Source organism: Phocoena sinus, chromosome 3, assembly GCF_008692025.1.
Source record: "Phocoena sinus isolate mPhoSin1 chromosome 3, mPhoSin1.pri, whole genome shotgun sequence".
In the NCBI taxonomy this organism is placed as follows: Eukaryota; Metazoa; Chordata; class Mammalia; order Artiodactyla; family Phocoenidae; genus Phocoena; species Phocoena sinus.
Window position 1 is genome coordinate 101822920 of NC_045765.1, and position 72089 is coordinate 101895008.

The window sequence follows — 72089 nt, forward strand, 5'->3', positions numbered from 1 at the left end:
GGTGATTTCCGTGGTGTAAACACACCCACTATGGCTAATTTAACGGTACCAATGTGACATCAATGAACAGGGAGTTGGGAAGAAATGCCCAGTAACACACCACTGCACAGTAATTCCACTGTATGACACAGTAGATATAAAGAATCTCAAGAGCATAGATAATAGTAAAATGCAGTAAATTAATTAGGAAATGATGTTTTTATATATTTATTAACTTTTATTTTAATATTTGGTTAATGTAAGCCTGCATATTTTCATTTCTAATAATGGCCTATTGAACAACCAGCTTGCAAAATTACTGAAAATTTAACAATTGGTTCTCACAAGCTAGTAAAAGCTGACTCTAGCCTATCTTTGGATGTTCCTACAGGCTATTTCCAACAAACAAGGTTTATTTCTAAAATGTTTGTCCTGATTTGCTTCCTTGGACCCCCTAACCTCTTTTACCTTCATATAATATTATTGATAATTATGGAAATAGGCCCTAAATAAAACTCTGCATTTGTAATAATAATTCTAAACAACAATGATAACAACTATGATGGCATTTTGGTAAACAAAACATTTAAACTTGAAGTCCATTTATTTGTAAAAGAATAAAAGTGAAGGCAGAAGTTTGTGGCGATTCCAAAGGTGACTTCCGAGCCTATCCCAAAGCTTTTGAAGTTGTTGTCACTGCTCCTTTATTAAATCTAATTTACACTGGAGGAATGGATATGGGATAGGAAAAGGGGAAGCTGTAGGTCAGAAGATATAGGCAAGTCATCTTCTCAATTTGGAGAAGTACACTTAATATTTGTTCAGTTGTCTATATCTCCTCTAAGACTATCCATATCCATGAGGTCTTCCTTTACTGTTACACTCCCTTAAACGAAAATACTCTCCTATTAATCTCTTATATACATATTGACAAATGATTTTTCATATTTATGCTTATTGACCACCCTAGAGTAAATAGAACCATTTTCTGTACATGGGTAAGATTTTAGAATTCTTTCCTAATAGATTTCTTTAACACTAATGCCCAGTCAAATCAGAAGACAAATAATATGAAACAGGCTTTAATGCTTATCTAAGTTGAGTCCTTAATCATAAAGCTTTAGCTCAGCATGAGCTTTTAGTTTACAATGAGGAGGAAGGAAGGTTTTAGTTTTTGCAGCATATATATTTCTAGTACTCCTTTCTGATTTTATGGGCAATTCTGTCTTCATACTTCCTTAATCTTGAAGCTCTTTCAAAGGCAACATACTGTGCCAAATGTACAGTGATTATGTAATGTGGACAAAAATCCAGTGGGAAATGTGCAGAGCAGATCAAAATCATTCCACTTAAGACCTTTTACAGTCATTTGATCTAATGATGTTCACTAGGGTTTGACGTACTAAAAGGCAGCCACTGTGCGAACATAAGGTTTGCATCAACATAAGACTTTTCAGTGAAACTGGGATCAGTGTGGCATTTTGAAGACTGCTTTACATACAAAATAATAATATCTTTACAAAACAAATCCCATGGCATACTTTCTGAATCACTGAGTTATATGGTACTTCCTATGAAAAATCTCTTTCTCTTGTCAAATAGACATCAAAGTAGTATCTTATATGAATGTGAAGCAAAATAGAGAAATCCATTGATTACCCACATTGAAATTATGGCTCACCTGAATTTTTGGAGAAAGAGTAAGTTTTCATGTAGTTTGCTACTTCCATTTACACTTACAGACACGGATCAAATTATTACATGTGCTTTCATGTTTGAGCTAGAAACTATTTTCTCATTTATTTTAATTTTCTATTCTTCAGTTACTTTTTCCAAAGTTCACCAATATTGTATATTTCAGAATTTAAAAATACATGCCTGACTTCTACTTTCAATTCAGACATGTAAAGAGCTTGGGAGTCATTACTCATGTCCTTACAATAAAAAAGGCTGAATTCACTGAAAAGCAGTGATTTCATGGACCGCAGAGAACTGAGGTAACAGGGCAAAGTGCCACCCAGAAATCTGGAAAGGCAAATCCACAGTCACAGTCCAGATCTGCTTGCCTGGAGCAGAAGCCACCGAAGCCATAAACTGGTAGGAACACTTATAGGGTGATTTTGCCAAAACTGCTGGAGGTTGAGTAGACTAGTGTGAAAATGTCTTGGGGGGACCCCACACATTTTACCTCAAGGAACCCCACCAGATTCTCACAGTGAAGATCTAAGAAGGCTCCCTCAGGGCTCTGGCAAGAGCAGGGAAGAATAATCTTTGTGAAACACAACCAGATTCTTCTCCATAAGAAAGACCTAAAATTTAGGGGTAAAGACTTTACCTGAGGCTCATCTTAGCTGAGAGAAGGAGATACCTCCATCTCCAGCACTCTCCAGCCTTCCTACTCTACCTAGGGAAGGGGAAAAAAAAAAAATAAGAAACAGGAGTCAGAGATTCAAAGAAACAGAATAGGAATCCTGCAGCCAGAGAAGGGGATTAGAGACAAGGGGGAGAAATCTATACCCCTGGAGAAATACTTGTAAAGGTCATAGCCCTAAAACATAGATCAACTAAAAGACTAAGATTGACTTATAAAAGAATTAGAATTCTTCCCCTCCTCCGTGCCTTACCACATTGTTGACTGAAAAAAAAAAATGTACAACCTAAAAGTTGAGAGTTACTTTTTATTTGGTGGACATTCTGAGGACTTCAAGCCCAGGACACAGCGTTTCAGATAACACTGAGAAAGTGTTCTGAAGAGGCAACAGAGGAAACCGGGATATATAGGAATTTTTGCAACAAAAGACCAGGTAGTCGGAACATCAAAAGATTACTGTTAATAAAAGAAAACCAGATATTTCATGTTAAAGAATTTAGCACTTTTCTATGTATGGGAAGATGCAAGAGTCTAGGCTCACTGAAATCATTCCTTTGATATGCACCTCAGCTACCTGGGGCCACCATCCTGTGCTTTCTCATCCTGACTCTCCTCAGGGTGCACCTTCAGGAGTGGCTGCAGCAGTTGACTGCTAGATGGTCGGTATCCTGTTTCTGTCCTGAGTTCCCTCAGGGCTCACCATCAGGGTCCTAAGGGAACTCAGGATAGAATGTAGTAATGTGTAATGTGGTGGCTTGATGGCTACAACATCCTTTGTTTACCGATATGGACGGCAATATTTTAGTTCACAGTGGCAACAGGGCTCCAGTATAACAACAGAGGATTATAGCTGAAAGAGCTACAAAATGCTGACTCTCTCTGAGGAGTGCTTAGAGAAGCCCAAAGTCAACAGGGGAGATAAAACAAGAACACAAGAGGAATATGAAGCTGCTTATACCTACAGCTACAGCAAATATAAAAACAGACCAACTCTTAGCCAGATTAGCATAAATCATCATATGATGATGAGGCCTATTTACCTCAGTCCCTATTACCAGTATATCATGTCTGATATTCAACAAAAGGATACCAGTTATGCTAAAAGACAAGACAACACAGAGTCCAAAGAGACAAAGTAAGCATCAGTACCAGACAGATATGACACACATTAGAATTATTAGACAGGGAATTTAAAATAAGCATGATAAATATGTTAGGGCTTTGACTTAAAAAAAAAAGGTAGACAACATACAAGAATAGATGGGCACTATAAACAGAAAAATAAAAATCAGAAAGAAATATCAGAAATAAAAAACTGCAACAGAAATGAAGAATGCCTTTGGTAAGCTCAACCACAGGTTGTGCATGGCAGAGGAAAGAATCAATAAGCTTGAAGATAGGTCAATAGGAACTTCCCAAGCTGAAATGAAAAAGTAAAAAGAGCAAAAAAAAAAAAAAAAATACAAACTATCCAGGAATTGTGGGACACTTTCAAAAAGCATAATATATATGTAATTTGAATACCAAAAGGATAAGACAGAATGAAGCAAAATAAATATCTGAAGTAATAATGGCCAAGAATGTTCCAATATCAATGACAGGCACCAAAACACAGACCTAGGAATCTCCAATGAACACGAATCAGGATAAGTACCAAAAAATCTACATCTGACCATGTTATATTCAGACTACAGAAACCAAACGCAAAGAGAAAAGTCTTAAAAGAGGAAAATATATACCTAACCAAGAGGGAAAAGGATTAGAACTATGCTGGACTTCTCACAGAAACCATGAAAGCGAGGAAAGAGTATATAGGAACCCTATACTATCTTTGTATTTTTTCTGTTAATCTAAAATTGTCCTAAAACAAAGTTGTTGTTTTTTTTTAAATATAAAGAACTAGGCTTCTGACGCTGACTTTGCTCAGAGGATATTTCCCTCTTCTCAGGATGGGTTTGATAATCCTCAGGGTGGTCAAACATTTTGGTGTTCTTTGTAATCAGGGAAGGACAATGAAAGTACTGAAAAATCCTAACTACGCTCCATCCACTGAAAGGAGCTACTTTGCATATCTATTTCCACACTATTTCAAGAGGCGATATGACATAGAGGTTAAAAATAGGGAAACTGGAATCAGATTGTCAGGCTTCAAATACTAGCTCCACCACTTTCCAGCCATGTCAACTTGCCCAAGTTAATTAACTTCTCTGTGCCCCAGGTTCCTCATCTGTAAAAGGGGGATAATTGTAGTAACTACCTTATAGAGCTATGATAAGGATAAAATGTTTATATACATAAAATGCAGAGAATGGTACTCAATCAATGCTTTATTTATTTAAATTGAGGATTGAAGGCTTTATTTCTTTAACATTCCTAGTCTAATATATTGGATGTATTAAGTGTATACAGGCATATATAGTTTTACTTCACTATGCCTTATTGTGCTTCACAGCTACTGCATTTATTACAAATTGAAGTTTTGTGACAACCCTGCATTGAGCAAGTCTATAGGCACCATTTTTCCAACAGCATTTGCTCACTCCCTGTCTCTGTCACATTTTGGTAATTCTCACAGTATTTCAAACTTTTCCATTATTATTATATTTGCTATGGTGTGATCATTGATGTTAATATTATAATTGTGTTGGGGTGCTATGAGTCACTCCCACATAAGAAGGTGAACTTAATAAATGTTCTGTGTGTTCTGACTGCTCCACCAACTAGCCATTACCTGTCTCTCTCCCTCTCCTCAGGCCTCCCTATTCTCTGAGATACAACATTATTAAAATAAGGCCAATTACTAACCCACAATGGCCTCTAAATGTTCAACTGAAAGAAAGATTTGCACATCTCTCACTTTAAATCAAGAGTTAAAAATGATTAAGCTTAGTGAGGAAGGCATGTCAAAAGCTGAGGTGGTATGAAAGCTAGCCCTCTTGTACCAAACAGTAAGCCAAGTTGTGAATGCAAACGGAGAGTTCTTGAAGGAAATTGAAAGGGCTACTCCAGAGAATATACACATGATAAGAAACTGAAACAGCCTTATTGCTGACATAGAGATAGTTTTAGTGGTCTGCGTAGGAGAATAAATCAACATACCCTTAAGCCAAAGCCCAATCCAGAGCAAGGCCCTAACTTTCTTCAATTCTATGAAGGCTAAGAGAGGTGAGAAAGCTGCAGAAGAAAGGTTTGAAGCTAGGAGAGGTTGGTTCATGAGGTGAAGGAAAGAAGTCATCTCCATAACATAGAAGTGTAAGATGAAGCAGCAAGTGTTAATGTAGAAGTTGCAGCAAGTTATCCAGCTAAAAAGCATTAAACTAGAGATTTTCAGTGTAGACAAAACAGCCTTCTATTGGAAGAAGATGCCATCTAGGACTTTCATAGCTAGAGAAGAGAAGTCAATGTCTGGCTTCAAAGGACAGGCTGACTCTCATTAGGGGTTAATGCAGCTGATGACTTCAAATTGAAGCCAGTGCCCATTTACCATTCCAAAAGCACTAGGACCCTTTAGAATTATGCAACATCTACCCTGCCTATGCCCTATAAATGGAGAAACAGAGCCTGAATGACAGCACATCTGTTGAGAACATGGTTCACTGAGTATTTTAAGACTACCATAGAGACCTACTCCTCAGAAAAAAGATTTCTTTCAAAATGTTACTGCTCACTGAGAATGCACCTGGTTACCCAAGAGCTCTGAAGGAGATATACAGCAAGATTAATGTTGTTTACAGGCCTGCTAACACATTTATTCTGTAGCCCTTGGCTTAAGGAGTAATTTCAAATTTTAAGTCTTATTATTTAATAAATACATTTAATAAGGCTATTAACTGCCATAGAGAGTGATTCCTCTGATAGAGCTGAGCAAAGTGAATTGAAAACCTTCTAGAAAGGATTCACCATCCTAGATGCCATTAAGAATATTCATGATTCATGGGAAGAGGTCAAAATATCAATATTATCAGGAATTTGGAAGCACCCTCACGGATGACTTTGAGGGGTTCAAGACTTTAGTGGAGGAAATTATTACCGATGTGACAGAAATAGCAAGAGAATTAGAATTAGAAGTGGAGTCTAAAGATGTGACTGAACTGCAGCAACCTCATGATCAAACGAACAGATGAGAAGTTGCTTCTATGGATAAACAAAGAGTGATTTCTTGAGATGCAATCTACTCTTGTGAAAATGTTGTGAAGGTTGCTGAAATGACAAAAAGGATTTAGAATATTACATAAACTTAGTTGATAAAGCAGTGTCATGATTTGAGAGGGTTGATTCCAAATTTGAAAGAAGTTCTACTGTGGGTAAAATGCGACCAAATAGCACTGCATTCTACAGAGAAATCTTTTGTGAAAGGAAGAGTCAATTGATGTGGCAAACTTCACTGTTGTCTTATTTTAAGAAACTGCCACAGCCACACATGAAAAGATGCTCAACATCATTAATTATCAGTGACATGCAAATCAAAACTACACTGAGGTATCATCTCAGACAGGTCAGAATGGCCATCATTAAAAAATCTACAAACAATAAGTGCTGGAGAGGGTGTGGAGAAAAGGGAACCCTCCTGCACTGTTGGTGGGAATGTAAATTAATACAGCCAGTATGGAGAACAGTATGGAGGTTCCTTAAAAAACTAAAAATAGAATTACCATATGACCCAGCAATCCCACTCCTGGGCATATATCTGCAGAAAACCATAGTTCGAAAAGATACATGCACCCCAATGTTCATTACATCATTATTTACAACAGCCAGGACGTGGAAGCAACCTAAATGTCCACTAACGAAGGAATGGATAAAGAAGATGTACATATATACAATGGAATGTTATTCAGCCATAAAAAAAAGAACGAAATAATGCCATTTGCAGTAACATGGATGGACCTAGAGATTGTCATACCGTGTGAAGTAAGTCAGACAGAGAAAGACAAATATCATACGATATCACTTATATGTGGAATCTAAAAAAATGGTACAAATGAGCCTATTTACAAAACAGAAATAGAGTTACAGATGTAGAAAACAAGCTTACAGTTATCAAGGGGAGAAGGGGGAGAGGGATAAATTAGGAGATTGGGATTGACATACACACACTACTATACATAAAATAGATAACTAATAAGAACCTACTGTATAGCACAGGGAACTCTACTCAGTACTCTGTAATGACCTATATGGGAATAGAAGCTAAAAAAGAGTGGATATATGTATATGTATAACTGATTCACTTTGCTATACAGCAGAAACTAACACAACATTGTACATTAACTATACTCCAATAAAAATTAATTTAAAAAAAACCCACAGAGCTAGCTCAGTAAGACAGGTTAACAGGCTTGCTTAAGCCTAATGACTGCCATGTCACACCTTTTAGTCTAAATCAGTGGTTCTAAAGCCTGGCTGCACATTAGAGTCACTGCACAAGTGAAAGTAAAACAGAACTACATATGCCTAGCCCCTCCTCCAGAAATTTGGATTAATTCATCTGGAGTGGGGCTCAGAGCATGGTATCTGCTAACAAGTTCCCTTGATGATGCTAATGTCCACCAAAGTTGAGAACCTCTAGTCTAAGTATATAGATTTCAGATCTAATAAACAGGTTTTATTATTTAAAAAAAAAATGGCCACAGCCACCCCAACCTTCAACAACCATCACCCTGATCAGTCAGCAGCCATCAACACTGAGGCAAGACCCTCCACCAGCAAAAAGATTACCACTTGCTGAAGGCTCAGATGATGGTTACCATTTTTTAGCAATAAAGTATTTCTAATTAAGGTATATACATTGCTTTTTTAGACATAATACTATTGAACATTTAATAGACTACAGTATAGTGTAAACATAACTTTCATATTCATTGAGAAACCAAAAAATTTGTGTGACTCGCTATATTGTGATATTCACTTTATTGCTGTGGTCTGAAGCCAAACCCTTAATATCTCTGAGGTATGCCTGTATACTTTGGAAAAAGTATCATATCTAAATCTAGCTCATTACTCTGAATAATTCCACATTTTACATTAAATCTTCAGTATATTTGCATTTAAAAATGGCACTGGACATAAGTTCAGCAAGGTTGCAGGATATAAGATCAATATACAAAGTCAATTGTACAATAGTAATGAACAATTTAAAATGAAATGGAGAAAATAATTCCATTTATGATAGCATAAAAAGAGCAAGATACTTAAGAATAAATTTAATCAAAGAAGTGCTAGGCTTGTACACTGAAAACTACAAAACATTGTTCAAAGAAATGAAAGGTCTAATTAAATGGAAAAACATCATGTGTTCATAGATTGGAAGATGTAATATTATCAAATATTTGGGGCAATACTACCCAAATTGATCTACAGTTTCAACAAAAACCCTATCAAGGGCTTCCCTGGTGGCACAGTGGTTGAAAGTCTGCCTGCCGATGCAGGGGACGTGGGTTCGTGCCCCGGTCCGGGAAGATCCCACATGCCGCAGAGTAGCTGGGCCCGTGAGCCATGGCCACTGAGCCTGTGTGTCCGGAGCCTGTGCTCTGCAACGGGAGAGGCCACAACAGTGAGAGGCCCGCGTACACCCCCCTCCAAAAAAAAAAAATAATAATAAAAAGAAAAACCCCATCAAAATACCAACAACCATTTTTACAGAAATAGACAAGCTGACCCTAAAATTCATATAGAACTGCAAGGACCCCAAGTAACTCAAACAATTTTTAAAAAGTTGGAGGAGTCATAGTTTTTTATTTCAAAACCTATCATAAAGCTACAGAAATCATGCCAATGTGGTATTCATATAAGGATAGACATATGGATCAATAGAATAGAATTGAGAGTCCAAAAATAAACCCATACATCTATGGTCATTTGATTTTTGGCAAAGGTTGCAAAACCATTCAATGGAGAAACAACAGTCTTTTCAAAAAGTCCTGCTGGGACATTTGGATATTTACACGCAAAATAATGAATTCTCACCATTACTTCACAGCACATACAAAAATGAACTCAAAATGAATCAAAGATCTAAATGTAAGAGCTAAAACAATAAAACTCTTAGAAGAAAATCTAGCTGTTAGTCTTCATGACCTTACATTAGGCAATAATTTCTTAAATATGACACCAAAGGAAAAAAATAGATAAATGAGACTTCATCAAAATGAAAATTTTAGTGTGTCTAAGGACACTACCAAGGAATTAAAAAACCCACAGAATGGGATAAAATATTTGCAATCAATAATAAGAAGACAATTCTTACAGTTAAATAATAACAAGACAAATAACTTAAAGAATAGTCAAAGAATTTGAACAGACATTTCTCCCAAGAAGTTATACAAATGGCTAAGTACATGAAAAGATGATATTAGTTATTAGGCAAACACAAATCAAAACTACACGGAGATACCACTTCACACTCACTAAGATGGCTATAATTAAAAAACTGAAAAATAACAAATGGTGGCAAGGATGTGGAGAAACTGTAATCCTTATGCATTGCTAGTGGAATGTTAAATGGTTCAGCCACTATAGAAAATAGTTTGCAATTTCTCAGAAAGTTAAGTGTAGAGCTATTGTATAATCTAGCAATTCCACTCCTAGGTATATACCAAAGAGAATTAAAAACACATGTTCATAGAAAAACTTATACATGAATGTTTATAGCAGCATTATTCATAATAGCCAAAAGTGGAAACAACCTAAATACCCATCAGCCAATAAACAGATAAACAAAATGTGATCTGTCCATTCAATGGAATATCATTAGGCCACAAAAAGGAAGGAAGTACTGATACATGCTACAATATGGATGAAACTTGAAACACTGTGCATAATGGAAAAAAAAATCAGACAAAAAAGTCATATATCATATGATTCCATTTATATCCAGAATTGAGATAGAAAGCAGCTGAGTGGTTGCCAGGAATGGGGGTAGGGAGAGATGAAGAGATACAAGATTTTTTTTAAGGCGATGAGAATATTCTGAAATTAGATGATGACTGTTGCACAACCCTGTGAATATCCTAAAAATCACTAATTTGTGCACTTTAAAATGGTAAATTTTATGGTTGTGTGAATTATCTCTCTCTCTCCTGTACCAGTCAAGGACATGGAAGAAAGTAGGTGACATATTCAGATGGTTTAATGAAAGAGGATTTCATAAAAGGACTATTTATAAATACAGCAATAGGGTTAAGGGGGAGTTAAGGGTTAAGTAAAGGAGTCTGAAGGGTACTGGAGTTAGCAACAGTGGAGCAGCATTATCACTCCTAGGACTTAAAGGGGTAACAAAGAGAAAATTTTCCAAAACTTGGAAAGAGTCATAGCTAAAGCAGAGGGCCACACAGTAGATCCTGGGCCTTCAGTAGAGATTCATTACCCTTGCCAAACAGTCCTGGAAGGTAAGGAGCCTAGGTAATGAATATCCCATCTGCTTTCTCCTCCCTTCCACTGATCTGCTACAGTGCCTCTCCAACTGACCAAACTCAGTAGAAGCCAGAAGGTAAGGAAGCACATCCAACTCAATAGAAGTCAGTGCTCTGGAGCACAGAGCTGGAGGGAGGGCAATTTCAGTACAGCCAGAGGGGCAAAGAGAAGACAGAGCAGGATCATTCTGACTACCGTCTGGAGAATGAGACAGCAGAAGACAGGCGAGCTAGCGTAGGACAGAGAGAGCAGAAAGGTATGCCAGAATTCCAGGATAATGAGGGGGATGACTTGCACTGCCATGATAGTAACGGACATGAAAGATAAAGAAAAGCCTCAGATGTCTACCTTGACCTTTAAAGCAGTACCAAGGGACAAAACGTGTGGTAAAACACAGACCAGAAATTCAAACCACCTAATTTTCCAATGTTTAGACCAGTAGCTAAGTCCCACCAAGTTGACTGGAAGCCAAAGCAAAAATATCTTGTGGGAAGATGAGGCCCCACAGAACTGCTGTATTAATCAGCTCCCCAACCCTGGTTCCCTTTTTCACTAGGACTACAGTCTTGAGGCTGAGCCTAGAAGAGCAAGTGACTATCTGAGGACGTTTTCTCTCATAGATTTTGGAAGAGAAAGGAGCCTTCCAATAATTTAGTCTATTCTCAATTTATAAAGGAGAAAGTTGAGGCCCAGTGAATTAACTTGTCTAACCCATCAAAGCTGCTCAGTGAGCAAATGGCACCAGAATCTAGGCGGGCCTACAGCTAGGCTGAAGTGCTTTCAGTCATATTTCCTTAATTGCGAGGTTTCCATCTAAAATGCCTTATCTTTCAGCAATCTTCTAATTATAAAGGCAATCCCAACCATGACAGTCTTCTTTTGGTCTTTAATCCTGCTATGTTGGAAGAGGAAAAGAGAGCACACTGTTTAAAGTTAGATTAACAGTGAAAGGATTTCCAAAATAATAATAGTAGCATAACTTAGTGGTTAAGAACAATGTTTTTAGGTGTCATTTTCAGGAGCAATATATTTGTTTTGCACCCGATTATGATTCAGCATGTCAGACTGTATTACTCATGTAGTTTTACCTTCAGATATCACAATTATAGCTCAAAAGAGTAAGTAGAGACTTCTGGAGGGAAAAGGCAGCTTGCGGAGCACAGGCTCCAGACACACAGGCTCAGTGGCCATGGCTCACGGGCCCAGCTACTCTGCGGCATGTGGGATCTTCCCGGACCGGGGCACGAACCCACGTCCCCTGCATCGGCAGGCAGACTTTCAACCACTGCGCCACCAGGGAAGCCCTTGATAGGGTTTTTGTTGAAACTGTAGATCAATTTGGGTAGTATTGCCCCAAATATTTGATAATATTACATCTTCCAATCTATGAACACATGATGTTTTTCCATTTAATTAGACCTTTCATTTCTTTGAACAATGTTTTGTAGTTTTCAGTGTACAAGCCTAGCACTTCTTTGATTAAATTTATTCTTAAGTATCTTGCTCTTTTTATGCTATCATAAATGGAATTATTTTCTCCATTTCATTTTAAATTGTTCATTACTATTGTACAATTGACTTTGTATATTGATCTTATATCCTGCAACCTTGCTGAACTTATGTCCAGTGCCATTTTTAAATGCAAATATACTTTAGATTTAATGTAAAATGTGGAATTATTCAGAGTAATGAGCTAGATTTAGATATGATACACGGGGACCCGTGTCCCCTCCATCGGCAGGCGGACTCAACCACTGCACCACCAGGGAAGCCTGCAGCTTTTGATTCGACTCTGCTTTCACATATGGAGCACACATTGAGGTGTCAGTGCAACAGAAAAAGAGTTAAGAAAATGCTGAAGCCTCCAGAGAAATGTGAGGCCGGGTTCTTTTGTGGTCAAAATTGAAAGTGCCACCTGAAAAACGCATCTTAAGAGACTGCTGTCCTTGTGGATTGTATTGTGATTTTGCTTACCTCACTTGGTGGCCAGGAAAACCGTGAAAGCCCAAGATCAAGAGGAGAGTTACCTCATGGCCATTCCATTTTTGTAGCATTTAGACCCAATTTAATTGTAAAATTTATGGGTTATTCACTTCATTTTGAAGTACCTAAGAATACACATCAGTGTTCAAAATAGGGCCACTTTTAGGGTGCTCAGGATTGTAATAAAAATTTTTTGCAGGTCCCTGTCTCTATAAACAATTTGAACCACTTTGAATTAGCTGGGTCATATTTGGGACTATTCTACAATCCCAAATTACCAGATATTGAGAAAGAAATTCTACTTTGGCCAGTGGGAGGTCTTTGCCAGCCCTCTCTCTTAGAACCAGCTTGCGTGGGGGTCCCAGGATGATCCCACAGGTGTAAGACCCACAGCTGCTCCAGCATCTTGTTGACTGAGGTATGAATGGGCTTGCACAGGTATGGAGAGTGTGCAAAGGGGGAAACAGGAACAGGGCCCATGCACTTTCCAGCCCGGGCTTGAGTCTGTGCTACTGCTGGATATCGAAGGGAGACATAGTAAATTCCAAGGAAGACACTCCAAAGGCAGATTCTTCTAAGGTTACAGTCAGGCCAGGCCTTTGCTTGCCAGAGTCTGAGGATAGATATAAGTTCCTGTGTCAAAGACCTTATCATGTCCATGGAACCTTCCATCTAATGGGAAAAGCCGACATTCCCCAAGTCTATACAAGTGAAATTATTATTTTTTTAAAATAGATCTTTATTGGAGTATAACTGCTTCACAATACTGTTAGTTTCTGTTGCACAACAAAGCAAATCAGCCATATGCATACACATATCCCCTCCCTCTTGAGCCTCCCTCCCATCCTCCCTATCCCATACCTCTAGGTCATCACAAAGCACTGAGCTGATCTCCCTGTGCTATGTTGCTGCTTCCCACCAGCCAACTATTTTACATTCGGTAGTGTATGTATGTCGATGCTGCCCTCACTTCGTCCCAGCTTCGCCTTCCCAACCCATGTCCTCCAGTCCATTTTCTATGCCTACCTCTTTATTTCCGCCCTACAACTAGGTTCATCAGTACCGTTTTTTTTTTTTTTTTTAGATTCCATATATATGTGTTAGCATACAGTATTTGTTTTTCTCTTTCTGACTTGCTTCACTCTGTATGACAGACTCTAGGTCCATTCACCTCACTACAAATAACTCAATTTCATTTCTTTTTATGGCTGAGTAATATTCCATTGTATATATGTGCCACATCTTCTTTATCCATTCATCTGTCGATGGACATTTAGGTTGTTTCCATGCCCTGGCTATTGTAAATAGTGCTGCAATGAGCATTGTGGTACATGACATTTTTGAATTATGGTTTTCTCAGGGTATATGCCCGGTAGTGGGATTGTTGGGTCATATGGTAATTCTATTTTTAGTTTTTTTAAGGAAACTCCATACTGTTCTCCATAGTGGTTGTATCAATTTACATTCCCACCAACAGTGTAGGAGGGTTCCCTTTTCACCACACCCTTTCCAGCATTTATTGTTTCTAGATTATTTTTTTAACATCTTTCTTGGAGTATAATTGCTTTACAATGGTGTGTTAGTTTCTGCTTTATAACAAAGTGAATCAGCAATACATATACATATACCCCCATATCCCCTCTCTCTTGCGCCTCCCTCCCACCCTCCCTATCCCACCCCTCCAGGCGGTCACAAAGCACCGATCTGATCTCCCTGTGCTATGCAGCTGCTTCCCACTAGCTATCTAGTTTACATTTGGTAGTGTATATATGTCCATGCCACTCTCTCACTTTGTCCCAGCTTACCCTTCCCCTCCCCATGTCCTCAAGTGCATTCTCTACATCTGCGTCTTTATTCCTGTCCTGCCCCTAGGTTCTTCAGAACCATTTTAGATTTTTTGATAATGGCCATTCGAATTGGCATGAGGTGATACCTCATTGTAGTTTTGATTTGCATTTCTCTAATAATTAGTGATGTTGAGCATCTTTTCATGTGCCTCTTGGCCATCTGTATGTCTCCCCTGGTGAAATGTCTATTCAAGTCTTCCACCCATTTTTTAACTGGATTGTTTGTTTTTTTGATATTGCGCTCCATGAGCTGTTTGTATATTTTGGAGATTAATCCTTTGTCTGTTGTTTCATTTGCAAATATTTTCTCCCATTCTGAGGGTTGTCTTTTTGTCTTGTTTATGGTTTCCTTTGCTGTGCAAAAGCTTTTAAGTTTAATTAAATCCCATTTGTTTATTTTTGGTTTTATTTCCATTACTCTAGGAGGTGGGTCAAAAAAAGATCTTGCTGTGGTTTATGTCAAAGAGTGTTTTTCCTATGTTTTCCTCTAAGAGTTTTATAGTGTCTGGTCTTACATTTAAGTCTGTAATCCATTTTGAGTTTATTTTTGCATATGGTGTTACACAGTGTTCTAATTTCATTCTTCTACATGTAGCTGTCCAGTTTTCCCAGCACCACTTCTTGAAAAGGCTGTCTTTTCTCCATTGTATGTTCTTGCCTCCTTTGTCATAAATTAGGTGCCCATATGTGCATGGGTTTATCTCTGGGCATTCTATCTTGTACCATTGATCTATATTTCTGGTTTTGTGCCATACTGTCTTGACTACTGTAGCATTGTGGTATAGTTTGAAGTTGGGGAGCCTGATTCCTCCAACTCCGTTTTTCTTTCTCAAGATTGCATTGGTTATTCAGCGTCTTTTGTGTTTCCATACAAACTGTAAAATTTTTGCTCTAATTCTGTGAAGAATGCCATTGGTAGTTTGATAGGGATTGCACTGAATCTGTAGATGGCTTTGGGGAGTACACTCATTTTCACAATATTGATTCTTCCAATCCAAGAATATGGTATATTTCTCCATATGTTTATGTCATCTTTGATTTCTTTCATCAGTGTTTTATAGTTTTCTGAGTACAAGTCTTTTGCCTCCTTAGGCAGGTTTATTCCTAGGTATTTTTTTCTTTTTGTTGCAATGGTAAATGTGAGTTTTTCCTTAATTTCTCTCCCTGATTTTTCATTTTTAGTGTATAGGAATGCCAGAGATTTCTGTGCATTAATTTTGTATCCTGCAACCTTACTGAATTCATTGATCAGTTCTAGTAGTTTTCTGGTGGCATCTTTAGGATTTTCTATGTACAGTATCATGTCATCAGCAAACAGTGACAGTTCTACTTCTTCTTTTCCAGTTTGGATTCCTTTTATTTCTTTTTCTTCTCTGATTGCCATGGTTAGGACTTCCAAAATTATGTTGAATAAGAGCTGCAAGAGTGGACACCCTTGTGTTGCTCCTGATCTTAGAAGAAATGTTTTCAGTTTTTCACCACTGAGGATAATGTTCACTGTGGGTTTGTCATATATGGGGCTTTATTATGTTGAGGTAGTTTCCCTCTATGCCCATTTTCTGGAGAGTTTTCATCATAAATGGGTGTTGAATTTTGTCAAACGCTTTTTTTCTGCATCTATTGAGATGATCATATGGGTTTTATTCCTTAATTTGTTAATGTCGTGAATCACATTGATTTGCATATACTGAAGAATCCTTGCATCCCTGGGATAAATCCCACTTGTCATGGTGTATAACCCTTTTAATGTGCTGTTGAATTCTGTTTGCTAGTATTTTGTTCAGGATTTTTGCATCTACATTCATCAGTGATACTGGTCTATAACTTTCTTTTTTTGTGATATCTTTTTCTGGTTTTCGTTATCAGGGTGATGGTGGCTTTGTAGAATGAGTTTGGGAGTGTTCCTCCCTCTGCTATATTTTGGAAGAGTTTGAGAGGGACTGGTGTTAGTTCTTCTCTAAATGTTTGATAGAATTCGCCTGTGAAGCCATCTGGTCCTGGACTTTGTTTTTTGGAAGAGTTTTAATTACGGTTTCAATTTCATTACTTGTGATACATCTGTTTATATTTTCTAATGCTTCCTGGTTCAGTCTTGGAGAATTGTACCTTTCCAAGAATTTGTCCATTTCTTCATGGTTGTCCATTTTATTGGCATATAGTTGTTTGCAGTAGTCTCTTATAATCCTTTGTATTTCTGCAGTGTCAGTTGTGATTTCTCCTTTTTCATTTTGAGTTTTATTGATTTGTGTGTTCTCCCTTATTTTCTTGATGAATCTGGCTAAGAGTTTATCAATTTTGTTTACCTTCTCAAAGAACCAGCTTTAAGTTTTATTGATCTTTGCTATTGTTTTTTTCATTTCTATTTCATTTATTTCTGCTCTGATCTTTATGATTTCTTTCCTTCTACTGACTTTGGGTTTTCTTTGTTCCTCTTTCTCTAGTTGTTTTAAGTGTAGGGTTAGATTGTTTATTTGAGATTTTTCTTGTTTCTTGTGGTGAGATTGTATGGCTATAAACTTCCCTCTTAGAACTGCTTTTGCTGCATCCCATAGGTTTTGGGTCATTGTGTTTTTACTGTCATTTGTTTCTATGTATTCTTTTATTTCTTCTTTGATTTCTTCAGTGATCTCTTTGTTATTAGTAGCACACTCTTTAGCCTCCATGTATTTGTGTTTTTTACAGTATTTTTCTGTAATTGATTTCCCATCTCATAGTGTTATGGTCAGAAAAGATGCTTCATATGATTTCAATTTTCTTAAATTTTTCGAGGCTTGATTTGTGACCCAAGACGTGATCCCAGAGAATGTTCCATGTGCACTTGAGAAGAAAGTGTATTCTGCCAATTTTGGGTGGAATGTTCTAAAAATATCAATTAGATCTATCTTCTATATTGTGTCATTTAAAGCTTGTGTTTCCTTATTTATCTTTGGTTTGAATGATTTGTCCATTGGTGTAAGTGGGGTGTTAAAGTACCCTACTATTATTTTGTTACTGTCAATTTCTCCTTTAATGGGTGTTAGCATTAGCCTTATGTACTGAGGTGCTCCTAAGTTGGGTGCATAAACATTTATAATTGTTATATCTTCTTCTTGGATTGATCCTTTGATCAGTATGTAGTGTCCCTCCTTATCTCTTATAACAGTCTTTATTTTAAAGTCTATTTTATCTGACACGAGTATTGTTACTACAGTTTTCTTTTGATTTCTATTTGCATGGAATATCTTTTTCCATCCCTTCACTTTCAGTCTGTATGTTTCCTCAGGTCTGAAGTGGGTCTCTTGTAGACAGCATATATATGGGTCTTGTTTTTGTATCCACTCAGCCAGTCTGTGTCTTTTGGTTGGAGCATTTAATCCATTCACGTTTAAGGTAATTGTTGATATGTATGTTCCTATGACCATTTTCTTAATTGTTTTGGGTTTGTTTTTGTGGGTCTTTTTCTTCTCTTATGTTTCCCGCCTAGAGAAGTTTCTTTAGCATTTGTTGTAAAGCTGGTTTGGTGGTGCTGAATTCTCTTAGCTTTTGCTTGTCTGAAAAACTTTTGACTTCTCCATCGAATCTGAATGAGATCCTTGCTGGGTAATCTTGGTTGTAGGTTTTTCTCTTTCATCACTTTAAGTATATCCTGCCACCCCCTTCTGGCCTGCAGTTTCAGCTGAAAAATCAGCTGATAACCTTATGGGGATTCCTCTTTATGTTATTTTTTGTTTTTCCCTTGCTGCTTTTAATATTTTTTCTTTGAATTTAATTTTTGTTAGTTTGATTAATATGTGTCTTGGTGTGTTTTTCCTAGGGTTTATCCTGTATGGGACTCTCTGTGCTTCCTGGACTTGGGTGACTATTTCCTTTCCCATGTTAGGGAAGTTTTCAACTATATTCTCTTCGAATATTTTCTCAGACCCTTCCTTTTTCTCTTCTTCCTCTAGAACCCCTATAATTCAAATGTTTTTGTGTTTAGTGTTGTTGCAGAGGTCTCTGACACTGTCTTCAATTCTTTTCATTCTTTTTTCTCTGTTCTGCTCCTTGGCAATTATTTCCACCATTCTATCTTCCTGCTCACTTATTTGTTCTTCTGCCTCAGTTATTCTGTTATTGATTCCTTCTAGTGTATTTTTTCATTTCAGTTATTGTGTTGTTCATCTCTGTTTGTTCTTTAGTTCTTCTAGATCTCTGTTAAACATTTCTTGTATTTTCTCAATCCATGCCTCCATTCTACTTCTGAGATTCTGAATCATCTTTACTATCATTACTCTGAATTCTTTTTCAGGTAGATTGCCTATTTCCTCTTCATTTATTTGGTCTTGTAAGTTGTTACCTTGCTCCTTCATCTGTGACATACTTTTTGCCACCTCTTTTTTTTTTTTTTAATGAGTGGGATTGTTTTCCTGTCTTACTGGTTGTTTGGCCTGAGGATTCTAACACTGGGGTTTGTAGGCTATAGGGTAGAGATGGGTCTTGGTGCTGAGACGTGGAGCTCCATGAGACCTCACTGCAATTAATACTCCCTGGGGTCTGAGGTTCTCTTTTAGTCTGGTGGTTTGGACTCAGAGCTTCCACTGCAGGAGCTTTGGCTGACCCTGGGCTTGTGAACCAAGATTCTGCATGCCATCTGGGTGGCAAAAAAAAAAACCAAAAACCCAAAATAATAACCAAGTAAAAAATAAAATTAGACTAGGAAACTAACAGATATGTTTGGAAGAATATAAAAATAAAAATATTAATGAATCAACAACCAGAAGGTACATCAGTACCACAATAGTATAAAAGAGGAGGAGGGAAAAGAAAAAAAAAGTGGCAGAGCAAAGGCGGCCTTGGCTGTGGAGGGCGGGGCCTAAGCAAGGGCGAGGTTTGGGTGGTGGGCGGGGCCAATGCTCAGGATCCACAATGCTGGGAAAGGAGGATGGGGCTAAGGCTCAAGGAACAGAAGGGACCCAGGCATGCCCCCCACCCCTGGTCTCAGAGGTCAGGGTACCTCACCTGGGAGCCCAGCAGGCTTCCTGGGCTCGAGTGGTGGGGCAAATGCCCTCCTCTCCTCTCCTGCTCTTCTGGTCTAGAAGGGCCCCTCCCGCCTGACTCTCCTGATCACCCAGCCTCCCTCCTATGCCCTCAAGGACCCACACGGCCTGGAGTGGGGTTTGCAGGGAAGGGGATCAGCCTGGTAGCTCAGCAGGCTCCCCGGCCCAAGTGGGTGGGGCAGTCACCCTCCGCTCCTCTCCTGCTCCTTCCAGAGGGCCCCTTCCGCCTGCCTCTCCTGATCTCCCCAGCCTCAGGGGCGCTGATCCTGTCTGGCCTCCACTTCTCCTCCCCCTTTAGTCCCCCTACGTCCTACTGGTTCACTTTGGGGTCCCTCCTGTCTCCTTGGGCATCAGAGCTCTCCACCAGCAGCCGCCAGGCATCCTAGTTGTGGGGTGACACTAACTCCGCATCTTCCCACATGGCTATCTTGACTCTGCCTCCCAAAATTGTTATTTTTAAAGGTGATGTTGATGTGCCATGGTAATCCTTAGCCCAGGCTTGAAGGGAATGAACGTTTCCCCTAAGGAAAAGATGCTTAGATGAGATGCAAGGGTGGGCATGGGCTAGGTGGCAAGTGAATTTTTTCAGAGACTATGCGTGAGGGCCCTGAGTAGGCACACCAGGATGTTTACCAGGAACCGGAAGTCCAGAACCAGTGGAAAGAACAGAGTACGGGAAGATGACCACTACTGAGCAAGACTCAAAATACGGCAATTCTTCCTACTTGTTAATCATTTTCTATGGCCTCATTACTCCAAGTGTGAAAAATGGAGCCGTGGCATTAGCATCGCCTGAGCTGGTTGAAATGCAGAATCTCAGGTCCCACCCCAGACTTACTGAATCAGAATATGCATTTTAGTAAGTTCCCTCAGTGACCCATATAAATACTAAAGTTTAAGAAGCACGGGTCTATGATATTCAATTTCCTAAGGCACTGAAACATATTTAGGAAGTTACTACATAAACCATCATTGCTACACTTGGCCCACATAAGGAGGGAGCTCACCACAGTTTTAGTATAGTAATGTAAAATCTGTTTGGAAGATGTGATTCCCAGGAGCAATATGTGAATCCACATTTATATATACCAGGTTAGAATGAAGTTATAATTTTCCAGAAAGAAAAGCTCTTCATTAGCCTGGACTGGGGTAATGGTTTTGGAGACAGGAATTGACCTTCCTCCCTCTCAAACGGTGCCTAGAAACTTGAAATTCTGCACTGCACTCATATGTACCTCTTACTCAGAATTATACATGTATCTAAAACAAAGTGTTACTCTCTTAAGGTTAATATGTCATTTCAACATTATTTTAAAGGCCAACTCCTTCAGGAACCAATATATTTTCTAAAATGTCTTAGTTAACTAAGCAAATTTATATAACTATGCTTTGTAAAACCGAAAAAAAAAAGTATCTGTGTACATAACAATGCCACAAAAGTATAATTTCTACTAATTCCAGGAGAAAAACCTATATAAAATGCAGCACCAGAAAACAGGAGGAGTTGTAATTCTTAAAGTGAAATTATTAAAAAAGACAAATAATAGATAGTATATTGAAAATCCAGACTTTTTGCTTTTCCTCATATGAGACAAAAATGCCAGCCCCAAACAGTAATTCAACAAAATCTGAATACCTATTTTTCTACCAAAAATACCTAAGAAGCATCAAAATCCATGTATTTTTAATGTTTTTTTTCAAATAATAAAAATCTGTATGCAGATGGCCAACAAGCACGTGAAAAGATGCTCAACATCAGGGAAATGCAAATCAAAACCACAATGAAATATCAACTCCCATCTGTCAGAGTGGCTATTATCAAAAAGATAAATAACAAATGTTGGGGAGGATATGGAGAAAAGGGAACTCTCGTGCACTGTTAATGCGAATATAAATTGGCACAACCACTATGGAAAACAGTATGGAGCCGCCTCTAAAAATTAATCTGCCATATGATCTAGCAATTCCACTCCTGGATATTTATCCCAAGAAAACAAAACCACTAATTTGAAAAGATACATGCATCCCAGTGTTCACAGAAGCATTATTTACTATAGCCAAGATATGGAAGCAACCTAAGTTTCCATCAACAGATGAATGGATAAAGAAGATGTGGTATATATTATATTTTCAATGGAATATTACTCATCCATAAAAAACGAATGAAATATTGCCTTTTGTGACAACATGGATGGACCTGGAGGATAGAATGCTTAGTGAAATAAGTCAGAAAGAGAAAGACAAATACTATATGTTTTTTATTTTATGTGGAATCTAAAAAATAAAATAAATGAACAATTATAACAAAACAGAAACAGACTCACAGAGAATAAACTAGTGGTTACCAGTGGCTAGAAGGGTGGGGGGAGGGGCAAAAGAGGTGAAGGGGATTAAGAGATACAAACTACTAAGTATAAAATAAGTTACAAGGATGTAATGGACAGCACAGGGAATATAGTCAATATTAATGATAATATTGATATCACAGTCATATCAAATTACTATGCTGTACACCTGAAACTAGTATAATATTGTAAGTCAACTATACTTCAGTTAAAAAAAAATCTGTATGGAATCAAGAATTAAGAAATAACTCATGTAAGATTTCTCTTCACGATGAAATTAGTTACATATTTCTTTAAGATAATTTTCTTTAAACAATTGTGTTCCCTTAACTCTCACATTTAGTGTGTAAAACACACATGCATACAGAAACACACAGAGAAAATAAGCCTAGCTGACACAGTAATGAAAGAATGAAGTCATAAGAGTCCAGTGATTTCAATGAGCTAGAGCAAGGAGTTTGGGATAATTTAGGGTTATGGGTTTTTTTTGGTTTTGGTTTTTTGCAGTATGCGGGCCTCTCACTGCTGTGGCCTCTCCCGTTGCGGAGCACAGGCTCTGGACGCACAGGCTCAGCGGCCATGACTCACGGGCCCAGCCGCTCCGCGGCACGTGGGATCTTCCCGGACCCAGGAACGAACCCGCGCCCCCTGCATCGGCAGGCGGACTCTCAACCACTGCGCCACCAGGGAAGCCCTAGGGTTATGTTTAAGTGAGAACCAATAGTCTTAAAGTTCTGTGCGTATTATTAAGCATATATATTCTTTAAAAAATATTTTCTTTTGAAGAAAGTTTAATAATTTCTCTAATTTAAATTGATTCTTGCTTGAAAGAGCCTATAATACATCAAATGCACTTACAACAAAGAGTACCTGATATAATAAATACCCATTAAATGTTTATTATTAGTATTATCTCACTTTGTCAACATAATTTAACTAAGAATGGCCAGCTATAAACAAAATTCTGTCTTCTATCCAGTTTTTAAATATCTTCATGTCATCCCACCCAATTCAAGAATTTTCTGATTTCTTGGCCCAATCAAAATTCAGGCAGTAAGTATACATATATATTGAGCCCTAATAATGTTCTTGTCACAGCACTACTTGTTGGGTAAACTTTCAGGTTTTCTATCTTATCCTCTCACCTTTTTCCCACCAAGTGACCAATTGTTAATTTGCAAAAAATAATTTTTACTATAGTTTTAATGGATGATAAAAGTGGCAGCCTAGGTCTTCTCACATGGCATAGAAGCTTTTAAACAAAGATCAAGGTATTCAACTTGTCAAACTTTCACATAGGTCTATGCCCCTGAAAAAATACCACTTAATTGTGCTTCCCATCTTGCTATAACTGGTCCTGGGACTACCAATGTTCTACAGAATGTATGTTACAAAATGCAGATCACATTTGAGTGCCTCTTCTTAAATGCCTAATGGGAAACAGAAAACCACTGTAATGCTACACTAACTTATAAGGGCTGTGGCTCCACTTACAGAAATCAGTCTAGCTTCCAGCTGGCACAGAGCCCAAGCTCAAACGAAGTCCCACATACAGAAAGCCCTAAGAGGAAAAAAAAAAAGTCTGACAGAGGAGTTCAGATAGTTTTCCTTTAATCTACTGAACTACATGAAATAAGGGATACTAAAGGATTCTTCGAGGAAAAAATTCTATGTAAATGTTATCATTAAATAACAGTGATGACAGCCATAAAGAACTGAGTGACCCTAAAGCATAATATTGAAAGACAATGGAATAATAATGACACCAATTGAGGAGAAAATTGATATAAGAAAATGGCCTGATAATCAGACAAGAAACAAAGGCAAAATTATACTAAATTTTCACTGCCGTGGGTCTGAGAAACTTCTAACACAACCCAGTCATGTATAACTAAGTAGTATTTGTATTACTCCTCCTCAGCCTCCCTCCTACAACCCTCAAAAAGGTAAAAAATTTTAAGATTACATAAAACACACAGCCAAGAAGTATGAGTTCAACTGCCACCTCTAATGAATTGAGAATTGCTACCTGGAGCCTGGTGTTGAGAAGAACTCTAAGGTCGCCTCAGTCAGAACGGGAGGACCAGGACCCATGAGTGTTTGTTATCATGGAGTCAGGAGTAAGGCAGAATGAGACAATAGGAGAATGCTTTATAGTGGCCAGCACTGTCCTAGAGACTTGTTGAAACCAACCAATGGCTGTCTGGGTATTAATCAATCTGAAATTTTACAAAACATAATTTTTATGTCAAAATTAACAGCTTATTTCAAAATTAAAATTTTTTTTCTAATACTGTGCATTTCTTCCTTAACCCACCATAATCTATTTCCTGCCTTTATTATTTCATTGATGCTAGCATTTTAAAGATCACTACTAATCTCTATACATCAAATTAACTGGCCTTTGCTTAAGATTTGGCCTCTTGGCATTGCTGAAATTTTTGGTAATTTTGAAATTCACTGCATAGAACTTTGTCCTTGTGTGGCTTAATCCTCTTGATTCTCTTTCATTTCATTTTGGAATAACTGCCTTCATCTAGTAACTCAGGCTACAGTCTATCCTTGCTTTTAGCTGTCCTGCTCCCTTCTGTCACGTTGATCTTATTAAAACATTTATTTCATCCTACTGGCTTTCTCCTCAAAAGCCTTGTTACGTTTATGAGATAAAAGTCAAACACCTTAGCCTGGACCACTGGGTTCTTGTATTGGCTAGCTCCTGTAAGACACTTTCCAATGGCTAATCCCAATAGGAATTTATTTCTGACTCATGTAAATTCCAGTTGAAAGTAGGGAAGGGCCTCTGCTCCATGCAATCATTCAGGAACAAGACATAAAGAGGTTCTGTGATTGTCAACGTAGATACAAAATCAAATCAGCAAGTGAGAAAGAGAGAAAGTGGAAGATTATACTGGAGGTTTTTGTGAGTCAGGCCTCCCATCCACATTCTGTTGGCCAGAATCAGTCACATGGTCAAGATATCTGCAAAGGAGTTTGGAAAATGTGCCCAGTATCAAAAAGAAATGGGTTTATTGAATAGCTATACAGTCTCTGTCACATTTCTACACAATCTGTTACAAACTAACTTCCAAACAACTTTCAAATCTTCATAAAATACAGCCTACCTAACCTATTTATTTACTCCTGGATATGCCCAGCCTATTTATGATGTTTTTCAGCAAATAAGGCTGCCCTTCACCCACCTTAAATGGTCTCCCCCTTCTCTGCACATCTAAACTCTATATACCTTTCAGAACAAGGTTTAAGTTTCACACTGCTTCATTAAAATAGAGAGCACTATTTTCCATGTTATTTATTGGCAGATGCTGCTTCAAATATTAGTAGGCATCATGAAGAGATTGTGTGCATATCCAAGTCATGGAATGAATTACAGGGCTACCTGTACCAAGAGTTAGTTGCATCAAATGAAGACTGGCTTGTTCCAAAGTAAGAACCAACTACACACATTCCTGTGCATTTTATGAGAGTCCACGCCACACTGAATGTGTACTCCATGACTTTTGAACAGACAAGATATGGAATCTGCCCATTCCATGGCTTAACAGTTCCTCATTCTCTGGAACCCCCTTCCAATTGACAGCAGTGTATCCCAACTCTCACATTAGTACAGGGTGACTCCCTCCTTCCTTTTCCATAACGATTGGATACTAAGCTATTTTAAATAGGTTGGATGATGTAAAAGGCAAATTTCTGCCATGTGGCAAAGTAGAGAAAGCCAGCCTGCAAAAAGAAAGAAGAAAGCATCTGTTCAGGAAGAAGTGACACAACAAAGAGAAAGCTAAGAAAAGCCTGACATAGTTCTAATTCCTGGTCCATCTTTTCCTGAAACTTAATTGCATTTCTTTTCATTGGTTCTGAGAAGCACCCCTATGTCCACATAGCCATTTTCCTTTTTTCCCTTTTGTCGTGTTAGTAATGTAGCACAGTGGTCAAGGGCATGGACCTTAGAGTCAGACAGATCCAGATTTGAATCTTAGCTCTGACACTTACTAACCTTGTGACTTAGACAAGCTATTTACCTTTCTGGACATCTGCTTTCTCATTTTTAAGATCTCATAAGTTATTAAAGATACCCTGTGTAAAATGTCTAAAACAGTGGCTTAGATGCAGATGTTCAATAAACAGTAATTGTTATCTTTTAAATATCCTACTTCATCTAATATTAAATGCTATTGACTATAAAAGACATCCTCATTACAGCAGTGTTAAATAAAATGTGGAAAGGTGTCTCAGGATTGATGAAATATGGTGATACTGTTATTACTGAGCCTCTGGAAAGTATTCTAGAGTCCTTAACAGGCATTTTTCATAGTTTGTTTCGACTAAAATCCAAGGGTCATCAGGCCAGGTAGACCCAGAGGTCTTGCAACTGTTCTCCTCTCTTGTTAGAGACATAGAAATTATAACTATTATTAACTTCCAGGTGAGTTTCTTATCAGAAGAATTCCAAATGCTAAGTGTAAACTGAGTTTCTGTCTTTGGAAAAGGAACACTTCTCCACTTAGCTCAATGCTTCTCAGGTTGGGATTACAAGCAATAATTATTTGAGAATGAAAACTTTTTAATTTTGTTTTTCAATTTAGTGTGATAATTAATATGTGAAAGAGAAGAAAAGGACATCTCCATTTTCATATGTTAGTTAGAATTAGCAATATTGACAAGATCAAGTAACTGTTTTGATCATTAAATAATTACAGATGCTATAGAATTTTGCAATGGAATAAAATACATACAAATGCCAAAATTATGCGTTAGTAAGTCACTGCCTTAAACATATGGAAATTTAATTTAAGACAAATGCCTGAGAAGCATCTAATCGTAGAAACAATACTAGTATCTAATACATAAACAGTAGTAGGCAGAAAAAGAACAAAAATATACATAATGCTTAGCTCTGTATTACATGAATAAAAATTTTTTTGACTTTTAATTAAAGAATAATTGTATCATCTAAGAAGTTTGCAGGAGTGCCAATAGCTAGTTCAAAGACAGAAATAATGATTTACAATTCTGTGGAAAACTTGAAGTCATACGTACTTATATATTCTCTAGGAATGTAATAGAACATACCCCATGAAATTTGTCTCTACCTCGCCAGCCCAGCTGGAAGGACAAATTAGTGCAGTGAACATGTTGAAAATTCCTTTTTTTAAAAAGTAGAATTCATATCTAATGTCGTGGTATTACATTAGTTACATGTAAGTTGCAAGGGCAAACCTCAGAGGCCTTGCATAATACACCAGTGTTATTTTAACAAACATTGTTGACTACTTATTCTGGGCCACATGTGGAATGCTATGAATTATAAAGCAAATTAAAGGATCTCAGAAAGGTATCAAAGGTATATCAAATAAAAGGTATTTATTTCATTATAGACATAACGACCTCTGCCAAAGAAAAGAAAAATAATAATAATGAGTGATACAGGGTCCCAGGGATCCCAATTTAAAACCTACTTTTAGTCTCCAAATATCCTGCAGGACACAACTCCTCTTCTGGCAGCAATTGTGTAGGTGGAGAGGAAGGAAATTCAACTTACATATGAAAAGTGTGCTTTATCACAAAGACACCATCTGTTTTCACTCTCCTCACTTTGTTAAGTCCAACTTTTCCAAAGAGCTCATGAGATATGAAGTTTACTATCTCAAGACCTACCTAATGCTCAAATGTATATATGAGACAATGGGGACTAGCTCTTGTCTAAAAATGCTTGTCATAGGGAAAAAGAGACAACCTGAGAACAAAACAAGACATACAAATGTGAGCCAAGTGGAAAGATGAGCAAAAGCTGGAGCCTGCCATATGGGAAAACAAAAGTAGTTAAGAATTTTTTAAATATCACAATACCAAGCAAATAATAGGTGCTCAATATATTTTAATAAATACATTAAAATATGGAGATAATGTCTTCCTGTATAATAGGAGTCAGCAAACTATGACCCGAAGGCCAAGTCTAGGCCCCTGCCTCTCACAAGTTTTATAAATAAAGTTTTATTGGAACACAGCCATGCTCAGTTTTTTTACATAGTCTGTGGCTACATTTGAGCTAAAGTGGTAGAGTTGAGTTGTCACTATGGAGACCAAATGACCAACAAAACCTAAAATAGTTGCTATCTGGCCTTCTACTGAAAAAAGTTTATTAACCCTAGATATAAGAATTAGAAACTCTCCTATTCTTATTGCCAAACCTACCAGAGTGTTCACTCCCATTCCAATATATTTTTCTTCATTATTCAAAGGTTGGGGTTGCCTTCAAATACTCTCTGATTTCTTTTTGCAGGCCCTGGCTTGCTGAAATTTATCACCCCTCAGGTCCAGTGAGTCTGCAGAAAGCCCATTTTTTATGCTCTCTTGCATAAATTGATGGAACTGCTGTCTTCTAAAGGACAATTTTTAAATGGAGCAATTTCTTTGAAGAATCATGGGGAAACAATAGATACAATGGTAAAATATGTATGGTAAAATAAGAATATGAGATTACCCAGCATTCCCAGGTCTTTGGTGAAGCTGAGAGAAAAAGGAACATGAGTATACATATATGCTGAAGATTTATAACAAATGTAAGAAATCCATGAATCATTAAGATGGATCTGATTCTATGCTTGAGATCTATTGAAAATCCTTCAGTAAATGTATAAGTAAATCTATTTGCTAATCAATTCCCCCTTTAAGTTACAGTTTTACAGATATCAAACAAATGGAAGGAAATTTTAACTGTGTTTGCTAAAGGGAGAACTTTTGTAAAATTCTGAGGAAAGCATGACTGAGTAGAAATAATTTTATTTATTAGGGGCCACACATTTAAGCCAGTAATTATTTTTCAACTACTAATTATAAGACCCTTTAATACTTATTTTGCCAATATAAAAGAAAGTAAGTAAACAAGGAAGGAGTTCTATGCTTCACAAACATTTACTGAATATAAACCACATTCATGAGAGTCTAATAGTTGTTAAAAGTAAAAGACTCAATTTCTACTTTTAGGAAGCTTAGAATCTACTGAAGAAGTTAGAGAGAATAACTGCCCCCACCCAAACTGAGTTTTATAATAATAAAGACCACCATCTATCTGTTTTTCCTAAGAACACACACACATCGCCCTCTCAGAGACTCAACCTTAAGCAACACGTTCCATCAGGCACATTATATGATAAATGACAATTATTGCAAGGCACTGTGCTAGTGCTTTATTTGCATTAACTCATTTAATCCTACACAGAACCCTATAAGGAAGTTCCGATTATCATACTTCATCACTATATCCATGGTTAGACGTGCCATCATGTTATGTACCACCAAGAAAGGGAAAAAAAAAAAAGTGTCACCAATTAAATCATGACATTCCATCAGTTGTAAGAGTCAACCTGACTTCAGAGTAGTTAACTATAAAAATTCGTACTGCTTAGATTCAATTAATGATGGGTATTAACGTCATTTTTCAAGTGAGAAAATCAGAGGGCAAATAGGTAAAATTTTTTCCCTAAGGTCACTTAGATAAAAAGTGGCAAAATAGTCTGACTTTAGAGTCCACAACCCTAAACACTGAGCTTCACTGCATATAATAGAAAATTGGGAGTAACATACTGGATTTACTAAGAAACACAAAAGTGTTGGCTGCAGGCACAAACAGCAGGAAGCAAAGTCACCGGAAATATAGTAGCTGCCTCAAAGGGGTCTTTTTCTTCCTGTGTTCTGTGATTCTTTCTGTATAAGCTCCTTTTATTTCAGTGGTATTCAGGTTATTCATACCTCCCTTTTATTGCATTATAATCATGACTTGAGAGAGATCAACGAGAGCAAGAGAGCAAGGCCAGTCCATAAGTGTGTGTTAATTTAGAACACACTTCTATGTGAAATAGTAATAAGTACCATACATACAAGACTTCCACATAGCATGCATGGATAAATGCAACACTAGAATTTATAACATTTTAAGTGGCAAGGCATGTACTTATATATTTATATTCTGTAATAAGGTATATATTTATAAATTACATATTTTAATGCCTATAAGATTCTCTTTGCAAAAGGCCTTTGGGGACAGAATATTAATATAGGGAGTATCTGATTTAGGTTATTACCTGCAAGGAAGAATAAACTGCAAAGCTGTAAACTGCCTAAGGACCAAGACTGTATGTTATCTAGCACTTAGCACAGCAACTTCCACAAGTCAATAAGGTGTTTGTATCTTTTTTCTTTTCTTGAAGCAAATGCATGACTTCTAACAGTTTCATCATAAAAGCAATCTCTTTGTTCATTTGGCAAGTCCTTTTGTTTTCGTAAAAGATGTTATCTATATCACAGACATTGTGTGGCTGAGTATGACTTCTTGATATGAAATGTAGGATTTCAGGACTTCCAGTGTAACTGAAATTGAAGTACATTTTCAGTTGCGCATGACTCCAATGGGCCAGAAAAAGAAAGAACCTGCATGTATTCCAGACAGCCTCAGCGATCAAAGCATACATAGATTCACAATTTGTAAACTTCTTGAGACAGAAAATCAAGAAATAGGGCTTTGCAATTTATGGATATTTGCTGTTGACCCTCATTTGGTCATTAGTAACCATGTCTCTTGCAGTGAAGTTTGAAGTTATTTTATGAGATCTACTTTGGATGAGACTAAGGCCACCCAAATCATATGTTTTGGCTTATCCAGTCCCAAAGAATTTGAACCCAAAATGAAACCTCATTGCCTTGCATCATGTTCAAACTGAATTTTCCTTTCTAAAGCCAGAATCTATTTCATTCTAATTGCAGTTATTTTGTCCTATCTCATCCCCTATAATCAAAGTATCATTTTAAAATGTTAAGAAACTATAGATGTCAAGAGTAATTGGAAATGAAACAAAATATAACAATTTGATCTTTCACGATTTAGTCTTCATATCAAAATATAAACTAAAAAGGGATTTTATATCTGGCACACTCTAACATAATGCTAGCAAAGAACTGGACCGAGAGAAGAAAAATGGCAAAGGGCAGAAGGGAAAAATTAAAAGTCTGTGTAGAACAATGATTGTTTACTTTAAATGCAAGGGATATTCTTTTGAAGTGAATATTGTGCTAAGTGTTAAGCCAAAACCAAAATTATATGAATGGAAAGAAAGTAAAGGCTTTGAGTCCCTGATGGATTTTTTAAATTCCTGTGGAAAGTTTGATGGGCTGTCTTTCTTCTTATAAATAAACTATTGTGGTTTTAAGACATGTGTTGCGTCTTGGTTTATTTAATTCTGAATAGCAGAAAGAAAGAGTCACTTGGTGGGTAATACACAGTATATTGGCATTCAAAGTAAATACAACAGATCATGTTTAAATTTAAAAGGGTCTGCCTCAGAATAAAAGCCAAAAGCCAATATAAAAAAAGGCATTGTGGTTGTGAAGAAAATCCAGTCTCTATAAAAATAATTCAAGCTAAATTATGGCAAGAGAATTGTTCCTCACTGGGCAGATGAACTCAACCTAGTCAGTTTGATTTAAATATTATTTAACATTTTCTCTATTATTTGAGAAGGCAGAATTATTTGGTCATTAGAATCTTATCTAATTCATAAATTCCAAAATCTTCCTCATAGTTTCACTGCCATATATCAATGCAACATGTAATAAAATTGCCTAAGAAATAGGCATAATATATGATTTTTTTTCTATTTAGAAAAACATTTTGATTTTTATACTTACAGATCCTTTGTCTTCATTTTAATTCTAAATGAATCTTTATGCCAATGGCCCTTGGAAATATAGATATTTCAGAAAAATTTTCAGTGATCTTAGTTTGATATCACCTAAGCACTCTGATATTTTAAATCAGATTGGAAATGTTTAAAACTACAAAAAAAAATCTGTGGAAAGAAACAAAAGGGGATTTCAAATCCTAGGGAAAAAAAATAATATTTAACTGATCCCAAGAAAATTATATTCTAAATTTATACCAATTTTGAAAACCTAATAGAATCAATACTTTACATAAAGTAGAATCTAGAAATCTCCACTGAATTATAATTAAATGTTCCTCACCTATATATATTTTTCCTTTATTGGGGTCATAGCCTCTATTAACTATTTATAATATTTGGGCATGGGGCGTGGGGTGGCGCATGCAGAGAAGGATGGGTATAAACAGGAGAGAAAAATTACTAGGCCACCGTCCAATCATTTTAAGTTTCTTTGGATAAAAAGATACAACATTTACATTTATAACTAATTTACAGCAACCATCCTGCACAATCATATTCAACTTTTCTTCTGCCTTCTCCTCCATTTTACAAGGTACGTAAATTAGAAGCAATTTGTCCCATATAAGAAACCATTCATTTTATCTTTGTAAGAGTTTGAAATTGCAGTCTTTCAATATTTTCTAGTGTTGGAAATTCACCATATCCATGTCTGCAATATGTCAACCTACATTTTCATGCCATTTCTACACATTCACTCCAGCAGGAATTTCCCAAAAGTGTGCTCAGAAGACCACCTGCATCAGAATTAATGGGGCACATTTGGAAAATGCAGATTCTGGGGTTCAAGCCCAACTGGGCAGAGTCAGAACCTCAGCAAATGCGATCTGGAAGTCAACATGTTTTACAAGTTCCCCAGATGATTCGTATAGGTATTCCATTTTGAGCATCACTTATAACAGGTATTCAAGGGTCACTAGAAATGAGAAAATGGAGGGAAACAAAAGCTAATTTTATGAATATGTATAACAAAACAAGGAAAAGAGTACATAAAAGTAATTCAAAGTAGTGGAGAGAGCATAAATCAGGGCTAACAGAGGCAAAACTCAACTTCAGATAATAGATAGATAAGTAGATAGATAGATAAACAGATAAACAGACACATACATACATAAGTAGAAAGATAGATTCTCCTGATACATCAGTGCCAACAAATACCTAAGGAAAAAACATTTTTATAAACTGGGATGCATTCCCTCTTCCAATGACTTGCTTATATAGCATGCACATTATTTTAATTTTCATTATACAATTGCCAGTATTTTTCAGATATCGTGGGATCTTGTTATAAAAACTGTTAATTTTATTAAGGCAAACTTTTGTGTTATATGTAATGATTTGAGTACTGAATTCTAAACTTTAGTTTTTAATATAGAGGTTTACCAGCTGCCCCATGATCAGGTAATGGTTTAAAAATACTACATGAAATAAAAAATATCACTCCCGAAATATCCCTGATCTAAAAACCCAATAGCTAAACATCTCTCAAATTATAATGAGCTTAACTAAGTAATGAAGAGTCACCATATTACTATGCTTAAGATTCATATAGAACATTAGTAATAAAATTATACCTTTACCTTTGGACATATTTAGCAAATAATTTAATAATTTCATTCAAAATACCATTATAGTTCAAGCTATATTTGAAAATAAGTTTTCATCAAGCAATAAAGATTTAAATTGACGTGCCACCTAACATATCTTCAAAAAACATTTTTGGATGAACTAATGAGTTAATGACTGGCTAGGAAACCCATACACCAATTCAGGCAAATTTAACCTTCACCATTCAAGACAGGTGAAAAGTTATTAGAAAGTAGTGATTTAACTTTGAAAAGGAAATAACCTAATAATCTCCTTTAAACTGTATATATTAATATAGTTAGTCTTCAGAGATTTCATGGAAACTATTTAAATTTTTTTGACAATTTGCCACTACTTATCTCTGTGTCAAGATTATCAAAACTCTGAATATAAAACAAAATATAAAATAGTTTGGCTGCAGAGGCAATGAGATTCTGAAGACGTAGGCTCTAGTGGCATACTACTTTGGTTGGAATCCTGACTCCTCACTTCACTATGGGATCGAGAGAAATGAATTTGCTTGTCCTGGCCCCATTGCCTTTTCTGTAAAATGGGAATGATGGTGGTAACAGTAACTGTCTTTTAAGATTGTGTGGAGATCTAATGAGATAATTCATCCCTGATGCATCACACATCCTCAATAACTGTTTGTTATTATTGCTATTTTTATCCAATTTTTATTTTCATCATAGCTTACTTTTCTCCTTGCTTATTTTAAAAATAATTTGATTTGAAATTACAAAATATACTTATTATAATAATATACTGCTTTTAACTGTTATATACATGTACATGTATGCGTGTGTACATGTATGTGTGTATATATGTTTGTATATATGTGTGTATATATGTATATATGTGTGTGTATAATATAACATTGTATTTGAATAAAAAGGTCTAACTGCTAAATAAGGTTGAAAGCCAACATAACATTAGTTGCCATGTAAGTCAAATTAAGAATTCAAAGTGTACCTAGTCATTTATATGCATTATCAAGTATGTTTTATAATAATTCTGTAAATTTTACATTATTATTTTTATTCCCATTTTGCAGATGAGGAATGTGAGCCTCATAGAACTTGCCTACAGCCACAAAGTCAGAAAACATCAGAGCCATGATTAAAACCATTTTGATTCCAATACCTATGTTTTTTGTATTATACTGCTTTACATCAGTGTGGGATTTTTTAGCAGGTAAGACAGTTAAACAACCTGTACTTAGGAAACTACCTTTCTGTGCAGGTAAGGGGTGAACCAGAGCAGTAAAGTGTGTTAAGGCAAACCAGTGGAGGGGATAGGGACTCAGCTGGTGAATGGCTGGGATCTGCATATTCTGGCCAAACTAACCCTCTACTCTAGATTGCATTCTAAGATGATTTCGCCTTGGTGTCCATTTCCTTAAATGACTGCTGTCTACAGCTTCTTAAATCCACACGGTAGCCATCCTGGAGAAGAATGCCTGAAATGAAACAGCTGCAAGGGTTCAGATGCCCCTGTCAATCTCATTTGTCATTTTCCATCAAAGCCCTCTCAGCCAGACAAGCAGTTCTGTGGTATTCTTAGTTAGGGCCTACTTAGACGGCTGAATCACTGTGACCTTTCTTTTTATGGCAACCTATTCAAATGGCTTCACTTGCCCTATACCTCTCATTCACACTGTTGTTCTACAACCCCTTATTTCACACATCTCCTTAGAAGAAATGTTTTTTGAATAGTGTTCTACAAATAAATGTCGTTTTCTTCTCTTATTTTTAAAAATGAACAATAAAAATATATCTCACCAATAGTAGATCCTGATGGTAAGCTATTTTCAAGGCTCATCCAGAGAGAAGTTCAAATTACTATGGTTGATGCCTTGTGTAAGTTAGAAATATGTTGTGTTGCTTATGAATACATAGTTGGCTCTAGCATAGGAATCATAGAAACTCCCTGTACTTGGTTAAGTGTATTTCTACCATTTCTGATTTAGTTTTTTTTTACTGCCTACCACAGGAAGCTAAAATTGCAGCAATTTCCAGGGTCAGATAGGGAGAGAAGTCCTGGATGAAATTTAGACAGAACCACACACTTCCCTTCCCCAAACCCCCCAAGATGTGGGCCCTGGAAAAGGCCTTTCATAAAGAGGACCTATCAGTTAAACGTCTCCTTTGTGGGCAGATCTGGCTCCGGCTAAGTCTAAGGTGTATAAAGAGAGTGGAAGTTTTTACAGCAATTGCCTAAAACTGTGTTTTAATTTCCATACACACATTTGGAATCTTGTTTTATTTTTAGTTTTTGCCATCACTGTTCAAACAAAACAGCAGGTTAAAAGTTTTTTTCTCACATCATATGAAAACCTCACATAACAAAAGTCCAGCGCTATTTTAGACCAAGTAAATACAGACAAGTAGACCTTAGAGCTCCCCTTGTCTTTTGGCTCTGCTTCAGTCTAAACTAAGAGAAGTCTTTCTGGAAAAAAAATGAAAGTTATAGTTCTTAAAATGAGTCTAAATTTAAGAGAGCTAATAAGCAATAATTCTGCATATAGCTGTTTTAAAGTCCATGAAGAATAACCTGTGAAATACAAGACATTAGTTACCATGTCCTTTTGAATTGTTTTCATTTTTAGGACAGTACCTGTAGATGTGTATTCTGACAGCATGTTTTGAAATAATAACCACAAAGACTAATTCAGTCCTTTATTCACATAATCAGCAAACATTTATTAAATGTGTACTATGTGTAGAGCCTTAGGCTGAGTTGGGAGGAAAACAATGTCTTCATCCAGACCTGGCCTTCAATAAGTCACAGTCCAGAAGGAAGATCAAACTATAAACAAATCATTACAATACAATGTGGGAAGTGTTGATATGTGTATGTGTAAAGTGCCATAAGAACACTGAAGAATGAGCAACCAGCCATGCAGGAAGTAAAAAAAGAAAAAAATCAATTAAGAAACACCTTACCAAAGGGGTGGTATTTTAGCTGAGTTGTTCGATCAAAATGGGGCAGAGTATTTCAGAAAATAAACAGGCAAAGGCCTAAAGAGAATAAAACATATTACATTCAGACAACCAGAGCAGTTTATGTTCGATTTCAAGATGAATTTTAAAAGCAGAAGAGAGCCAAATTTTCCTGATGATTTCTGAGGAATTTGAGTAGTAACCTGGAAGCAGTAGGGAACTTTTGAAAAACTTTAAATTATTAAGTATATTAAAATTAGAGAGACCTATTAATGCAAGCTGGTGAAGCAGTATACATAGGAAAACAGAAGGACCCAAAATAAGCCAGTAGGGATGGAGACAAGGGAACAAAACCAGGAAAAATAGGGGAAAAATAATCAGAAGCCTTAGGCACCTGAACAGTTGAGGCAGCTGAGAGAGAAAACAGAATCAGAGGTAATTTCAATAACCTCTTATGAGGCTTTTAGCTTCAAGTGATGGGATGCCCAGCTCAAAACAGCCAAAATAACGAGTCATACAAGTAAAGTGTGCAGAGGTTGGAAGAGCCACAGAGTTTCATCAGGGCAGACCTGCTTCTTTATGACTCTCTTGCACTGTTCACTTCGACCTGACAGGCTTTTTGCTAGGCTGATCCTTCTCACGGCAGGGAGAGGGGCTGCCAATCCTACCTGAGCCACATGCTTTCTGGTTAATACACAGGAGAGAGTTTGTATCTCTTACAACCTGAACTTTGTTATCATTGGACTGGCTTAGGTCTTTGCCCACCCTGGAACAGTATTTGTGGCAGTAAGAATGTCATTTGCTTACTGGCTTAGGCCAAGGTTTCCAGAAGCAATCACTATGTCAAGGGAGACAGAATTAGCCTAATTTAGACTTAGCTGGTCCCACCTATGGGGCTAGGAATCATAACAATTCCAATAAAAACTCATGTCTGCCACACAATTGACTTGACAGAAGAATATATGTGAGGGAGACAATGCAATGCCCACTAATATGCAGAATGAAATCACTATTTACACATATTACTATGTTAGCAAGTCGTCAAGACTAATTTCAACAAGCAATTCCCAGCCTGAAGAAGTAACTGCTTTATTTCCTTCCTGTTCCTCTAGAATAACACTATTCTGTAACTTGTAGGTTCCTAGATGAGCTAGACGACAGATATTTGTATGTATATCTTTCTTGAAAATATGATATCTTGGAACATCAGCTAGAGAATTATGTAATTTGATAAAGTCTATATTTCTTCCTAAATATTATTCCTAACTATTCAGGAATAAATCAATTAACAATCTCCATTTTAAAGAATGCTCTAATATATGTTCCTCATGCACAGACCAGGAAGGTAACTTTTCTACTATTTTCTATTTTCCATTTTTTTTTTGGTAGATTTATAACTAACTTGCAGACTTCTATTGGAATTACACTTATCCAGGGGATATACAATGAATTTGCCATTACAAAACACAAAATATGTTTAAAATTCTTATTTAAATCTGACATATGTGTGAATTTGCTATTACTTAGTATAAGTAAAAATACAGAGATCAGCTACTGTGTTAATTTTTAAAGATGGTTCCATGCCAATATAACAATAAGGTATCACTAAATGAAATTCACCGTTTAACAAGACTCAAACTTATTTGTTCATCTGGTACTTTGTAAACTAGTGTTTAGAGGATTTAATAGGGAAAGATATGTGGGGTCAGCCAGATGGGTCAAATCCCAGTTGTGTCATTTACTAACTATATGACCTTAAGTATATCAAGTATGTTAATTATATCTCTGGATATCAGTGTCATCATCTATAAAATGGAATCAATAACACACAGCTCATGAAACAAGAGGAAAGATTATAGATTATAACAAATATAATGGGCCTGGCCCATTGCGATCTTCATTTGCTGGTTGACAACTATACAACAAACCCAAGTATACTTAATGTACCATATACAGAGTAAAAGTTTAGTAAACACCTTTGTAGGTTTTATAACATAAAAACAGTAAGGTTTTTTAAAAACATCTTATATGGCTTATTAAGGAACTGGGAATGTTTTAAAGGTAGGTAATTGATTACTTAAGATGTCTAATTGAGGGGAAGGAACATATTCATTGATCATTCAAAAAGATTTATTAAGTACCTAATATGTATTAGGTACTGTACAAGGCCCTCAGATACAGGACTGAACAAGAAAAATCCCCTGCCCTCGTAGAGCTTACTATCTTGGTATAACTGATAAACAAACAAGCAAATAAATAATCATGTATCTTCAGACAGTGGTTAAGTATGATGAAGAGTAAGAGATACGGTGACAGACTCTAATAATGAGATGGCAGAGTAGGAGGACACGGAGTGTGCATCTCCTCACAACTAGGGCACATACAAGATGCTGGTGGGGGACCTCGACACACAATGGATGGGAGGAACCCCTGAGCAACCGACTTGCGGGACCCTGGTTCATGGGCCGGGGATTGGGCCTGAGCTCCTGTAGTGGGAGCACTGAATCCAAACCTCTGGACTAACAGAGAACCTCAGAGCCCAGGGAATATTAACTGGAGTGAGGTTTCCCAGAGGTCCTCATCTTGGCACCAAGACCCAGCTCTACCCAACTGCCTGCAAACTCCAGGGCTGGAAGCCTCAGGCCAAACAACCAGTAAGACAGGAACACAGTCCCAACCATCAAAAAAAATGAGATGACAAAAAAATATGTTACAGATGAAGGAGCAAGGTAAAAACCTACAAGACCAAATAACTGAAGAGGAAACAGGCAACTTACCTAAAAAAGAATTCAGAGTAATGATAGTAAAGATGATCCAAGATCTCAGAAAAAGAATGGAGGCACAGATTCAGAAAATACAAGAAATGTTTAACAATGACCTAGAAGAACTAAAGAACAAACAGAGATGAACAACACAATAACTGAAATGAAAAATACACTAGAAGGAATCAATAGCAGAATAACTGAGGCAGAAGAACAAATAAGTGAGCAGGAAGACAGAATGGTGGAAATAACTGCCAAGGAGCAGAACAAAGAAAAAAGAATGAAAAGAACTGAAGACAGTCTCAGAGACTTCTGCAACAACACTAAACCCCATAACATTCGAATTATAGGGGTCCTGGAAGAAGACAAGAAAAAGGAAGGGTCTGAGAAAATATTCTAAGAGATTATAGTCGAAAACCTCCCTAATATGGGAAAGGAAATAGCTACCTAAGTCCAGGAAGCGCAGAGAGTCCCATACAGGATAAACCCTAGGAGAAATGCACCAAGACACATGATAATCAAACTAACAAAAATTAAATTCAAAGAAAAAATATTAATAAGCAGCAAGGGAAAAGCAAAAAATAACATACAAAGGAATATCCATAAGGTTATCAGCTGATTTTTCAGCAGAAACTCTGTAGGCCAGCAGGGAGTGACAGGATACATTTAAAGTGATGAAAGGGAAAAACCTACAACCAAGACCACTCAGCAAAGATCTCATTCAGATTCGATGGAGAAGTCAAAAGCTTTTCAGACAAGCAAAAGCTAAAAGAATTCAGCACCACCAAACCAGCGTTACAGCAAATGCTAAAAGAACATCCCTACTTGAGAACCACAAGAGAAGAAAAAGACCCACAATTAAGAAAATGGTAATACAAATATACATATCGATAATTACCTTAAATGTAAATGGATTAAGTGCTCCAACCAAAAGACACAGACTGGCTGAATAGATACAAAAAGAAGACCCATATAGATGCTGTCTACAAGATACCCACTTCAGACCTAGGTAAACATACAGACTGAAAGTGAGAGGATGGAAAAAGATATTCCATGCAAATGGAAATCAAAAGAAAGCTGGAGTAGCAATACTCGAATAAGACAAAATAGACTTTAAAATAAAAACTGTTAAAAGAGATAAGGAAGGACACTACATATGATCATGGGATCCAACCAAGAAGATATAACAATTATAAATATTTATGCACCCAACATAGGAGCGCCTCAATACATAAGGCAAATACTAACAGACATAAAAGGAGAAATCAACAGTGACACAATAATAGTAGGGGACTTTAACACCTCACTTACACCAATGGACAGATCATCCAGACAGAAAATAAATAAGGAAACAGAAGCTTTAAATGACAGAATAGACCAGATAGATTTAAGTGATATTTACAGGACATTCCACACGAAAGTAACAGAATACACTTTATTCCCAAGTGCACACAGAACATTCTCCAGCATAGATCACATCTGGGGTCACAAATCAAGCCTCGGAAAATTGAAGAAAACTGAAATCATAACAAGTATCCTTTCCAACCACAATGCTATGAGATTAGAAATCAATTACAGGAAAAAAGCTGTAAAAAACACAAACACATGGAGGCTAAACAGTGTGCTGCTAAATAAGCAAGAGATCAGTGAAGAAATCAAAGAGGAAATTAAAAAATATATAGAAACAAATGACAATGAAAACATAACAACCCAAAACCTATGGGACGCAGCAAAAGCATTTCTAAGAGGGAAGTTTATAGCAATTCAATCTCACTTCAAGAAACAAGAAAAATCTCAAATAAACAATCTAAACTTACACCTAAAGCAAGTAAAGAAAGAAGAACAAAGAAAACCTGAAGTCAGTAGAAGGAAAGAAATCATAAAGATCAGAGCAAAATAAATGAAATAGAAATGAAGAAAACAATAGCAAAGATCAATCAAACTAAAAGTTGGTTCTTTGAGAAGATAAACAAAATAATAAACTTTTAGCCAGACTCATCAAGAAAAAAAGGAGGGACTTCCCTGGTGGCACAGTGGTTAAGAATTTGCCTGCCAATGCAGGCGACAAAGATTTGATCCCTGATCCAGGAATATCCCACATGCTCTGAAGCAGCTAAGCCTGTGTGCCACAGCTACTGAGCCTGCGCTCTAGAGCCAGTGAGCCACAACTACTGAGCCCACATGCCACAACTACTGAAACCCGCACACCTAGAACCCATGCTCTGCAACAAGGTAAGCCACCGCAATGAGAAGCCTGCACACCGCAAAGAAGAGTAGCCCCCTCTTGCCAGAACCAGAGAAAGCCTGCACACAGCAACAAAGACCCAATGCAGCCAAAAATAAATAAATAAATATATTTTTTTAAAGGGAGAGGACAAATCAATAAAATTAGAAATGAAAAAAGAGAAATTACAACTGACACTGCAGAAATACTAAGGATAGTAAGAGACTACTACAAGCAACTAGATGCCAATAAACTGTACAACCTGGAAAAAACAGACAAATTATTTAAAAGGTACAATTTTTCAAGACTCAACCAGGAAGAATTAGAAAATATAAACAGAACAATCACAAGTAATGAAATTGAAACTGTAATTAAAAATCTTCCAACAAGCAAAAGTCCAGGACCAGATGGCTTCACAGGAGAATTCTATCAAACATTTAGAGAAGAGCTAACACCTATTCTTCTCAAACTCTTCCAAAAAATTGCAGAGGGCAGAACACTCCCAAACTCGTTCTACAAGGCCACCATCACCCAGATACCAAAACCAGACAAAGATATCACAAAAAAGAAAATTACAGGCCAATATCACTGATGAACACAGACACAAAAATCCTCAACAAAATACTAGAAAACAGAATCCAACAACACATTAAAAGGATCATACATCATTACCAAGTGGGATTTATTGCAGGAATGCAAGGATTCTTCAATATATGCAAATTAGTCAATGTGATACAACATATTAACAAATTAAAAAATAAAAAACCATATGATCATCTCAGTAGATGTAGAAAAAGCCTTTGACAAAACTCAACACCAATTTATGATGAAAACTCTCCAGAAAATGGTCATAGAGGGAACCTACCTCAACACAATAAAGCTCATATATGACAAACCCACAGCAAACATCATTCTCAATGGTGAAAAACTGAAACCATTTCCACTAAGATCAGGAACAAGATAAGGAAGTCCACTCTTGCCACTCTTATTCAACATAGTTTTGGAAGACCTAGCCATGGCAATCAGAGAAGAAAAGGAAACAAAAGGAATCCAAATTGGAAAAGAAGTAAAACTGTCACTGTTTGCAGATGACACGATACTATACACAGAAAATCCTAAAGATGCCACCAGAAAACTACTAGAGCTAATCAGTGAATCTGGTAAAGTTGCAGGATACAAAATTAATGCACAGAAATCTATTGCATTCCTATACACTAACAATGAAAGATCAGAAAGAGAAATTAAGGAAACACTCCCATTTACCAATGCAACAAAAAGAATAAAATACCTAGGAATAAACCTACCTAAGGAGACAAAAGACCTGTATGCAGAAAACTATAAGACAGTGATGAAAGAAATTAAAGATGATACAAACAGATGGAGAGAGATACCATATTCTTGGATTGGAAGAATCAACATTGTGAAATGACTATACTACCCAAAGCAATCTACAGATTCAATGCAATCCCTATCAAAGTACCACTGGCATTTTTCACAGAACTAGAACAAAAAATTTTACAATTTGTATGGAAACACAAAAGACCTCAAATAGCCAAAAGCAATCTTAAGAAAGAAAAACAGAGCTGGAGGAATCAGGCTCCCTGACTTCAGACTACACTATAAAGCTACAGTAATCAAGACAGCATGGTACTGGCACAAAACAGAAATATAGATCAATGGTACAGAATAGAAAGCCCAGAGATAAATCCATGCACCTATGGTCAACTAATCTATGACAAAGGAGGCAAGAATATACAATGGAGAAAAGACAGCTTCTTCAATAAGTGGTGCTGGGAAAACTGGACAGCTACATATAAAAGAATGAAATTAGAACATTCTCAAACACCATACACAAAAATAAACACAAAATGCATTAAAGACCTAAATGTAAGACTGGACGCTACAAAACTCTTAGAGGAAAACATAGGAAAAACACTCTTTGACATAAACCACAGCAAGATCTTTTCTGACCCACCTCCTAGAGTAATGAAAATAAAACCAAAAATAAACAAATGGGACCTATTTAAACTTAAAAGTTTTTGCACAGCAAAGGAAACCATAAACAAGACGAAAAGACAATGCTCAGAATGGGAGAAAATATTTGCAAATGAATCAACAGACAAAGGATTAATCTCCAAAATATACAAAGAGCTCATGCAGCTCAGTATAAAAAAAACAAACAACCCAATAAAAAAATGAGCAGGGGCTTCCCTGGTGGTGCAGTGGTTGGGAGTCTGCCTGCCGGTGCAGGGGACACGGGTTCGAGCCCTGGTCTGGGTGGATCCCACATGCCGCGGAGCAACTGGGCCCGTGAGCCACAATTACTAAGCCTGCGCGTCTGGAGCCTGTGCTCTGCAACAAGAGAGGCCGCGATGGTGAGAGGCCCGTGCACCACGATGAAGAGTGGCCCCTGCTTGCCACAACTGGTAAAAGCCCTCACACAGAAACAAAGACCCAACACAGCCATAAATAAATAAATAGATTGATTAATTAAAAAAAAATCCAGCAGTAGCCTCACATAAAAAAAAAACATACATACCTACCTGCACGCACTCCCCCGACACACACACACACACACACACACACACACAGACACACACACACACAAAATGAGAAGACCTAAGTAGACATCTCTCCAAAGAAGACATACAGATGACCAACAAACACATGAAAAGATGCTCAACGTCACTAATTATTAGAGAAATCAAATCAAAACTACAATGAGGTATCACCTCATACCAGTCAGAATGGCCACCATCAAAAAATCTACAAACGGGGCTTCCCTGGTGGCGCAGTGGTTGAGAGTCCACCTGCCGATGCAGGGGATACGGGTTCGTGCCCCGGTCTGGGAAGATCCCACATGCCACGGAGCGGCTAGGCCCGTGAGCCATGGCCACTTACCCTGCGCATCCGGAGCCTGTGCTCCGAAACGGGAGAGGCCACAACAGTGAGAGGCCCACGTACCGTAAAAAAAAAATAAAAAAATCTACAAACAATAAATGCTGGAGAGGGTGTGGAGAAAAGGGAACCCTCTTGCACTGTTGGTGGGAATATAAATTGATACAACTACTGTAGAGAAGAGTATGGACGTTTCTTAAAAAACTAAAAATAGAACTACCATATGACCCAGCAATTCCACTACTGGGCATATACTCTGAGAAAACCATAATTCAAAAGGACACAACTACATTGTTAATTGCAGCACTATTTACAATAGCCAGGACATGGAAAAAACTTAAAAGTCCAATGACAGATGAATGCATAAAGAAGATGTGGTATATATATACAATAGAATATTACTCAGCCATAAAAACAAATGAAATTGGGTCATTTGTAGAGAAGTGGATGGACCTAGAGTCCGTCAAAAAGTGAAGTAAGTCAGAAAGAGAAAAACAAATATCATATGTTAATGCGTATATGTGGAATCTAGAAAAATGGTACAGATGAACCTATTTCCAGGGCAGGAATAGAGATGCAGATGTAGAGAATGGACATGTGGACACAGGGGTGGGAAGGGGAAGGTGGGATGAATTGGGAGATTAGAATTGACATATATACACTACCATGTGTAAAACAGATAGCTAGTGGAACCTGCTATAAAGCACAGGAACTCAGCTCAGTGTTCTGTGATAATCTATTAGGTGGGATGGGGCTGGGGGGCGGAGTGGAAAGGAGGGGATATATGTATACATATAGCTGATTCACTTTATTGTACAGCAGAAACTAACAGAACATTTTAAAGCAATTATACTCCAATTAAAAAAAAAGAAAACCACAAAAAAATACATTCTAATAAGATCCTCAAAACAAACAAAAAAGAGATGATAGGGTAAATGCTGAGAGAGTGATCCGGCAAGGGGTGGAGTCAGTGTTTTAGATAGAATGATCACCGAAAGCTCCGTGCTGACTCTATGTCAATTTCTACTATAGTTTCATAGGTCAGATTTTCTGTCATTTTCACATGTAATAAACAGAAATAACAGCTAAGCTCCCTTCTCCACAGTTCTTATGAATAAAGCCTTAAGAATTAACTTTCAGAATCAGGTTAATCGTACTGGTGCTTATTATAAGGAAACTATGAATTGCTTTGAAATTAAATGCATTGCCTTAGAAATTGAAAACATGTTATCTTTTCAAAATATTAAATTTTTCAACCAAAGCAAGTAGCAAAAGTCTTGGTTAAGTAAATTTTAATATTTCCTTTGCTATCTGAGAAAGACTACACATTTTGGATTGTGTAGAGGATGGAATGTAGTTTAAAATATGATGTAATTTTATTTTGGAATTTAACAGCACCTGCTTTGTTTTCACTGGAATCCTTTCAAGCACCTTCTCAATTAAGCAATACATTTTCTTTTTTTTTTTCTTTTCTTTGCGGAGCACAGGCTCCGGACGCGCAGGCTCAGCAGCCATGGCTCAAGGGCCCAACCGCTCCGCGGCATGTGGGATCTTCCTGGACCGGGGCACAAACCCGTGTCCCCTACATCAGCAGGCGGACTCTCAACCACTGCGCCATAAGGGAAGCCCAGCAATACATTTTCTTAAAGAGAGCTGTATATCATGAACTCGTATGCCATTATGAGAAAAAAAAAAAAAAAAAGACTATATATTGTGTATTGCATTGAATGTGTATTGATTATAAAAATCATAAAAAATGTTATCAATGTTTAGTGAATGCATTATTGAGGTATAATCAACTTGATCAATTACAACAGTATCTAAATATAGGTGCAGATTGATGTTTGCCATCTTGACACAGCAAAACTCACAAAATTGTCTCTATTTGAAGGCCCTGTCAAAATACTTTTTAAAGAATTTTATTTTAAAATATTGGTTCCCAGCGAATTAAGGGAAATATATACATATATATACACATAAATACATCCACATATGTGTGAGTGTAATTGAGTCATGGTTTCAATCCTGCTTTTCTCTAAAATCTTGTTTGTCTTTACTGCACCAAACTGTACAGATTTAGATGAAGACATAGAGATTAGTTACAGACCACAGAAATGTTCATTTTCTAGTCTTTTCCATCATCACTAGTCTAGCATCTACCTTGTTAAACTTATCTGCAGAGCATTTCACTTATACAAAACTACAGAGGTTTCAATCTCTGGTGCATTTTCAGAATGTCCCCAGCTATACCACTGTCTAAACATCAGCTTGTCAAGATGAAATGGCAGCTGCGACAACTGCAGAAAGAGTATTTGCGCCAAGGGCTTCTGCAGCATTCTTGGCCACACCTTTCTTCTTGATGCACCCTTTCCTTGGTTTCCGTGACACCGTTCTTGTGTGCTTTTATGATTTTCTTCCCAATTCCCTGGATGCTTTTGTTCTCTTTAATTGCCTCTTTTTCCTCATTGCAGAACTTAAATATTGCTGTTCCGCAGACCCTTGCATAACACCTTTTGCCCTTCATTAATACCTATCTACCAACAACTACGTTTTAAGATATGTTCAGGCAAGATACTTGATACAATGGAAAAAATGGAAAGTAAGTGTCAGCATAGACTGTACTGTAGATGAGTTTGTAATATGGTTCAGTCAAACAGATAATCAGGTTCATCCAGGTTTCTTACTATATCAGAATCTTTCCATTTATTTGCCCACCTGATATAAAGAGACCACACCAAAAGACTGTACTTTATTACTACATTGTTATGACATCTTTGGAACATATATAATAATACCTAGTCATGAATTTCCCTATTGTTCGACAGATTCAGTTTTCTATGACCCCTATAATATCCAGGGCATTTTTTTTACTCCATCATAAAAACCCCCTAAAGTAGGTAAAAAGCGACATTCTAGGGAAAAGAGCTTAGAGTTTGAGATGTACACATACTTCGACTTCATACATACCCCATTTTTTTTTTTTTTTTACTACACAAGTGACTTTGACTATACTTTTAACCTCCTTGAGAATATTAACAGATAGGTAAGTTGCCTATTTCAATATCTGAAAAAAAGTTGATTTTTTTTTTTTTTTTGGTTACATCTTCACTGAGGATTTGCAGTACTTGCATTTAAGAACACTGCATGGCACAAACACAATTTCAGTCACACATCATCAAAATTATAATATACATGTTTCTTGTTTAATCAAAAAATTCATGCTCATGCCTCAATTGATAATTTTCTAATTTTGTTTACGTAGAACTCATACCCATGTGTCCCAAATAAAATAAAATATTAAGGTCTTTAAATTTTAAAAAAATCCTGTAATTTCTAAGTACGAACTATCTTATGGTTTAAACTTAGATGTATTTCTCTTTAGTAACATTTTCATTTTACAATTCTCAAACAGAAACAAACCACGAATGACCATTAAATAATTCTTTTTAGTTGATAACATCTGAGGAAAGATAATATATTCTCATTGGTACACACAAATATGCAGTTCTCTTATTAATATTCATTGACTCTAACAGTTAGTGTATACTAGAAGGAAACCAGAAAACCTCTGAATATTATAATCTATAATAATCTCCAACATATAATACCTACTCTATCTTTGCTCTCCAGTACTTTTCAGATAAAATAAGATGTGGTATTATTCAAAATATAAGGCTTATTGAAGTAAAACTTCTTTAAAGAATTTAAAATTTATTTAAAAAACTATTTTCTTTTTCATGACTTCTAGCTAAATAAAGCCAAATAAGAAAAAAAAGTTCAGAATTTGGCCTAAGGAAATGACCCAACAAACAAAATATCTAAATAGTCTCCATTCACATATTCACCAAGTATTGAAAGCCTGCTATGTGTTGGGTACAATTCTAGGCACTTGGAAAAAATCAGCGGGGGGCATATATGCTCTTGAGGGAACACAGACAGTAAACAATAATGGTAAAAAAATCATATAGAAAAAAAAAAAGTAGAGCAGAGTTAAGTGAGATCTAAAGACCAGAGTGGGTAGCAATTTTCAAAAAGCCACTAATTGCAAAAAACACCTGGTACCACTCTGGTACCACTCCTGCCCCATTCCTATTGTGAGTGGGATTTTTTGTTTGTTTTAAGAAAATTATGCTGAACCAAGCAAAACAGCACTGGACTATATACCTTAAGTAATATGATTAAAAGTCAAAATGCCTAACCAGTTTTACTGATGCAAAATTTGTACTGGGAAAATAATAGAGACTTAAACCAATACAAACAACTTCGAAATGTAGCATTTTTTTAAAATCCGTTTTTCCTCCTCAACTCAGACAAAAAGCCACACCAGAAATTAAAGCAAAACATCCTGATTAGATTAGCACCAGCTTTGCTGGTGGCCAGCAACTGGCTCCCTAACAGAGTGGGACAAGAAAAGAAATTTTCTTATTCTTTTATGGGGCTGACTGCCTACACAGCCTTGGGCAGTAGCCTGAAGCAACCCATCCTTTATTGGAACCATGACTGATGCAGGTTTATTGTTTTCCTTTGTGGAACCCCAAAGGACATAATGTTTATTGTTCATTTCCTCTACATAGCGGCTGTCTATCCAGCCTAAGTAATGCAGGGTCCAAACTTGGGTTTGGCAACCTCTAGCCTCCAGGCTAAATCCCATAGGGATAGTACTAGTGAATGACAGGCCTGGCTTAAAATTTTAAAATTCCCTTGGCCAAATCTCATAACATACATGGTTTAACCAGATGTTGGGAATTAGTCCCAGAGAAACAATCCTTCTCTAGACTAGAGGAAAAACACAGCCACAACTCTCCTACTCTTCCTGATGTCCTTGAAGGTCCTGCCCTCAACATGTTGGCATTCTATCAAAAATTCAGTACTGGGCATCCTTATAAATTGTATGCTACCCAGGGACAATGAGTTTGCCTTACTTACATTAAGTGACCTAGAAGCATATGGTGACTTGACTTTTGTCCCAAGTGGATACTACAACACTACACAGTGTCCCCACTAGAACATGCCATCTCCATTTCTTGAGTCTTATCATACAGTATTTTGAGTAAAATACAATGGCCAACTTCACCACAGCCTTTACTGCTATTTTTACATGCTGAATAAATTAATGAAAATCTTGTCAGTTACACACACTCCACACAGGTCATATAAACCTCTAAATTACCCTGTGAGCCATAAGTCTCAATGGTAAGAGAATGAAGATGGGATCATCTAAGCTTCACTACCTCTAAAATTCCTGAGCATTTCTCATACCTTCCACCCCATTCTAACCCCTTCTCACTTTTGCAACTCTGAAGTCGGCCTCTTCAGGCAATAGGGAATGAGAAAGTCAGATCATGAACATGATCCATGTTTGTGCCAAGGCTGCAGGACCACCCCACTGGCCAAGCTGAGGAATGTGAGTGCCTAGTACCATCCCATGTGTCTGGCTCCAGGCCCTGAAATACCATCAGCAACAAGCATCCAGTTGGCGACTATATCTTTCAGACTTGCTCATAAACACACACCTATATATACACCCACATATCACATTTCCCTGCCCAATGAGGTAAGGATGCCTTTTTTGTCTTGAGTTTCTAGTAATAACCTAAACTATGGTGGGCTAAAATGTCATCCAGATTATGGTCATATCCACAAGTGCTTTCTTAAGAGGTTTCCTGACACCATGGCTTCCAATTTCGGTATTTTTAAATCCGCTTGCACATTAAAACCCCCATACTTCTGGTATCAAAAGCAAGTATGCAGATGAAACAGAAACATACTCTGCCCATGAACAAGGAGATTGTTAGCTTGTTTCAGTGTCAAAATGTCATCTGTGCTGGTATATTTTTTAATTCTCTAAAAAAAAATGTTTCTCTTCATCTGTTAAAAATGTAAAGTGAATTGAAAACTCTTTGCGAATGCAACCCCTGTGTGATTGACAGTGACAAGCACACATACCTTGAAAGCTCCACTGCAATGTTTATACTTAATAAAAACAAATACTGTGGCGTCTGAGAGTAGCCTAGTCGGCCATGCAGCTTTCTACCTGGCATCTTGTAAATTAATCTGGGTGTTTATGCTGTAGATCATTCATGATGAACATATTGCTATAGCAACATGCATTTCTTCCATTTTTTTTCCTGCTAATTACACTAACATCACCATCAGCTACTAAATCTTTGAATTACTAATGAATGTATGTGAAAAGCAATGTCTTGATAACATTCTTTCAGTATGTCCTTATCTAAAAAGGAAAGAAAAGATGCATATAATTTGATTATTTTCAACTCATTGTTAAAACTTGTCAATATAAGGTTAATCTATACTCAAATTTGAACATGTTGAAGGATTTGGGAAGTGTCTATTTAGAGCATCATATATTTCAAAGAGAAAGAACATGGTGATCCCACGTAGAATTCTTTCCTCCCATGCCCATTACCACACCATCTTCATCATTTGGACCTACATTAAATTAATATTTGACCACGCAGAAGCTTTATTTAAACCTATGAACTGCTCAGGCTCCTACTTTTCTAAGTAGCTCAACCAACAATATTATAAACATCAAATCTATTTAAATGAAGTTTTTTAGTAGAGTATCTAATAAAAGACTGCAGAGATTTTAGTTGATATGTAGCACGTAGGTAGACACTTCTGGAAAATTTATGCTCATCAGTACTAAGCATAAAGAAAGACCCATCCTAGGTAATTTCCCAAACCATTGAGTCTTTTGAAAAAAATTATTGATGTATAATTGACTTACAATATTATATTAGCTTCAGCTGTACAACATAGTGATTTGGTGGTGTTGTTGGTGTTTTTTGTTTGTTTGTGTTTTTCACTGCGGCTTGCAGGATCTTAGTTCCCTGACCAGGGACTGAACCCGTGCCCTTGGCAGTGAAAGCACTGAGTCCTAACCACTGGACCTCCAGGGAATACCCCGGTGTTTTTATACATTATGAAATGATCATCATGAAAGGTCTAGTTAACATCTGTCACCAAACAAAGTTATTACAATATTATTGACTATTCCCTATACTGTATATTTATTTTATAACTAGAAGTTTGTACCTCTTAATCCCCTTCCCTTATTTTACCCATCCCCCCACCCCGCAGCTTGAAAAGGCTCTGTTAAGTATTCAGCTCAGTTGTACATTGAGTATGTTGGAAAGTTCTTTATTGGTCACAGAAATAGATATTTCCTAGTCATCTATTGATTAAATTATTAGTGCTTATTCCAAACATGTCTAAATATAACCAAGTTGTTTAGGCCAAAGCCTAGCTCAGATCATTAGTAAAGTTGAAAATTTCTGAGATGATCCAACTAGGGTGAAATAGAGGTTTCACCTATTCAATACATATTTGAATGTCAGAAACAAATGAGGAACAAAGGTGGGATAAAGAAAGCTGGATTTCCCTAGCTAAATAAATTACTTCAATAAAATTTGATGATCATTTGGTGACTGTTTCAGCCAGATTGCTCCCATACAATTTCCTCTTCTAGGTTTTTCTATCTACTCTAAGTTAACTAGAAGTGAAATGGCTATCAAAAAGGTAAGAAAGGAATTGATCCATTGGGGCTTTAATGTGCTACCCAATATCCTAATTCCGAATTTGTTTTTCCTAAGCTTAAGAATTCTGATGTATTACTGAACATATTTCACTGTGGGAATCATGAATGTCTGAAACTATTTCCAAGTCTTTCAATATTCATGTATAGGAATGAGAAGAAAATGTTTGTCATGCAGCAAGAGAAAATTAATAACAATAAATTAACCATAAAAGGAATGAATCATAAAGATCATCAAACTGATAACCATTTATTTGTTGAGGTCAGTATTATTATTTCTCTTGCTGTTTATTCCAGCATCACTAAATTAAATATTGAAAAGTTTGAAATGATGGGCTCATCAAACATATGTGTCTTCTTCAACAAAACTTTTCTCTACCTGTGCTCAACTGGATTCTGTGACACCTATTTCTTCCTACAAAGAGTAGGGAGGAGAATCTAGAAGAAGATTTCTATCTAGTCATCAAAACATCAGTGATTGGTATTCTGGGGATGTGGAGGAATTCAGGAGAAACCACTGAAGTTAAAATGGAGGGAGCAGTGAGTCTCAGCTGTTTTCCTCTGCAAGAGAATGGAGCATTCAGAATCAGTTCCTTGCTGGTAGGGTTGCTGTACATCCATCACGGGCCCCACACAGCCTTCAGGATCTCCCCTGCCAGGACTCGAAGAAGCTGGTGTGAGTGTGAATGGATTTGATAGAAGTTATTTGAGGGTAAATAATTCAAGATGGCAGGCCATTATTTTTATTACTTAACTCTAAATTCATGATGTATATGTATGTAAGTAATTTCTCAAAGGAAAGGTTAGAAGAATGAGCACTGCTTGGCCCATCTATTGGTCTTGACAGAAAAAAAATCCGATTCTCCTACTGGGATGCGATTTAGAAGAAGTAACTACAAATCTGACTTTCAAAAATGTGGTGAAAGGGCTTCCCTGGTAGCGCAGTGGTTGGGAGTCCGCCTGCCCATGCAGGGGACGCGGGTTCGTGCCCCGGTCCGGGAGGATCCCACATGCCGCGGAGAGGCTAGGCCTGTGAGCCATGGCCGCTGAGTCTGCGCGTCCAGTGCCTGTGCTCCACAACGGGAGAGGCCACGGCGGTGAGAGGCCCGCGTATCAAAAAAAAAAAAAAAAAAAAAAAAGTGGTGAATAAAAAAAGATGTTTGTACAAAATACACGGAAATGTGTAGGAGAATATACAACAAAAGTAGATACCATTTAGGTGGGATTAAGAAAGAAAGGGGCAGGTTTTTAATGTTTTCCTTATAACCTATTATTTAACCTCCTAAAACAGGATGAGTTCCTCTTTTAACAAAGGAGTCCTCTACCTGATGAGAAAGGACATTAAATGTAGAAATGAACTGTTTCCTCTTTTACTTCTCATGTATCAGAAATTTTCCATTTCAGAAGGGAGACTCATGCCTGAAACTTTTTATCAAAGGAAAATTAGTTACAAAGCTTTACAGAGGAAGACTTTTTTTTAAAGAAAATGTGTAAAAAGAATATTGCTTCCTTGCTGAGACCATGAATGGCAAGTTGCAGCTGAGAGTGAATTTTTAATACTTAGTTAAAAGTCCTTGATAATAGCAGTTTATTATACAAGTGTTAACAAATCCTTAATTGTATCAATGTTTGCAACAAGTCCAACTGCATGATCCCCGTGGTTCAGCACCTTATGTACATATTATGTACAGATTATGTATTATGTACAGATTATGTACATATTATGTCTATCTGATTCAATTAGACTTCGAACATAATCAATACAGAGAAGACTAAAACAATTAGCTTCCTTTTCACACTCTCAAAGTTTGTCAGAGAGTAGCTTAGAAATAAATCTTTATTCTCCATAATTTAGGTTGCATGGGCTGCCAGTACCCAGGAGGTTTCCAACATGGTCCATACAATAGTTATCATTGTGTAATTTAAGTTCATTTTTACTCATTCTGCTGTTTCAGGAGGTAGGAACCTAATCCTAAACGCTCTTTTAAGAATACTAAATGAGAAAACACATTTCCAAGTTTCTGAGGCAACAAGAACTATTACAAAAATTAGAAAATGATCAAAATCTGCTGTTTCTTTCTAGAAAAGCAGAAACTAAACTTGCCAGTTATCTTCTTTACTGAATCCAACTATTAGTTTGATTGAACCAGGATTTTTTATTGTTCTGTTTTTTGGCCAAAAAGCCACATGCCTCAAATTTGCTTTTACCATATAAGCAAATATAATTATTCAAATATTTAAATATGAATAAAACCTCATTAAATTTCCGTACAGAAAACCAGATTCCCTTTCTAATAAAAAGGCAAAAACCCAAGGATGCCTTATTTGGAGACTGCCTGAAAAGTGCCTTTCAAAATATGATTTGAATTCACATCAGAGAAAGCTCCTAATAGGCCAACTTTTGTCAACTAACATCTTCTTTGCACCATCCATGTATTAGTGAAGGAAGCAGAGCAATTTTATGCCAGAATACTAGGTTGTACAAGGAGCACCAGCTGAGGAATCAGAGGACTCCAACTATACCAACAAGTAGCTTTGTGACCTCAGGCAAAGCCCTTCACCCAACAGAGAAGTTAAGCTGTTTCCTCACTCATCAGATGCAGACAGCTTTTCTTACTGATCTCAAGGAATTACAAGAGGACTCAAGTAACATAACACTAGCATCTTTCCTCTTCATCTTTCCTATTCAGAATTATTTATTAGAATTCATAATGGGTTACTGTATTTTAACCTATTTATGTATGTTTTATTTCCCATTATACATTCTTCTAATGTAGGTACTGTGCCTTTTCTCTTTATATTCCAATTACTATAGGATCACAATACATGTTTGTGAAGTGAAATATTGCTTTTAAAAAGTAAAGCACCATATAAATGTAAGGTGTTTTGTATGATTTTGCATCAGTATTGACAACAGGAGTCAGTCTAAAGACGAAAATCCCTCTGTGAGGTAGTCATTTCTTATTGAAGGGCATTGTGTTCTGAATTGATGGGATCCACATTTCTCTCTGAATTCAGTGCTACGACCAAGGCCATAATCTACTAGGCCCTGGCTTCCTCATGAAAAAATTCCTAGTCTTTTTAGTTTATGTTTCTTATCTCTCTTTGAATGAAGTGCATTCTGTGGTGGAAGTGTGTGTTAAAAGGAATGCAAGTAAACAAATAAAAATGATTATCAAGTTGTAGACTTTCTAAATAAGGTTCCCCAGTGCCTCCACAAGATCACTGCATTTTAAGGACAGTTTGCACAAACACAAACTCTATTTTCAAACAAACAAGAAAAAATCCACATTTCCAGCAAACACTAGAAAAATAGTCTTTTTTTCTTTATGTACAAAAAGAAATCTACTTCAAAGGCAGCACAGCTGCCTATATTCTAACATTGCATATATGTTAATAATGATTTTTTGGGTTTTTTTTTAAGAATGATAAAATTATTTTTTTAGCTAGGTAAAAATTCCAAAAGCTATTGACCAGGATCTATCAGTTTCTGGATCACTCAAATAGTATATAAAATATCACAGTAACAGAAGACCAACAGGACAAAGTAAAAAGTCAATGGACGTGGATAAAATTATCCTGTTCAGTAATAAAGAAAATTCCCTCAGCAAAACTGAGCATTCCTTACATAAAAAGAAAATTTAGTAAAATAATTTTCATACCACCAATTCCTGCCACATAAAAAGTAGCCAACAAATGTAAAACAAATGATTAAAAATCAATATAGTGACTGAGAAATATGTTCAAAGAAAATATAAGACTTTGTCTCCAGTTTCATTGCTTAATCTTTAATATAAAGTCCTAATTTAGCATTTCAAGTTATTCACTTTCCTTTTTATCTGTTTTGTGTGACCTAATATTTGTCCTGTTTCATCAGTACTTCTTTGCTGCACCATCCTGCAGGTGTGAAATTAAAGAAAGAGAATTCAAATGACTTGAAGAGGATCAAATAGTAAATTCATGACAGAGTTGCCAATGCACTAGAATTCATCATCAGAATCTTCATTACCACTTCAGACCACTGTGTTGTACTATTCGCTCCCCTAGTAATTCTTACACTGCTGAAAATATATATATTTATATTAAATATATGTATATATGAGACTTTAAAGGTGGTACACTAATTTTGATGTGAGAAAACACATATTTCAATTAAACTCCATGGAATCATATTGATTCTCCATTAAAGGGTCATTTTTAAAAGAAACTTCTAGATTTAATGTTGAAAATTGGAACGTGGATGATAAAATATTATTTTATAAAAGCTATTTGTTTTGGACTTCCAAAAAATACCCCACATATGACTAATTTAGAGTCACTGGAATTCCTTGCTACTTTAGACAAAGGCTAACAGAGTGAAGAGCTACTGGTAAGCAAATCAGATGAGTAGGAAAGAAAGGTGGCTCAGCTAATTCAATTACATAAGTATCCAAAAATCTGAGTAGAAGTGTTCTAAACTTTTTGCCACAAAGGGTATCAATATTTAAATATTCTCCAGAAAGGGACCTACATTTTCAGAGATCTAGTTCATGGCACAAATTACACTAAGTTTTTAATTAATATGAGTTGTCTTAGAGCATTGAGTTGATATAATTCCAGGCAAAAACAAAGACCCTAATTATTCTCCATAGCCTTACAAGGGTTAATATATACCTCCTCCCAGGTACACTGAAACAGTGAAAAGGCTCACCCTAGGATCTCTAAGGATTCATATCATGAACTATTATGTTAGGGAACCCAGTTTTGCCTCCACACCCCAGTGTCCATAACTCCCTCCCATTTTGAATACTAATGACATGAAGAGCCATTGATGAATTCATCTATTACCCTCTTTTTGTCACTTAATCCATCAGGAAGTCCTGCTGAATCTACCTCCCTAGAACATCTCCAATTTTTCCCTTTCTCTGTTTTCTCTTCCACCTTCCCTGTTCAAGGCACTATTATCGCTTTCATGGGCCACAGTAACAGCTGCCAACCAGGGCTCCATGCCTTCATTTTCCTCCCCTTAAAATACATTCTTTCCACAGAGAATTTGGAGTTTACTCTTTGATGTGTTGATCACATCTTGTTGCTTACCTGTTTAAGGTTCTTTAGTGATTTCTCATTACATTTATTTATTTAGTTGTTTGTCTTTGTGACAATTTTTTTAATTGAAGTATAGTTGATTTACAATGTGTTAATTTCTGCTGCACAGCAAAGTGATTCAGTTATACATATATATACATTCTTTTTCATATTCTTTTCCATTATGGTTTATCACAGGATACTGAATATAGTTCCCTGTGCTATACAGTAGGCCCTTGTTGCTCATCCATTCTATATACATAATAGCTTGGATGTGATTTTAGAGAACTATAGGAACCTGGACCCCATGGCTCTTGTTGTCTCTAAGCCCGACCTGGTCACCTTTTTGGAGCAAATGACAGATCCCTGGGATGTGAAGGAAAAGGAGACCACAGCCATACACTCATTACATTTAAAATAAAACTGAGACTCCTTACAATGACCTATGAGATGTGATAATGATCTGACCCATTCCTTCCTCTCCAATTTAACTTTCAAACCACTCCTTCCCTAGAAGCTGGTCATCAGCCTAACTATACTTCTTTACTTTCCTCAAATAAGTCAGATGCATTCCTTGCACTTGCTGTCACCTCCACCAGGAACTCCCTTCTCTCTGATCGTCCCATAACCGGCTCTTTGTTAACTGTTCCGATCTCACTTCAAATGACACCTATTCACAGAGGCCTTCCGCGATGCCTCAATCTGTCACAACCCTTTCATACACCTTCTACTACATTACTTGATTTTATTTTTTATCAGCACTTTTATCATTATCTGAAATCATCATATTCATTTATTTGTTTACTTGTCAATATCCCCCAACTAGAATATAAGCTCTATGACAATGGGGATTGGCACATAGTAGGCATTCAATAAACACTTGCTGAACAGAAGAATCGATGCCATAAGCTAATGCTTTTAACCGAACCTATTTGGGAATATGTCTGATCTCTACTACTAGATATGTTTATTCGTGACGGATGTTTACTTTTGTTCTCTTTTTCCTGCACATGGTAAATAATTAATCAATTCTTTGAGTAAATGAATTTTAAAAGTGCATAAATCATTTTAATTCCATCAGAGACTTCTCTTCTAGACACAATGATACACTCTAGGTTATTACAGGGCATAGCACCTGTAAGTGGAGGACTAAGAAGGAAAATGAGAATCAATTCTTGACTTCTAGGCTGGAGAAATGCATGGAAACAATAAACTATGATACAAAATAGGGTGAAATAAATACAACTGGAGGATGAGAATCAAGATCAGAGATGGAGACTGATTAGTGAAGATGGGCCAAAGTCCAAGACACATGCAAGGATAAATGAAAAGTAAAGCTGAAGATAGGGAATATTTGAGCAACATCTTAATTTTGCAGAAAATGAGAAATTCTTTCCTTTCTTTTTTTTTTTTTTTTTTGGCCACGCAGCATGTGGAACTTCCCCGATCACATTTGAAGCGTGGAGTCTTAACCACTGGACCACCAGGGAAGCCTGAGAAGCTCTTAAAGAAGAGGAATAAATGATGAATTAGTCCTCTGTTTAGATTTGATCTCCTCCAGGAGGCTGAGGTCTCCTTCCCTCACCGTATTGGTTAGGGGAACCCCATGGTATCACTCACTTCCCAAGAGAGAATCTATTACATTGAACTGTAATTGCCAGTTTACCAGTTTGATTTTTTCATTGTCTGAAAGTTCTAAAAGGGCAGTATATGGATATCTTACTCACCATTTTATCCCCAGGTTCTGGCAAAGTACTTAAATCATGCAAAGGGTTCAATAAATGATTTTTTGAAAGAAAAAATAAAGAAGGTAAGGAAGAGAACACAGGAGAAAGGAAAGGAGAAAGGGAAGGAAGAAGAGGAGGAAAAGCAAGCCAGCCTCCTTCCTACTCTGCACCACTCCTCCCCACCAAGCAGTGGGGTGAGCAGCACCTAATGTACTGCCCACCATTCGAAAATCTGGATATGGTTTACCAAGTGAATGTACTTGGCAGAATAAACTATTAGCAGCACATCAAATACATCATATTCATAGTAACAAAAATAAAGCCAGTTCCAACAGTTATATTCTTAGGTTATATCTTTTGCAGGATTTAATTGAAGAAACATTTTAGGGCTTCCCTGGTGGCGCAGTGGTTGGGAGTCAGCCTGCCGATGCAGGGGACACGGGTTCGTGCACCGGTCCGGGAAGATTCCATGTGCCGCGGAGCGGCTGGGCCCGTGTGCCATGGCCGCTGAGCCTGTGCGTCCGGAGCCTGTGCTCCGCAACGGGAGAAGCCACAACAGTGAGAGGCCCGTGTACCACAAGAAAAAAAAAAAAAAAAAAAAAAGAAAAAGAAACATTTTAAACATTTATCCAGATTTCAAAACCATGTATTAGTCATTGATTTAATATATTCTCATACATGTGTTCAATATTTAGGCAATTTACTATTTTTATCTTAATTAAGACTTGTCTTTTTTTAAACTTGCAGCAAGATAAATTACATGTATTGTCATAGTCAGAACTCTAAACTCTGAACTCCATTTGTTTGACTGGGTAGGTCCTTAACATATCAGCCCTCTGTAGTGAGGGCATTTGAAAATATAAATGTACATGATGCCTCATTTGGAATTATCCATATATTTAATACTTGAAACAGAAGCAGGAAATTGAGAGAAGTTTCGATTCTACCTAGTGTGTACTACAGTCTTTTATTTTGCACTGGGACAAGGTCACTCAGAAAAACTAATGGAGTCTAAACAGGAAACAGCCTGCCTTGTCCTTCTTTAACAAGAAGACTGTACTGACCTTCAGTTTCACTGTTTGTTTTGGAAGAACATGTACTGCACAGCTAAAGTGGCTCCTTAGGCAACTCAAGAATGGGCAATTGCAGTTTTAAACCCAGATCTACGAAAGACTTCCATTAAGCCAATCAATGACTTCATTAATACCAGTTTCTTCAGTTATAAAATGGACCTTTTAAGTGAAAACAATCAGTGAATAGTTGATATAAATATATAAAAACAATCTACTTATTTTTGACATTATATTTACTTTTAAGCGATAGTCACCTTTAATTTGGTGTAATATGAACCACATTGATCATCTGTCTGGCAATTTAATGTGCTTGTGGCACAAAATTTATCATAAACCACTTAAGAATTTTTGAAACAAAATATTCCCTGCCCTCACAATCAAAACATCATTTCCAAAGGAGACTCAGAATATATGCAGATATACTGAAGTGAGTCTAGGCCGTTCAATTTTTAGATATTGAATATCTAGTCAGAGTCTTCTGAGACCTGTACTATACTTTCTGCTTCTTGATAAAATAAGCTAATCTTAAGAAGAGTTGTTTATGCATTGTTTCTTTGCTTTACTGTGTAGAGAAGGAAAGGCGGCAGTATGGGAAACAGCGAGCACAGAATTTTGAACCAGCCCAGCTTTGAGTCCTAGATCCATCATTTACTACTTGTGCAATCTTGGGAAACTCATTTCCTGTCTCTGAGGGTCTCGGAACCCTTAGTTTCTTTGTCAGCACACAGGGATAAGAATGCACTTGCTGGTATAACTTAACTGACTGCAGTGAAAATATCTAAGGAGCTATGTGTAGAAAGTCCCATATATGCTTGTTATTACATTTCCATAATCTTTAAAATTCACTCTTTATTATGGAAAACGTTTTAAAAATTCCAAAATCAAACAAGGTAAGTGTTTTTGACAAGCTTTCTGATCGGGTGTTACGTTATCTGCGCTGACTTTGATGCTCCCAGCTCTAAACAAAGTCATACTGCACAGACTCATACTGAGTATTTTCCTTGACATTGATAAATTCCTTGTTGCCAAAGAGTACAGAAGATGAATGCACTTGGCCAAAATAAGAGCAGTATAAAAACACCTCCCTTTGGATAGTGCCTGGCAGGCCTTCAAAACAATGGTTGAATGAACCTTCTCTACGGGCAAGATTAAAGTCCTTTTGGTCAAGGTTCTCATTGGAAGACAATCTATCAGTCAATTTCCTCCAAGTTATTTTTTAACCCAACTTCTTTGACTGTGTCCTAATAAATAAGGAAGGTTTTACATTAATGTCCTGTAGCCTCATACCAAGCCAAACTTTGCAATATAATCAGCTATTATGGGCCATATTTTCCTCTTAGAAGTCAACTTGTCTATTGGCACTACCAGACACCTGCTTTAATAACTTCTCTAACCAGTTCAAACATGTAGTTGTATTTTATGTATCTTTAGTCTCCTTATTTATGACAGCATAAAAAAAATTGTTTGTGAGATAAATCTTTGAGTACATTTCCTTCAAGCAGATTTTGGAATTCTCCTAAAATAAAAACATAGAAAGCCGTGGAAGATGGTTGAGATAGCTAGCAGACCAGAGTTGGCACTAGCGAATGCCAACTAATACAATTTTTATGGAGCAAATATATTCTTTTGCTGTTTTTGAAAATGAATTACAGAAACCGAAATACAATTCCCTTTTTAGGCAATTTTTGTAACTCTAATGGATTTAGAAAAGACCAGTGGACCAAAAGATAGAGCTCTTTGACATCTGGGACTTTCCCACCTTATTCTCAGTTCCAGGGCCTGCCACTCTGCTCTTATTGACCATGTGCTTCTGATTTGGTCTGGTGTCTGAAAGCTGTCCTTTTCCTACTTAAAAATGAAGCCAGCTACCCTGCCATCATGGTGTCTCTCCCACCATTAGTCTCTGCTTTACAGAGCTCTGTCTTATTACAGTTATATCAGTTGTATATATTTCTTACTCAGAAATTGTTATAAAGGAATAGAGGTTTAGCAGACTGCGGCGATGGGAAAACAGCCTGAAAATTACAGGGGCAGAAGTTGAACAACACTGTATGTTGTTTTTATGAAAATACAAATTGCTGAGAACAATTTGTAAAATGCAAATACATCTTAAAACAGAGAAGTCCTAACACTGTAATCTTAAATTTTGGCAGTTATGTATAGTTCATTATTACTTTAACATTCAATTATAGTAATGGTGAGGGATTTCCATTTTCATTAGATTCCATACGTAGTCTGGAGGACCTATACGTTAGGAAAAATGGATAAACCTTCCTAGCTGCTGGCAAGAAATTGACAGTGTTATGTTGTGTCCTTGGTGGTGGTAGTGTTGTCCACGTTGGTAGTAACGGGGAGGTAATTTTTGGTTTTGTTTTCGTTTTTTCATTTGACATGAATGTGCAGCAGAACTAGATGGAAAACTCAATTCCAAACATATGTCTTCTTTACAGACTGAAATAACTTTTTGGTTATCTTTCCAGATGTATAATTATGTAAACATACCATTGATACTTTAAATAATCTAAAACTTGAATTAAATGTAGTAAAGTCAATACAAAGGGAAAACTATACCCATAAGAGATATTAAAAATCTTTATGTGTGTCTTTGCAAAATAAGCCATAGAAACAAAGTGATCATAATTTATGACATATTTTATATTTCATGTGTTTCCCACATCAACAATCTTGTAAAGAAAATAAAGCTTCAGACATATCATGTGTCCTCAAAAAGTACATGTTTTAGTGAATGGATGCAACGCTATATGACTGAATGACTGCCAGTAAAGAATTAAAGCTCAGAGAAACTGACTCACTAGAGATGGCACATTAATAAATTTTAAGATCCTGGCCTTGAACACAGGTATTTTTACTCTAGTTTCATTGTGCTTTTGACTTCCCATTATTCTCTTTCCAACAACTGACAGTGACTTTCATCTACTCTTCTCTTCTGCTATAGATCTAACATATCCTGGGCAAGTTAAGTCTAATGCAATTTTCAAGTTTATAAACTAATATATGACCATTAATTTATAGCATTTGCTTTTTGATCTCTGGACAAATCTGGACTGTGGGAGACATACTGGGGAAGAGATGCATAGAGATTAGTGCAGTCAAATCAAAATCAGAAGAGGAGAAAGCAGAGAGCACTTCCTGATTTAAGAGCAGAATCAAAGAATACTGCACTCATCTTCAATTCATACTGGGGATTCCACTAAAAGCAATGATACCATTAGTAATCTTGGTTTTCCACCTTAAAGAACAGAAAAACTTTGGACCTTTCCTGAACCCAGAGTTCTCAACCAGAAAGACCTGGTCTGTTAAGGGATGGGTAGGAAGTAACCTGTTTCAAATTGTTTTCAATTAGTATTAAATATTATAAACGTAAGCTTCAAATGATTTAACTTAAGCAAAAATTATAGTTAATTCAAGCTTATCCCTATAATAAAAGCACGTTATGTGCATCTCAATATTGCTTCTCAAAACTTAAAGATGGGGTGGAATAACCGTTGAGACTCTGTGAATTGCTTAGGATCTAAAGCTTAACTGGGTGAACCTATGGAAAAGTTGAAGGCTTAAAAATACTCTCCTAGACAGACAGGTCTAACCTGATCAAATGTTTTATGCCTATTACCAAAGACCTGTAAAAAAAAGTAAGTAGGCACCCACCTGAGCCACTGATTTCCCTAAGGATGAGAAAACGGGAAAGAAGCAACATTTAAATGAACTTTGTTGCTCTGGACAATTAACCCAATGGATCAAAGGGGATTATTCTTGAATAATCATCTTGCCAACTATTGTCTGGAATTTAAGAGTAAAGTAAACATAAATAACAGGGAAATATTACACTGTATACGAGTTCCAAGTATATTAATTCTTGCTTTGTCAATGTTCAGAGAGTGATGGCATTTTTTTCCAGTCAAATAAAAATAAAGGTTTCTCTGGTGGCGCCGTGGTTGAGAATCTGCCTGCTAATGCAGGGGACACGGGTTTGAGCCCTGGTCTGGGAAGATCCCACATGCCGCGGAGCAACTGGGCCCATGAGCCACAACTACTGAACCTGCGCCACAACAAGAGAGGCCGCGATAGTGAGAGGCCCAGGCACGGCGATGAAGAGTGGCCCCCGCTTGCCACAACTAGAGACAGCCCTCGCACAGAAACGAAGACCCAACACAGCAAAAATAAATTAATTAATAAACTCCTACCCCCAACATCAAAAAAAAATTTTTTTAATAAATAAATAAAGGCTTCTCTTAGACAAGGAATTCCATCATTTCTGAACTTTTACAACTGTGTGCTTTACCTATCATTTTCATATGCTTCCTTAACCAGCAAATGATGTGGTAAAATTGTGGGCAGCGGCAGCATAAAGAACAGAACCATTTTAATTTCTCCCATCTGGCATATTAGCATTAATAAAAGATGTTTAAAAAGAGAAGCACTGAAAGGCTTTCACCTCTTGATTTAACAAGATAATAAGGAAAGCATGCAATCTGCCACTAAATATAACTGATAAGAATAAGAGTGAGTATAATGTGATGATCACCAAGATTAACCTTTGAGTCAATTTTTAAAACCCTGCTGATTACAATACAATCATGTTAAAACGAGCACTGAAATTGCTGTTGTTACTTTTTAGTACAAATACAATAGGAAACTTTCCATTACATAGTATATAGTCTACATAGACTAACAGAACCAAAATTGAGAGTATACCTACAGCTGCCTTATCTGTCAAACTGACCATAATGGATCTCCTACTCTATGGAGTTAGTTGCCTCAGTATTACTACTGAATCCTCATATTACCGGTTTAGATTAAGTACAGCATAATACTGACAATACATTTCTACATTTATCTGTTTCACCTAGTTTTATGGTTTTTACACAAACATTCCTCTTGCTAACAACTCATTACTGTTTTCCATTTACCCTGGGTTTTTGATGGGACAAAGGGGATGATTTTATTTACCCTAGCAGGTTCTCAATTAAAGTGGGATTTGAGGATTATATTCTTTTTAATTGGAAAATGACCTGAGTTATTGTCCAAGCTTTTCACAGCTTTGTTGGCTAATGTTTGGACCACAACTAGAGATCAGAAGAACACCACAGCTGACAACTACATAAAGTAATAAAATTAACAGCTCACAAGGGAGTTTAAAACAAATGTAATCTCAATTAATTTCTTCAGGTTACCCTTGACTGCACATCAGATGGGGTATTTCAGACAGCTATCTTACAGGATAAAAAAAAAAAAAAACAGGCTGAGAGTAAAACTTTGCTTACAAATATGCTTATTTCTACTAAAACAGATTTATAATAGAGTCAATGAGGTCATCTGTTGATCCTGATATCGAGAAGCACCTAGAAATACAAGGACAGAACTGGTTACATAAGCCATACCCACGTTAATCACTACCTTAAATGAGGCAGAGTTTTTTGTTTTGTTTTGTTTCACTTAGTCAAGGCAAAATTTAGTTGTGCGCTGCTTAGAGCTTAGAACTGAGCTTAGAATGTACAGAATGTTCCTAAGATATCCTTAATGCAAATTTTTAAGTACCTGTAAGGCAGGAAATTTATTTATATAATGAATCGATAAGCACATAAGGAGTGTATGAAAACTAGTTTAGTTTTGCACATATGGTATTCAATCCTCAAGGCCACCTTTGTGTTACAAAAATACAAATAAATCTGTAGCAATCGCAATAGATATATACATGCCATGTAATCATCTTTACTATAAATCTTGTTTAATCTCGCAATTGAAAGCAACTGTATATATTTAAAAGTCCAATGCAAAAAGCAGTGCAGACTGAGGGACAATAATGAGAATTCTATGCACAAAAGGAGGGCTGAATGTGGTCCACAGGAGGAATGATAAACCCATGGTAACCGTGGCAGATTTTTATTTTTAGACAATCTCAATCAAAATCATTTGGCTAGAATTTTTTTTTAGATTTAAGACTCCAACTATAAAAAAAATCCTACTCCATAGTCAGGGTTATAAGAATACATAGTGTACATAAATCATTGATAATCAGGAAGATATAAATAGTCTAAGTCTTCATTCATTCTTCATATAGAGAAAGTAAGGGATTTGGATCTTGTATAGTACCTAAGAAGAATTATAACTTCTCACCTACTGTGTTCAGTATTATTTTCAGTAATCCTAAAAGTAAGTACATTTCTTTCTTGTTTCTTTTTTAAAAAATTTAAAAATCATTAAAAGTGGAGTTTCACAGATACACAGAATGGATCATATGTACTAACAGCAATAAGTACTATATTTTAGATGAAAAGATTCACATGTATCATAAGATCCTTTTATTTTCTTTCTCTCAATTTTTTATTAATAAAGACTACTGGGCTTCCCTGGTGGCGCAGTGGTTGAGAGTCCGCCTGCCGATGCAGGGGACACGGGTTCGTGCCCTGGTCCGGGAGGATCCCACGTGTCGCGGAGCGGCTGGGCCCGTGAGCCGTGGGCGCTGAGCCTGTGCGTCCAGAGCTTGTGCTCCGCAACGGGAGAGGCCGCAGCAGTGAGGGACCCGCGTACCGCAAAAAAAATACAAAATAAAAATAAAGACTACTAAATCTGCTAAACAGTACATTATTACCATTTTCATTTAAAATAAAAATAATTGTGTTTCTTTTCGAAGACATGGAATTAAAGTTGAATAAGAATCACTGGTTAGGGCTTCCCTGGTGGCGCAGTGGTTGGAAGTCTGCTTGCCAACGCAGGGGACGCAGGTTCGCGCCCTGGTCTGGGAAGATCCCACATGCCGCGGGGCAACTGGGCTCGTGAGCCACAATTACTGAGCCTGCGCGTCTGGAGCCTGTGCTCCGCAACAAGAGAGGCTGCGATAGTGAGAGGCCCACGCACTGCGATGAAGAGTGGCCCCCATTTGCCACAACTAGAGAAAGCCCTCACACAGAAACGAAGTCCCAACACAGCCATAAATAAATTAATTTAAAAAAAAAAGTTTAAAAAAAAGAATCACTGGTTAATTTTCCTAAAGCTAAAGGATATGAACACTTACTGCTTTCTGTATTTCAAAGACTTTTCAAATACCAATGGAAAAGATATTTTTTTAATTTCCCTTAAGCTGCCATCTTTTACAAAGTAAAGAATACTTGATTCAATGTTTTCCAACCAAAAGAAGTAAAAATGTCTCCAATGGGCAATGATTCTCTATGGATCTGTCCTCATGGCAAGTTCTTCTGGAAAATTTGGAACTCCCTTGGTGGTGAATTTTCCAAGAATTATACATAACTTTAAGACAGTTTCTATAATGTGGATGAATCATAAAGTAAACTCTTTGTTTAAGAAAACCACTGGACATCTATGTTTATCACACTGTTTGCATGGCTTTGGTTTTGTTGAGAAGACGGTGTGATGAATTCCAGGTTTCCACTTCTATTTCTCCAGCCAAAGGATATGGATGAATCACTAACAATTCATTACCACTACTGGAAAAGTAATACAAAGCACATTCCATGTTAATTCCACATTGGTAGTATCAACTTTGTATATGGAAATTGATATAAATAATTCCCTTTATATTAAATACATTTCAAATTTTAATTAACTAAACAGAAAGCCAGTACAACTCATCTTGAAACAAAAAGCAATATATAGCATTGAAAAATTAATTTGTGTCAGTTCCTGGTTTTTAAATACCATTCTCAAAAAAAAAAAGGAACCAAATGACTGGAGAAATGAAAATATGGCTGATTCTAGAGCTGAGGTAAGGAAAATACAAGAAAAAACTGATAAGACTGGAGCATCTTGTAGTACTGGCACAAGAAATAAAGGACTGGAGCATGTGCCCAAAGCAGAAGTCAACCTAAAAGAGCCCCCCAAAAGCCAAAGCTGGAACAATTTGATCAACAAGATAAATAATGGAGTACTGGCTTACAGCCCAAAGTATAAAATAAATATCCATGTGTCCACACTAATATAAATAAATGAATATATTTATTTATCATTTGTTTATGGGAAGAAGAGACAAATCCTTAAAGAATTCTAACTATATCTGTAGATTCTCCCCTCCTGGAGGTGGAGCTTAATTCCCCTCCTCTTGAGTATAGTCTGCAATTAGTGATCACTTCTAATGAATAGAGTATGGAATAGGAAAAATTGTAAGCTTACAATGGAGAAACCCTGAAAACACTATTTCAATAAGCAATAAAGATTTACATCATCAGTGATGTCACATGGGTATAATGTGCCCTCTGATGTAGTAGATGAGAAGGGTACTTCACCTCTGTAATATTCTTTAGAAAACTCATAATTCCGGTATAATGATGATAAAAACATCAGACAAACCCAGATCAGGGGATATTCAATAGAAGGCATGGCTAGTACTCCTCAAGACATTCAAGGTCATGAATAACAAGGAAAGACTGAGAAACTATCAAAGATCAGAGGAGACTGAGGAAATATGGCAAATAGATACAACGTGTTATTATGCATTAGATCCTGGAACATTAATGGAAATTTTGGTGATATTTGAGTAGTTGGAGGTTAGTAGTTTTCTTCATTTCAAGAAAGGTAGCATGAAAAAAAAAAAGAGAGGTAGCATGGTGATATAAGATGTTAATAATGGGGAAAACTACGTGAGGGGTATATAGAAACTCTCTGCACTATCTTTCTTACTTTTCTGTAAATCTAAAATATTCCCAAACAAAAAGTTCTTTAAAAAATAACTGGGGCAAGGGGTACATGGAAAATTTCTGTACCTCACCCTCAATTTTGCTGTGAACTTTAAACTGTTCTAAAAAAATTAAGTTTTAATTTTAAAAAAAAGAGTAGGGACTTCCCTGGTGGCACAGTGGCTGGGAATCTGTCTGCCAATGCAGGGGACACGGGTTCGAGCCCTCGTCCGGGAGGATCCCACATGCCACGGAGCAACCGAGCTCATGAGCCAGAGCTACTGAGCCTGCACTCTAGAGCCTGTGAGCCACAGCTCCTGAGCCCACATGCCATGATTACTGAAGCCCACACACCTAGAGCCCATGCTCCGCAACAAGAGAAGCCACCGCAATGAGAGGCCCATGCACCACAGCGAAGAGTGGTCCCCACTTGCCACAACTGGGGAAGGCCCACACACAGCAACGAAGACCCAACGCAGGCAAAAATAAATAAATAAATTTATTTTTTAAAAAAGAAAAGAGTATTGTTCACTTGCAGAAAAACTTTCAGAAATAGAAAGTCCAGAAATAAACACTTGTATATGGTCAAACAATTTTCAAAAAGGGTGTCAAGACCATTCAATGGGGAAAGGACATCATTTCAATAAATGATGTTAGGAAAACTGATATCCACCTGCCAAAGAATGAATTTGGACCCTGACCTTACATCATATACAATAATTAATTCAAAATGGATCAAAGACCTAAACATAAGAGCTAAAACTATAAAACACTTAGAAGAAAACATAGGGGAAAAGTCTCATGACAGTGGATTTGGCAATGATTTTTGGATATTATACCAAAAGACAGGCAACAAAAGAAAAAATGGATAAGTTGGACTTCATTAAAATTTAAAAAATGTTTTTGCATCAAAGAACAATATCAACAGAATGGAAAGGCAATCTACAGAATGAGCAAAAATATTTGTGAATCATATATCTAATAAGGGGTTGATATCCAGAATATGTAAAGAACTCCTACAATTCAACAACAACAAATAACCCAATTTAAAAATGGGCAAGGACTTAAATAGACATTTCTCCAAAGAAGATAGACAAATGGCCAATAAGCATATGAAAAGATGCTCAAGTCACTAATCGCTATGGAAGTATCAACCAAAACTATAATGACATACCACTATACATGAAACAGGATGGCGATTATCAAAAACAAACAAAAAACAAACAGAAAGTAACAAATATTGGTGAGAATATGGATAAACAAAATATGGTATATACATTAAATGGAATATTATTCAGCCTTAAAATTCTGACACTTGCTACAACATGCATGAACCTTGAAGACATTATGCTAAGTGAAATAAGCCAGTCACAATAGTACAAATACTGTATGATTCCACTTATATGAGATACCTAGAGTAGCCAAATATATAGAGACAGATGAGAAAATATTTGTGAATCATATATCTGATAGTAGAATAGTGGTTGCCAAGGGCTGGGGGTACGGGGTAATGGGGAGTTAATTTTTAATGGGTATAGAGTTTTAGTGGAGAAGATGAAAAATTCTGGAGATGGATAGTGGTGATAGTTGCATAACAATATGAATGTACTTAATTCCACAGAACAGTATACTTCTAAAAATGGTTAAAATGGTGAATTTGATATGCATATTTTACTACAAAACTTTAAAGATAATTGTCATAATAATATGTGCTGTTTTTTAAACTATTTTATTGATGACTGATGTATACATATTGTGAATATTTCCAGAGACAGGAATCAAGTTGCTGAACATAAAAAATGGAGACTGGAAACTGCATTATAAAACCACTTATGATTAAAGAGTTAAGAAGTGCCAACACCAGGTAAAGATAAATCATTTAAATGTGTGAGAGACTCAGCAATAGACAGTTTAAGCCTGTTAGGTTACTCAATCAGGAGAAATCTCTAAGATCAGTATTGGCTAACATAATAACTACTTTTTTAAAACAATAGGACTTTTTAAAAACTTTAAAACAATAGGACTTTTTAAAACAATAGGACTTTTTAAAAACTTTTTTAAAACTAACAACACGTTAGTTTTCTTGATATAATCAAAATAACAAAAGTAAAAGATGGGAATAATAATAAAGTATACCTTTATATAAGTAAAAATATACTCTGTCAAACATTTCACCTTGTTGAGCTAAAGCTTTAAGCTTTGTTGCGCTTAAAGTACAGCATTATAATAAGTGGAAGCAATACACTGACCTGAAGAAAACATTCAAAAAATATCATAGTAATTTAAAAAATTTTTCTTTCCTCCTGAGGATATTTTCTTGTTCTCTTTATGTGATTTTTTTCCCCGTTATAACCCCTCTCTTCCCAATTCTATCCTCCTCATTGTTTTTCTAGTCAGACAGTCAGTAAGGGGCAGAGATTTTGTCTCTCAAGTTTGTCAGGGTATATCTTTAGAACATGCAAATTGAAAGTCATTCATTCATTCATTCATTCAGTCAGTCCTTATTTAATACATACTATTAAGGGCCTAATTATGTAAAAGTTTGTTTCTTGATACTGTGCTCTAGTCAAATATTTTATTTCTGGTCTTATTTTGCTCTATAGTATAAATCTCCTCTTTACTATTATTAGTCTTGCTTTTTTTTTTCCCTCTTCTAACCACAAGCCCCTTTTTTCAAAAAAAAAATAATAATAAAATAAAATTTGACCAAGCTTTAGATACTTAAGAGCTTAATTGACCGTGTAATTCTGAAACACGCTACAAGGATTTTATTACAGGAAACGCATGGTTATAGGTATACAGCTTAATGATGACAAATCCTGCACATCAAATTCTATTTTTATTTAAATTTCTTTTTTTGAAAAGGCTTACCCATGAATCAGAGACATAATCTCTTATAACATACCATATGTCTTTACCTTTGTAGCACATGTTTAAAAGCAGCCTTAATTAGAGTCAATGCATTGTTTGGTTTCTCCACTGCCACTTCCCTCATCCTGTTAAGCACTATAGCAAAGTTAGCCCTGCTCCTTTGGGCAGGATGGAGATAACATTAGTGGAGACAAGGCTCTGGAGGGTCCAGAAAATCTAAGGGGGTACCACAGGGCATTAACTAAAATTCCTTCAAGGAAACAACATAAAAGATCTTATTTTTTGTTCACAGAAACAAATATTTATAAGATACAAATGCTTTTCTAGTTTAGTGGACCTTATTAAATATCAAGTGCGAGGAAATAAGGAATAAAATAATTTCTTACTTCGGATCTTCTGTTTTCTTATTTTGTCCCATGAGCAAAGAGGATATGGTCATATAATTAAAGAATTCTAAGAAAGATCTAAGGCTGAGTGTCCTGCTTGTAATTGTAAAGCTCGTCTTGGTCTGAAGAACTGAATGTTGGTTCATGTTCATTCAGGAGAGTTTAGTCTTTTGATTATTTTAAAAGCACTGCAAATACTAAATTACCTTCTTTAACTTGATATCCCTCATTCCTTGTCTCCTCATCTTCATATTTCCAACTTACTGTTTTTAATATAAAATAAAATTATTTATATTGCTGTAGAAGAGTTTACATTAGCCTGGCTTCTTATTTAGTGTCTTCTTGCATCCAAAGCCTTTAATTCCAGCTATGTTTGAGCTTTGGTTCTCCTTCTCGCTTCCTTGCCTTTATAGACAATACTATCTACTAGATAAACTTTTTATCTAAAACTGTCCAGCAATATCATGAGTTCTCTATAAACCCATCCCCATCAACTATACTTCTGTGAAAAATTAAGAAATTAAAATGTAAAATAATCAAATATACAACTTTATTTTCATTGTTTCTTCCTAGAATTTAATTAGACAACAGGAATCGCTTTTGGATAACACCTGTCTAAAAACATTGGCTAGCATCTGCTACTTG